This window comes from Xenopus laevis, chromosome 9_10S (assembly GCF_017654675.1).
Source record: "Xenopus laevis strain J_2021 chromosome 9_10S, Xenopus_laevis_v10.1, whole genome shotgun sequence".
In the NCBI taxonomy this organism is placed as follows: domain Eukaryota; kingdom Metazoa; phylum Chordata; class Amphibia; order Anura; family Pipidae; genus Xenopus; species Xenopus laevis.
This window is the reverse complement of record NC_054388.1, coordinates 3,673,358-3,745,446: the sequence shown is the minus strand read 5'-3', so window position 1 is coordinate 3,745,446 and position 72,089 is coordinate 3,673,358. Positions and strand designations below refer to the sequence as shown.

The following is a 72,089-nucleotide window of genomic DNA, read 5'->3' as shown; positions in this document are numbered from 1 at the left end:
AACAAGAGAGAGAAGTTGATAAACAAAAGTTAAAGAAATTTTAATCAGGAGGGAAAAAGAACAAAAACAACGAAATTTAGACTTGATTCTATAAAATAGTGAGACATAAAGGTATAAGAATGAACCAACAATGGAAATAAAGAAAGTCACCTCAAGCTCATACTTTATCTTCTCTCCTTCTGTATTATTTTTGATCCAGTTTGTTATCCCTGATCTGACACCCTCTGTTCTTTCCTTGATTTGTTTATTCTTAGCAACTTCTCCCCACTTCTACTTTTGTTATAGGGCTGCTGACTGGACAGGCTGGGACTGTAACTTCAGAAAATAAAATTCAGCATTTCTACCCGTCATTTGTAGGCTTCAATTCTGGCACAAACCTTTCAGTCATGACTACCTGCAGTGCTGCTATACCATACATTGTAAATAATGGGTTTGAGACCATTGTGACCTGATTGTTTTGTCATAAACTGTTATGAACGGAGTCCCAACCCCAGAACTAGCGCCATGATCCAATCGTGGCTCACTCTTCCGCCTATAACAACCACCTTTCTCTTTAGGAGGAGCCCTTCGCTTCTCAGGTGCCACCAGGTCTTAACGTTAGAGGACCAGGGAGAGGGTTCTGGGCAGACAAGGGAACCAAACATTGTAACTGGAACGTAGAACAAGGAGTGTGGTTGAGGAACAGGCCGGGCCGATATCAATCAAGGGAAGCAGAACAAATTTGAGAGACAAGAGAATAGTTGAGATCACAGGCCACGTCAAACACACTAATAGGATCCGGGAGAGAAGTCAATAACAGGCAAAGGTCAGGCAGCGAGCAAGAGGAGGTCAGGGGCAGGCAGGATCAAGAACAAGGATTAGACAGAATATTAGCGCAACCAGGAACTTTGAAAAATAGACCTACGTTGGACAATGAGTAGTAGGTTGAGGGCCCTATAAATATTTGTGAAATTCAAATATTTAAAGGGCCCTCAACCGACTACTCATTGCCCACCGTAGGTCTATTTTTCATGATCCTTGTTCTTGATCCTGCCTGCCCCTGACCTCTTCATGCTCGCTGCCTGACCTGACCTTTGCCCGTCAGGTTGAAGGAAGTTTCGGCTGCAGGCGTCCCCCACGCACCACTGGACCACCAGGTATCTTGCCATAAACCAAGTTAAATGTCAGCAATAAAGCATGGCTTTGTGGGAGCAATAAAGGGGCTTGGCTATTTGAATGCGCATTTCAAAAGTACATTTTCATTACCCTACTAAAGGCATCAATACAGATGACTTTTTTCAAAACAAATCTCTTTAAATTTTGCTACAACTGCTTTTTTGCAGTTCATTTCTTTACACTCTTTTGCCATCTAGTGGTATAATTCCAATTTATTTTTTCTACATTTACCTTGTTTGTCCAGATGTTTTTATTAATTGCATTTATTCATTCTTCCCTGACATGCAGTTGGTCTTTTTGCTATAAAAGTATATTCCTGTAAAGGAGCAGAGTCATGTATGGCCTCATTGCAGTCTGCCCCCCAGCCAAAGTCATATTTTCTATATAGGTGCCCCAAGGGCCATGTCCATCCATTTAAATTCTTTTTAAAAAAATCCTACTCCTTAATTGTCATATGCACAGACTTTCTTCTTTTTTAGGTGAGATCAGAGTACCTATTAGTACTTCTATATTTGGGACTAAATGTTTATTTTAAAAGGGGTTGGACTCCAGAGCACTTTGACTCGTGTAGCTCCGTCTATTCCACGATCAAGGATTGTTGGCTCTTAGTTTTGTTGACTATGGGCCTGAAATGTTTCTTTTTTAGTCTCTGGGAAGGGAGTGTGACTGTGGGATAGCAGGTATAGTAGGGAGAGATGGTGCCTATAGTAACAGTGGATAATAGTCTCTGGGAAGGGAGTGTGACTGTGGGATAGCAGGTATAGTAGGGAGAGATGGTGTCTATAGTAACAGTGGGATAATAGTCTCTGGGAAGGGAGTGTGACTGTGGGATAGCAGGTATAGTAGGGAGAGATGGTGCCTATAGTAACAGTGGATAATAGTCTCTGGGAAGGGAGTGTGACTGTGGGATAGCAGGTATAGTAGGGAGAGATGGTGTCTATAGTAACAGTGGATAATAGTCTCTGGGAAGGGAGTGTGACTGTGGGATAGCAGGTATAGTAGGGAGAGATGGTGCCTATAGTAACAGTGGATAATAGTCTCTGGGAAGGGAGTGTGACTGTGGGATAGCAGGTATAGTAGGGAGAGATGGTGTCTATAGTAACAGTGGATAATAGTCTCTGGGAAGGGAGTGTGACTGTGGGATAGCAGATATAGTAGGGAGAGATGGTGCCTATAGTAACAGTGGATAATAGTCTCTGGGAAGGGAGTGTGACTGTGGGATAGCAGGAATAGTAGGGAGAGATGGTGTCTATAGTAACAGTGGATAATAGTCTCTGGGAAGGGAGTGTGACTGTGGGATAGCAGATATAGTAGGGAGAGATGGTGCCTATAGTAACAGTGGATAATAGTCTCTGGGAAGGGAGTGTGACTGTGGGATAGCAGGAATAGTAGGGAGAGATGGTGTCTATAGTAACAGTGGATAATAGTCTCTGGGAAGGGAGTGTGACTGTGGGATAGCAGGTATAGTAGGGAGAGATGGTGCCTATAGTAACAGTGGATAATAGTCTCTGGGAAGGGAGTGTGACTGTGGGATAGCAGGTATAGTAGGGAGAGATGGTGCCTATAGTAACAGTGGATAATAGTCTCTGGGAAGGGAGTGTGACTGGGATAGCAGGTATAGTAGGGAGAGATGGTGTCTATAGTAACAGTGGGGATAATAGTCTCTGGGAAGGGAGTGTGACTGTGGGATAGCAGGTATAGTAGGGAGAGATGTGTCTATAGTAACAGTGGATAATAGTCTCTGGGAAGGGAGTGTGACTGTGGGATAGCAGGTATAGTAGGGAGAGATGGTGCCTTTACAGTGGGAAGTCTATGGGAAAACTAATGTGCTGACTAGCACCCACTTTCTAGAGCAGTTTTGAACATAATTGTGCTCTAGATCATTGGATGGAGCTTGTACAACATCTGTCTTCTTATTATCCCATTATACAAGATGCTGAGCTTCATAGACATCATGCCGATTGTGACACCATTATCGGTGGGCTCAGCATCGCTGTTTCTATTCCCTTTGCACCGTTTCTCCCTACTGGCTGCCCTGCTGCTCATGCTCCGTATACACTGAGAGTTTCATTCTGGAATTGCTGGGTAGTAACTGGGGTATATTTGCAGAATTACTAGAAGCTGTCGTTCCAACTGGAATCAGTGCTAAGGTTAATGCTCAGTTACTGCTTCCCAACACTGTTCTGTCTCTCCCTGAAATCAGAATCTGTCTCTGGGTCCCCCAGCCTAACTCCGCTCCCCTGCAATGCTCTAATATATTCACCAGATGGTGCTGAAATACCTACAATTCCCACACGGATCCTGCTTATTTAAGATATTTCTCATGTGCCGTTGGCTGGCAGCAGACAAGAACATTAAGGTTTTTGGACAAGATTTCATTTGAAATTAGTCATACAACAAATTATTTAGCGAAAACACACACTATAGGGTAATTTTAACTTTTGACCCAACTTTTTCATCAAATACACCCATGCCCTGTCCATGAGAAATATCAATTCCAAAATGGCAATTAGGGTTACCTAAGCCGCCGATCCCCCATCTTTCCAATACCCCAATGTCCTTCTTTCAATACCTCCAACTGATGCACCAGCCAAAAGAATGTGTGGACAGACCAGTGGAGCTCTTAGTGGGCACCAACCGTTGCATTTTTCTCCATCTGTTGTGAGTGGGCACTCATGTCAAGTTTTTTGGTGGGAACTAGGGTACCCATCCCAATGCTGTCCAACACTTAATCAGCTTCTGCATCTCCCAGTCCACCAACCTTTGGATTTCTAACTTATAGCAATCATCCAGTAGAGTTCATGGGGCTAATAGACTGGCGTATCTTTCAATTTCCCTCCTTACCCTATTGGGGGGGGTACAAAGTACCTACAAAGTAGGGAGAATTTTTAGTTGAGTTTCCAGTACTATTGGCACACAGGGTAGAGTCCTGCAGTGGGTAGGGTACCCGCGGGTTACCCGCAAAAACCTGTGGTACCCTGCGGGTTGAGGATAGAATTTCCAGGTGCGGATATAGACTCGGTTCTCCGGGTATGTGGGTCGCTCGTTGGGCCGCTTGTCTTCTTCATAGCGTTTTTAACTAATTTTTACTGATCACTCCTACTTCCGATGATGTCACTTCCGGTTTACAATGACTGCACTTCCTGTTTTACTTATTTTTTTTCCTTACCGCACCTACTTCCGATGATGTCACTTCCGGTTTACAATGACAGCGATTCCTGATTCTTGATGGTCAGCAGGTCCGGGTTGCGGATAAGGTCGGGTCCTTACCCTGCGGGTTGTAGATAGAAGTTCCAGGTGCGGGTATAGACTCGGGTTTGCGGGTCGCTCGTTGGGCTGCTTGTCTTCTCCATAGCGATTTTTACTAATTTTTACTGATCACTCCTACTTCCGATGATGTCACTTCCGGTTTACAATGACTGCACTTCCTGTTTTACTTCTTTTTTTCCTGACCACACCTACTTCCGACGATGTCACTTCCGGTTTACAATGACAGCGCTTCCTGATTCTTGATGGTCAGCGGGTTGCGGATGAGGTCGGGTAGCGGGTCCAAGCGGGTAAGAATGGGGTTGTGGGTCCGGGTTGCAGACTGCAGGTTGGTGGTACGGGTAGGGTACGGGTTCCAAAATATGGACCCACGCAGGACTCTAACACAGTGCATTGAGCTGCTTAACTACAGTTCAGTGGGCAGCACCCCTTTCTTCTCTTATTGGGTGTAGGAAGAATCATATAACTAAGCCAATGAACATAATAAACACGGATATTTAAATTCTCCGTCCTGCTGCTGGCACACAAAGAACTAAGCTCCTTACCTTCAAAAATGAGCAAAAATCTAGGTTTGAACCAGAAGTATCACCACAGCCCCAAGCCTTTATGGAAACCAGCTTGAAAACAGCTTTGCTGTTGCTTTTTTTTTTTTTACAAATGATGAAGCGACAGTTGTGGCACATGCTGAGTCAGTAGAGAAGTGAAACCTCAAAGATAAAAGGGGAGTTTTCCTAGAGTCATGGAATGGGTGAAAAACAGCCCTGTTAAAGGGAATTCTCTTGTGACTCACTGTAGGTACTGCCCCAGCCTTTGATTTGACTCTTTGATAAAAGTGAAACCCGTGATACTCATGACCAGTAAAGAGTTTGGTCATAAAGAATTTCTGGAACCAGTCACACATATTATCTTCAACGTTGCACCAACAAATTAAACAGAGCTTTATAGAGATAATGGTCATCTATTAACGCCAAACACTATTAGACTTTCCATCTCCAGTTAATCAGCTTTAGCGCTGTGGGAGGAGAGCCAAGAAAACGATAGATGGAGATATTTACTTATACCCCTGGAGCAAGTGGAATAGAACTAAGGGGCATTAAAGTGTGGCCATTGGTGATTTTTTTAAAAGGCGGTTGCATCAGGCTGCACTTTCTTTATCCATTGAAATCAAGGGCGAAGTGGCTAACACTAGCGACTTTTCGCCAGAAATCACATCCGCAGGGACATCGGCAATTCACTAACAGGCGCAGGCGTCAATTCGCTAAAGAAAGAGACCGTTCGCACTCTTTTCACTCTGGTGAATGGTCGTTACTCTGCAAATTAACTAAAGTGTGGATTTTACTGAATGTTACCTCTTTCACCAGAGTTGACTTCGCCACCTCAGAGTTGACTTCCCCACCGCAGCCAGATCTTCCTCGATCTTCTGTCACTTACATCATATCCTGTCTGCCGAAAATACATTAAGGTTCAAAAAACGCTGGCGACTTTTTCTTTTTTTTAAGCGGGATTGCCTGCAAAATTCCTAACAAACTTTTTTTGGGTAAGCGGTTTTCTCCAGACATTTCCTAAAATATGGACCATTCATTTTACAGTGGGCTCATGTGTAGGGCATTATATTAACTCTCTTGTCTTTATTAAGGTTCCCTGGACATTGGTATAAAAAGTGGTAACTTCAAGAATTTGCACCAACATTTATATTAAAGACGTCCATACAACTTTAAATTACCCGCCTTATGCAAATTGACCTAAGTGCAAGATCACTAGCGAATTTTCGCTAGGCACAAACGAACGCTAGCGCATCTTCCCTATGAAATGCTCGCACTGCTGAAGTAACGCTAGTGATAAGTCACCAGAGTTCGGCGTCCAGGGCACAACTTTGCATATTAGTGAATTAGTGTAGTGGTAGCAAATTTGCAGCCGGCGAAGTGGTGCAAGGTGTGCGAAACAATCGCTGGTGACAATTCACCCTTTAGTGAATCTGCCCCCATGTCTTTTTGTTTAGTGCCAAGGCAAAGCATGATGACTTCGTGCCGTGGTGGGTCGTCAAAGGGCAAGGCATCTTCATGCCATAGGCACCACCATTTTGGATCCAACATGCTGCTGCCTAGAACACTAACCAGCATTTCCATTCTCATCTCAGCAAATATCATGAAAGTCATCAAAGATGCCATCAGAAATCACAGGCCCATGCGACAAAATGTCCTGGGCCCTGCCCTCGCCAGAGCCCGTCCACCACACTGATGGCCACGGTCCCATGGCCAGGGGTTAAACAAAAATTGGTGTTCAGTGGAACTCCCTTTAAATTTAAGTAGGTTGCTTTCATCCTCCTCGGTGAGCGGCTTCTTCGTTCTTTTGCATCGTGACTTCTTCGTCCTTTTCTTTTGCGACTTCTTCATTCTTTTCCGTAGAGGGTTTCTTAGTTCTTTTCTATCGCAGCTTCTTCATTCTTTTCCGGAGCTTCTCCTGCAGCACGGCCAGGCCCTTTCAGAACCTAAAAATCGCTCCGGCCCGGGTCAACAGTCACCCCCTGTGCACCCCTGATGGCAGCCCTGAAAGTCATTGTTTAATGTAGTGGAACCTGTATCAGCAATGGGTATGGCTTAAACAGTCAATATCAATAATTTGAAGGGCTACCCTCTTACTTTTGGCCATAAAGTGTATTGGACAAGTGAAAATCAACAGGTGTGTAATGGCTGGTACAAGAATAAGGCCACTAAATTCCAAGCACTCAATCCCATTTGTTTTGTATAATTACATGCAGGCTTTGGGATGTTATCATATAGAAAAGAATATAAAACTTTAACTTGTCTTCTTTATTAAACCAGAGATATTGAGAAAAGTAGGTTTCACCCACCTTCCTTTCTGGCGTTGGGGCTGACGGGAAGCGAAAATCCACCCCCATGACCGTAATCTGCTGATTCAGAGCTTGGTGGTTATTTCTGGAGCCAAGTTTCATAATATAAACTGACACGACGGCAACGTACAGTGGTTTAAAACTTACCACAAAGGGAACATACACCCAAAGTATATCGAGTATATTTTCCTTTAAACAGATAATAAAGTGTGGAAGTTTCTTGTGATACTTGTGTTGATGCATATAGGTCGGATCTACAATATTATTATACATATTGCCAGGGGTATGTGTGATCATTGTCCAGCCTTGGCAGATAAGAGTGCTGAAGGAATGGTGACTTTGGTGGGACATTGGTTATGAGTTGGGTTGGACACAGAGAGGCAGGTTTGGGTTCTGATTTATAAAATTGAGTTCACCTCTTACTTTGATTTAAGTTACACTACCCATATCCAAACTAAGATAATATTCTACTCTTGTTAGTCACACAGGGCGCAACAGTTATGTAATAAATAAGAGCTATCAGTCACTTGTATGCATGGACTACCTTATGTGCACCGCTAGGATCCCCCAGTTATAGGTGTGGCTGCTGTTCCCCACAATGTGACCTCAGAAGTTCAGTTATCACATGTCACAGATTCCCTGCCAAACCAAACTGTTTCCACACTTTTGCATTTCAACATAGACACTCGTGACCTCGTGGATGATGATGATGATGTTGAAAGGACAAGGAAAGTTAAACTAAAGAAGTAGGCTAGAAATGTTGTAGATTATGTTTTGGGCTTCAGTACCAGCCCAAGGCAACCACAGCCCTTTAGCAGTAAAGATCTGTGCCTCCAAAGATGCCCCAGTAGCTCCCCATCTTCTTTTCTGCTGATTCACTGATTCACATGCTCTGTGCTGCTGTCACTTACTGAGCTTGGAGACCCACTCACAATATACAGTTCACATAAATATAAATATCACAGTGTAATTAACACAGATAATTACTACATGACAGCACAGAAACCAGTGCAACTAGCATCGGCATTTAATTTTCCGCCCTATAGCATCAGCTTTTATTACAGACAAACCTCATTTTCTGCTGGATAATTTGCAACAACCCCTAAGCTTAGCTTCTCAACAGCCAATCAGAGCCCACTGAGCATGTGAGTGTCACAGACACTTTCCAAGATGGTGACCCCCTGTGACAAGTTTGAAGTCCTGGATCATTGCTGCTATTGACAAGCTCAAACTTTAGCCTCGTGCAATAAGTTCACTATATAAAATATGGCATTTTTAGCCACATTCATTTTTAGGGTTTAGTTCTCCTTTAACCCTAACACCTTTATTGTGCAGATGTTCTTGCCAGGGTCGCCCTGTAACCATTTGCTTTGTGTAAAATATTATGAATTTGTAAAGTAATGTCCGGTACATATAATATGTCCAGTCTGGTCTTGTTACCAAAAGAGCACACAATACCCAAGTGATGAATCCCTGCCCTTGTCCCGCCAACCAAATTACCCAGCACTGCACATAAAGAGAGCAAAGTTGCATGGGTTAACCTTTCATATCTGATTCTCTTTGCTTTATGGGTTTTTTTGCTCATCCTAAATTCATTTTGTAGACAAGGTTTTCAGCCCATGGAAGCCAATATATGGCCAAGTGGTCTTTCATGCGAATACCTGCAACTAGCTGGGAGAGGTGTATTTTGGCCAGAAAACATTTTTTAAAAGTATATTGAAAAAAACGCCACCTTAGAATAAGTCTCATGCCATAGGCCTTATAGTTCCTCCATTAGATGATGAGACTTCATGCATGATCCTACATTGACCTCATCCGTAGCACTGATGTCTTCCACTGTCATAGATAACTTCAGCCAAGTTTCCTTCTGTGTCGTCTGAGTGTACAGTATATCTAGAATCCTTGGCACAAAACGAGACAGGACTGTTGTTATTAGCCAGGGTAACCCAAAATAAACATTGCCTCACATAGTGTCTCTTCCAAGCACGTTCACAGAAGAAGTGAATAAGAAGGACTTTCTTTGATATGCTCCTCAGAGCTGTGTGTCAGCACTCGATAAACAGAGGACAGTTAAGATCTAGTCACTAGTAATATAATGGAATTTGAAATATGATTTGATCTCCTTTGCAATGTTCAGCAAATATTTTAGCTATTAAGTGGCTTTCATGTGTAGGCTATAAAAGGATGAAGATGAGGATTGTGGATGCTCAACAAATGCATCGCCCACCAGCTAATTAGCCTTTCAGTTTAAATTAAAGGCCGAGCCGCTGTACGGTAAATTGATTCTTTAAGACAGGCTTGGGCGTAGCCAATTTGTTTTGTGTCTGGCATTCTTTGTAAGACACCTGGTTCCCTTTGTGGTTATTTGTGTGTCTTTGCGGTTGTCCAATGAAAGCCCTCAGCTGTGTGTTGGGTATTAAAAGGTAACTATCGCTATTTATGATATAACTGGGAATGCAGTGGGCTACTATAGAGTGCAGAGAATAGAACTCATGAGACCTAGTATGGAGCAAGGGCTACAGATATGGCATCCATTATCCAGAAACCTGTTCATAAAGATCCTTATTACGGAGAGCACTTTTTCTCTGTAATACAGTAGCTTGTACTTGATCCCAACTAAGATAAAATGAATCCTTATTGGAAGCAAAGCCAGCCTATTGATTTCCTAGTAGACTTAAGGTATGAAGTTCCAAATTATGGAAAGATCCATTATCCAGAAAGCCCCAGGCCCGAGCAATCTGGATAACAGGTCCCTTACCTGATTTATGCTATCTCAAACACCAAGCTGGCAAGGAAAGAAATTGATTTATATGACACTATCCCAAATTCATTGTTGCGAGCATTGTGACATCACCTCCTGGTGATTCTACCACCTAGGCAAACATCATCACAAATTAAACTATCCCTAAACCTAAAGCCATATGATTGGTCTGATTCTGTTGAATTGACTCTTGGTCTTTTTACTGAATATGCTTTTTCACTGCCTGCACCGACCATGCCCTAACTCTGATCATGCTTCTTGCCTGACCCTTTTGATATTTTGTTTTTCCATTGCAATCCCCATTACATAACTTTCTGAAGATCCTGAAGACCATGTGACCCTGAAATATTCCTAAAGACTTGGATCCAGTTCCCTAATTTAGGTCCATCTCACAGAAATCCAGCTCTTCAAGAAGTTACACCGCAGTAACCCAATGCTGTTGTTGAGAGATGGTTGAGCAATACCTAGTACAGGTTCTACACTCCTCACCTAGATTACCCACAAATTCATATTCAACTTGCATTACACATGTCAGGTAGACTATGGTGGTTTGCCCACCACTGTTTTCAGCAGGTAATCAAAGCACCCATTGTGCCACAGACCCAAAAATTTGTTGGGATCCGTCCGAGTCATAAATGGAATCCTGTATTCCAAGTATCTCTGCTTCCATCAAGGTTGTAGAATCTTTTCATTGACATTTCTGTAAAAAAACCTACTTCTACCTCCAACTTTCTTCTCACATTTTCATCTCTTTATCTTCCACAGTGGATAAAGGCCTAGTTTTGCTTTCCGTGCCCATTCCCTCTTGTTGGAGATAATCACAGCTATACTTTTCTGCTCAAAGCACTGAGCAATATTGCACATAGAGTCTAGATTCAATTTATAAATCCAGTGGTAACTTGTTTTTTTAACCAATATCCGTAGTGGCCGTCAAACTCATCCATTCGTTTCATTGATCATTTACCACAGTCCTTGTCTAATTCGGCTATGTTAATCAATCACAGCCGCCGGTTGAAAGCCACTCAATAGAATTCAGCAACTACAAACTCACATTTGTTGGTTTCTCAGGATACATTTGTGGAAATCTGATCTGTAACTAAGTGGAAATGAAACATCCTGTCTCTTCATATAAAATCCATAAGAAATTATGGCTTGGATTTTACTCATTTGTGGTCAATGGACCTTTCCTTTCTTAGCAAAGACAAAGAGATTCCATAAAGGGCTTCAGGCACTGCAGTTTGTGGTATTATATCATGGCTGCCGTTCCAGAGAAATCCGCACCAGGAAGCAAACATTCTGCACAGAAAACAAATAAGCTCTTGTGTCTTCAGGTCATGGAATTTGGAACAGTCATATTAATTACATTTGCTATCATCATGGTGTTCTCAATTAAAATGCAACGTAGAACTTTTTTTTAAATCTCTGTTTAGCTTAAAAATCAGCCAAAAATGACATTATAGCCCAAGATAACTTCCCTGAATGCCAGTGTAATTGTGCCTGCAGCAATCAGGTGCAAAACTTTGCACTGGTTAGGAAATCTCAGGTAGGACATGGTAGTCACTTTATGCCAATTGTTTGTTCAGCCAGAGAACCAGTGAGGGCCCTACACTTCGTCAAGGACCTGCACCTCATGCACCAAAACAGGGCCGTATGGCAAATTAGCCAACAAGCCAGATTAGATTAGATATTTGGCAATTGTGTTTCTAGTTTAGGATTATTTATCAATTCAACCCGTCTCAAAGACCCACCAGAATAAGTTTCTTGAGTTGCACAAGACCTTTTTTAGACATCTATGGTAAATCATCTAAAGAATCCTCAAGAATTCTTGAGTAAGTGGAAGAAACATGGTAGAAATATGTTGATTCAAATCCATGATGACGTGCCCATTTGATTGGAAGCTCTGAGCTCCAGAAGCATTTGTGCTTGAAAAGCTTGAAAGGCTGTTTGTACACCCTACTTAATAAAGTAATAATTTTTCATTTATTTAAAGGTCTTTTGATTTGTTAGTGCTTACTACAGTCTTTTGGTAAAATATATGGATGACCCATGTCTGTGGGAAACAACACTGGCAGAATAAGCCTGCTCTAGAGGTTCATATATCATGCAACTGGTTCCCTTGCCTGGAAAATGTAGGGCTCTTATAAACATGGAGCACTGAAGGTCTCTTGATCGCTTCTGTTCTTTTTAAGGCAGTTGATGAGCAAACTCATGGCTTACAGGTTATTGTAATATTAAATAAAGAGAATAGACAGAATCACACTGCCCAATTCATGTTTCAGCTAGAACAAGCTTCATTTGGGACCTTCTAATCAAGTCTCAAAACCACAGTGATTCACCTACACTAAAGTACATTGTGTTGATGCTCTTCTTTCCTTTGATGACACCAACTATATAATTACTGCTTCCCAAGGTGAGTTTGTGTCATCGGTGTTCTTGCCTTGAGATATACAGTAATTCACAACCATTGAGTATTTCATCACTTCTGGAAATACAGACAAATGGGTTCATCCAACCTACTGAATGGTCTATTTGTTAGTGTAGTAGTTATTTGGTTTCATAGTCGAGTATTAAAGGATATCAGGTGCCCAATTCAAGATAGAGAACTTATTAGACACATGTAGATATCTTCTGTAACACTCTAGGAATTACAGAGTTACCACATCTATAGTAGAGTTGAATTCCTTGATGGATACATTGCAGAGCATTAGCTCACCATTCCAGGTATTCTGGAATTCCAAGTTCTTCCATTTCATAGTGTGACTGATGAGGTCAACATAAATAAAAAAGGATGATAGAAGTCTAAAATCCATAATGTTAAATATTAAATTCTGATTTTGACTTTAGCCCAAGATCCATACATAAGGAAGGTTCAAGAGAGAGGCCATTCTTCACAAACATAATTAAAAGGGTACCCCACAACCATGTTCATTTGTGTTGGCTTTTACAATATTCTTTTAAAGACTTGTCTTCCTAGGTGTACAATACACACAATTATTATTGATGGTGGCTTACCTTCCCTTACATTTAAGCACCCATTTAAGCACCCAGTTTCTAGTTCATATATAATATGTATTTACATTGACAGTATCCAGTTCTTAAGACAATTACCATTATTATGTTTTTTTATGAGTTTGGAAAATGCTGTAGCCAAGACAAACAGTGTGACAGCACCGATTGCTCATGTGCAGAGTGGCAAGGATCTGTACAAACATGAATCTGTGCCCTTAATGAACCTGAAATGAGTTTATAAACAGGCCCTACTCTCTTCTTGAAGCCAGAGGCTAATCTTCTGTTTCTTAAAACCTGTTATCCCCACCCTTTCACTGTTTCACAGGAAGAATAAAGTCATCGCTGGCAGAGGACGGCATTTTTCGTTACACAATTTATGTCTTGAAATTAGATTTAACGTGTAACGTGGGAAAGCCATTCAGACTGATCGTACTGTATGGCGTTCCTCACGGTAATTTCCTTAGCTTGTTTATCAGAGACTTTACCCCATTACCTGATATTCGTGTCATTGTTGAAGTGAAAAAACAGAAAATACCATTGTCATAGTCCATAACAATTGCAGGGGTAATGTAAAATACCCTCACCTCAGGTTGGACAGTTTGTTGAAAGACAAAAGGTGAGGGACACTCAAGGATTCCACAAAGACTACAAGCCAGTCTCATAAAACTGCACTTAAGGGTTAGTCCACACGAGGAGATCCGGGGAGATTTATTCACCTGGCGACTAATCGCCTCTTCTGCGGGGCGACAATCTCCCCGGATCTCCTCGTGTGGACTAACCTTATGCAGAAATAGTGTTTTTTATTCTAGTTATTTGTGGCTTTTCATTGTCCATCATATTTATGTTATTTGACTTTGTATATGTTCCTCTTGTTGTCTTAAAATCAGCATGGACAAACTGAACTCATCATCTTCCCACCATCCATTTCAGTTCATCTGCCCAACATCCTTATCAGTGTCCAAAACAGCCTTAACAGCCCCAATTTCTCAAATCTGCTGCTTAGAAGTCACTATTGACTCTGCACTTTTATTTATTCCCCACAAATCGATACCTACAAAATAATTCTGCGTCCACCTTATGAATATTTCCCCTATTCGACCCTACCTCACGTTAGAGACAATGCCCTCGTCATATTCCATATACATTTCTGTAATACACTGCCCTGTGGCCTCCCTCTCCAATGCATGAAGGACCCTCCAATGCTTGCCAGACTCATTCATCTCTCCTCCCTCTCCATGAGTGTTGTCCCTCTCTGTCAGTCCCTTTCATTTCAAGATACTTTTACTCATTAATAGTGATGGGTGAAAAATTAGGGAAACACTTTTGGAAGCTGGCAACAATTAAAGTCAATGGGCGTCCATTAATCGTGGCCAGCGTCTAAATTATCACCAGCGTCAAAATTCGCAAATTTATTCGCCGGCTGGGAATTCGCCCATCACTACTCATTTACAATGCACTCAACAGTGTTGAACCAACATTTATCACCTCTCCAATTGCCTTTAGTCTGTACATGGCCTTCTTCTCCCCTCCCTATTTACTCCCACAGAACTTTTCACGAAAGAAACTCATCCTCTGGGATTCTCAACCATATCCCATTAGACATTTCCAGAACTTCCAATCTTTCAAATTATCACTTAAAACCTGTAGAAGCCTATAACCTCAGTAACTTGACCACATTCCCGACCCCCTAGTCTTCACACACACTAGTATACTAGTATTCCATTTTCCATTATGCACTTATCATTGCTATCCTAACAAATAAGACCTCTACATCCACACTAGATATGTCTTAAGCTCTCATGAGGAGAGACCTCCTACTATTGACTCATAACAATATGCAATTGTAATTGTTCATCTATTCTAGGTACAACAAGCAGAAACAAGTCAATTCTCTAAAATTCCTTGCTTTAACATCTCCAGTGGAAATATTCGCACATAACAGTTTTCCATTTCCATAGCAAGAAAGCGGATATCCTAGAAGCTTCATTACACATTATTACCGATGTTTATGGACAGAGAAATGGCCATAAGTCATCAATCATTAGCATTGCACCCAGAGGAATGCCACACAAACTCAGGGAGACCTTAGCAACACCACACCTTTGAATAGTTCAAGTATTTGACAACATTCACCAGGGACTTATTTTTCATAGAAAGGAGGAAAAAGAAATAAGCGGTCTTGACCCAACATTGCAGGAAGAAAGATTTACAATGTACGGATCAGCACTTCAGGGAATGACTAATGGATCCATTTTGATGGCCCATCTGTGTTAAGGCTAGTACAGTAGGAACGTTCTTATGTTTTTCTTGTTTTTACTGTGATTCCTCCTGATGTCTGCCCATGGTTCTCATTTACAAGTGAAGTGACGCATAGCTACCAACTAAAAATGTGCTTATATTGTCCATTTAATTGGCTAGTCAAAGAAAATTGGGGATTGGTTGGTATGAGTCTGGCAGTTGACAAATACTCAATAGGGTTCCAGCAATGAGCAAAGTATGTCCATGTCTCCAGTGTAGAAGTTAGCTAACGCACAACCCAATATGTCACATATTTGGAATGATTTCGATACTTCCACCATATTAGCTCATGCCGACGTCCCCCCCCCCGGCTGGGCAGCTTCTGTTTTTCTACATATTTCAAAACTACCTTGGAATTTTTTTTTTTTTCTGCTAAGAATTCTTATCTCCTTGCAGTTATGTCAACAGCGGCTTTAAGATAAGGTCTGAAATGCCTGTGATTGAAATTAAAATGCTGAACTATAAAGAATTTCAGCCATAAAGCATGGTAGAACTGTTGAAGGAAGTTTCTTTGTAAAATGTAAATAAGTCAATCCTCCCAAAACGGATCTACTCTACAAAAAGGACATTCTAAAAGGGCTTGTTCACATTCAACATCTGTTAACCAGTAACATGTATCAAGGACTAATTTTAACTTCCCCTATAACCTAGAAAAGGCACAGTCTCCGAAAATCCCAAAAAGTTGATTCTGAAGAGGAAAAATAATCCTTTGTTCATGCCAGCTACTGTTTCAATCTTTTGGACCCCAAAATATCACTTTATTTTCAAGCATTCATTTTTTTCTATTTTTATCCACCCACCTTTACCTGGAGACAGACCTTGGAAGGAATAAAGGATTACATTATATATTATTACTAATGCTTTAACAGTGCTCTGTCTTTGTTTTAGGAACATGTTCTGATTGAAATGTTCTCAAAACATGAACCTTGGGGATTTTCCATTATTTCAATGTCATTCACAGCATGTTCTTTCCTATTATGGTTCCTCTCAATTGTGTATAAAACATCTCTTGTTGATGAAGTTATATCAGTTTATTAACTGGCACATTTGTACAATTGCTAATAAGCTATCTGCCCCCAAAATACAGTGTTTTATTCGCATTTTTTTATCAAATGTAATTAAAAAACCTTCCTTTTCCTAATGTTATTAGTTTTCAAACATTATAAATCAAGAAAAATATGATCTAGGAATGATCTTAAATATCTGGAAAAGGCCTCAAAGGAACATGACACATCTTCCCCAGGATATGGGCTTGTGCTGAGGTTGAGGAACCCAGTAAGGTACAGTCATGCTTTTATGAGGATGTACAATGTTTCAGGTATCTCTTTGGAATACTCAAATGGCCCTTCCACTTTTCCTGAGGAAGATTTCAGAGATTGTTGTTGTGTAACAAAAATGTTCTAAGAAAAACAGCAATTCATAGCTACATATGACTATATGTTTAAGTCCAATAGTTCCTGTCCGTGCACCCTCAAATGGAGTGGAAGGGAGCAGCAGAAGATCCCTCACTATCTATCTATAAAGTCCTCTAATGTCCCCTTTCTCCAAATAAACCATACTCAACCATACTCTTTCTTCATAGTTTAATTGTTCCATTTACCAGTTCGGTTTGGTGTGCTCTTAATATCATACCTAAGTAAGGGGGTCCAAAACTGCACTGCATATTGAAGATGACATCAAACAAGGAATCCATAAAGAGGCGTAATTACACTTACAATCCTTGAAATTCAATATCAGCCTAAACCATTGATCCCCAAACAGTAGCTCATGAGCAACATGTTGTTCTCCAACCCATTGGATGTTGCTCCCAGTGGCCTCAAAGCAGGTGCTTATTTTTGAATTCCAGGCTTGGAGGCAAGTTTTGGTTGTATAAAAACCAGGTGTACTTCCAAACAGAGCCTCAATGTAGGTTGACAATCCATATAGGGGGTACCAAATGGCCAATCACATCATTTAGTTGGCTCTACAAGAACATTTTTCATGCTAGTGTTGCTCCTCAACTTCTTTTACTTCTGAATGTTGCTCAAGGTTTCAAAAGGTTGGGGATCTCTGACCTAAACCAACAAGAGGGGGCTGATAATAATCCCATTGGCATTCCTGAGGAGAAGAACTTCCCCTGGACTCCTGGGTTCTTTAATTACATTCTAGAAACTTTTTTCAAATTTACTTTTCATTTTGTATAGAGGCTTGATGCAGGTCTGCTGGTTGTGGTGACTGAATAAATTGACTCTTTCTACTATAGCATTCCACAACCTCACTCTCCTTGCTGTAGTGGTGTGACAGGACAGGACCCATACAACTAACCCCACCACTGCAACACTGATAGAACCAATACCAATGTTGGTGGACACATGTTAGTGTGTTCTGTAGAAAGTGTTTTCTTTTCCAGATGTAACATTTCAAGCTTTTCTTCTGGTCCTACACTTCTAATTTCCAAAAAATATCAATTTTCCATCTCCGAGGTGGCCTCAATTTAAAAATCCACTGTGATTAATGCAGTTGTTTTTGCAAATCCGTCAACATTTAAGTTCGGCAATTTTTCATGTGGTGTTGTTGTTTTTCTTCAGGAAGCTAAATATTAAACAGGTAAAAAAAAGAAGGAATTGGAGAGTAAGTGCCAAAGTTCAAATATAATAACATGGGAGGTAGAGGTGCCCTCCCTATTCCATGCAGTAAAGAATGCGTAAAATAGAAAAGAACCAATGGTTGCAGGCACTCTTGTAAACTCCCCAGTGAGTAGATATTAAAAACATTAGTGTAAACACATCTACAAGCAGACCAGAATTCTGAAGGAATTCAGAATTTGTTCTCTGTGATGGAATCATTCCCGTGTGTCAGAGAAATGGTTAAGTCCCCCCCCCCCTGTATCCTGTACTGTAAGCCAAACTTTAGAAGTTATCTAGTTCCTTCTTGAATAGAATTTTGAAATACTAACACAATATGTACATCTGCCAAAGATTTCCTACCTAAGGCTTCACAAGTTGCGCATTGTTCACGTAGGAATGTTACTCAATGGTCTGTGAGCATATCGGCAGCCGGGAAAATGATTCACTTTACTCCTTTCAAAGCATCAACTCATATCTTCTTGCCCGCACATACATGTAGTAACATGGAAAAAGTATTCCTTGCCCAGTAACAGTGAGCTTAGTGGTAAGGCTGGGGAGAATTGAGAAAAATATTACTTGAAGCCCTATGGACTGTGACCAAGTTTCTCCATAACAGTCCAGCTACAGTTCCTTGTCCATTCAGGTGACCAGATCATGTAGAGCACCTCCAACATTAGGTCCAAATCTGTCAATTAAATATCTACAAACATATACTGTAGGTTCTCTACCACAAGATCGTAAGACCGATCCTTCAGTACACAGTATGATGACACATTGACATGAAGACTTCAGTCTTACAACGGTTATTGTTCTTAGAACGTATCTGTCATCACATTGACCATGCATGAACATCCAGCAGTAGGATTTTCCATTTACGACTTTACATTTGTTATATTAAGACTGGCCGTTTACGTACAGATATTGTCATATGACTGAAGGGATACGACTAAAGCCTGTTCCTACCTTTGGAGTTGTCCATCTCTTCAGTTTGGTCTTTAGATGGAAACTCAGCTGTAGCTCCCCCTGTGGTTATTAGTAATAACCTAGCTACTTCCATTTTTGTTTCATCTCATTGTTTAGGGTAATGGCAGACATGGTGGCTGTATTTTCTCAGAATGCTCAAGTTTGCATTTCTGGGCCAAAATCAACCCCACGTGCACAGTGAGAGGCAAATACAAGTGAAGGGAATGACAGGAAGAAGGGGTGATAGTGGGGGCCACTAGTATTTCTCTGCTGTCAGTGGAGGATCCACTGTATCTGTAAGGCAGCTATCAGAGATAGAAGTGTGAATCGTGCCCGAAATCTTGGCTGTTATTCAGGTGTGACAATTGGGCTATGTCCATTGCATAAATAAATGTCTGTGCAACAAACTGAATAATGGTGTACCATGCCAAGTGCCATAACTCTCCATGTCTACAAGATCGGAAAAGTTGTTCTGCACCAACAAAATCAATTTAGGTGAAACATCTCATGAACACAGCAGACCCATCTGCAGCTCTCATTGTCTCACAACACAAGCATTCATTGGAACGTGGGAGTACATTCGCCTTACTTTTGCACAGAAGGTGTGGTTAACGTGGTTTAATGCATTCACACTTTATGGAAATACATGCATTAAGTGACTTATTATGTGATCTTGCTGTAAATGACATGCAGCAGGAAAGTACTGTGTGTGTAAATTCCCTTCTAATATGTTGTTATATGAGATACATCACAGAGCAGATATCCATTGCGAGCAGGGTTTTTCCAAAAAAGAGCATTTGGAAAGGGACTAACCAGCTTCCTGATGAACTGGAGAAGTTGGTTAATACTCATTTAGCTGAAGGCTTTATTTATCCTACTGTGTGTTGGTTGGTAATGCCTTGTTATTAGAGAGCTCTGGGTTAGGCAGAGAACATTTACTGGTCCTACAAAACGATGTTGGTCCTCTCATTTGTTTGTGTTTATAGGAAGGTCTGGAAGATCTAGATCAGTCCAACTTCTGCTTTTAGTTACTGTTTGATGCATCTGAAAGTAAAGGGGAAGATATATCTCACCCTTCTCCTGTACTTCCTTGGAATAAACACTTACTTATGGGTACTTCTGCCCCATACAGCTCCTAGGGCAGAATTTCCATAAAATGATGCAGTTAAAACACACCTATATAATGAGTCTCTCTTCAGATAGGTGAGTGATGTTCTGTTCCGACTAATGTCACATAAGGCATCTTCTCCATTGGCTGAGACTACACACCCATACCTAATTTCAACCATATTAACTATCTGGACATGTAGGTAACCTCAGGGGTCAGCTTGGACCAGTGACGTAACTAGATTTTACTGGGCCCCTTAGCAAATTATTTTCCAGGCTCCCAAAATGTCTAGAGGTTGACCTGTTTAGCAGTGTTTATTGAAATTGTATATGAATTAGGTTCATAGGGGTCCCCTATATCTCCTGGGCACCGCTGCAGCAGCAGTGTCTGCTTCCTCTGTAGTTATGACCCTGGCTTGGACACATCTGCTATCTTTTCATTTTACAGATGACCATTTATTGGTGGGTTCATGATGCACTGGCCAATGATCTTTACTCCCTATAGTATTTGTCTATTAGCAAATATGGCCTATCATACAGTTCCAGTGGGATACTTTTAAGTTTGGTCATTGTGTCAACATCCTAACTAGGATAACACAGGGCTCAAGCAACAGGTAGCATTAGCTCTTCCAAAGTATCTTCTGTTAGACCATGGCTGCTGCTTCTACATTGTGGGTACAAATGGAGAATATGGTAAGTTCCTCACACAAGGCCCAAAGGCCTGAAATACTTTAAGTATCCACCCTATGATGACTAACTCACTGGGGTGCTCTCAGTAGACCTTACTGGGTATCACATCCACTGCTCTTGTGCAGTTGTGTTGATCACCTACTGGGTAACTTCAAGCTTGTCTGGTATTGGATCTGCCCAAGAAGGCTAAGCCCCTTTAACCCTTTACACCAGCATTCCAACAACAAATTGGGTCCTTAGAGTGAACCGACAAGAACTGAATTCAAGTTCATTACCCCTTTAAGTACAAAATCCCCTGTCCCCAGGCATTGAATGGCTTTGTTTGCATACGTTTAAGTAAATATTCCTGCCTGCTACTAACACTGCTATCTCTAAACCTGTGGTTACCATACACATAGTCAAGGTGGAACCTAAGCCAACTCTTCACCCTTCACTAACAGCAGATCAGTTACAAATACTACTTACATGTACCATTCCAGAGCACCATTCATTTTCTACCTCCAAATAACTGAATATATTACCGCGTCCATCACCGTTGATTAATTCACCACTGAAGGGGTCTCATCCTTTCCCCCTATCATTTATTTCTTGTATGGTTACCCCTAGTGAACTGACGCCTTCACAATGCAACTTGTGTTGTATAATTACCTGCGATGAACTCCGAGGAGAGGTCCAGGGGCAGGAAGAGATTACTTTGCTACACAAAAGAAAGTTCCTGAGTTGGTTTGTAGGCCAATTGGTATTGTCGTATACAATGGAGGTAGTTTTTTAGGTGCAGAAATATTATGATTAGTATGGTCTCGCTCTCCTCTGGGCTGCTGTTATAAGAACCCACCAGAGCTTTCCAATTCAGGGACTTCTACTGAGGCCCAAGGGCCATCAGTTGATTCCTCAAGCTTTAATGCTTATCTTACAGAAAATAATGAATATATAATAATAATATAAATAGATATATCCTCCCTTTTGAAGTGTTTTAAGGTGCATTATTGACCTTTATCTTTTCAACAGTTTAAACCCAGCGGACAGCCCTTGGCATCTGATAATACCAGAGCTTCCCACACAGACCACACATGATCTTTTATTTACTTACTTTTCAAAAAAATTTTAACATCTTCATCAGAAAATATGTCACACTTCCTCCCACTTCTTCTTGGCTTTGCGGCACAGTAATGAGAGGAAAGTTGCATCCTCTGGGCACTGAAAAGTACCCAAAATAGTGTGGAATTCACCACCAAGTGGCCTGTCCTCAGGATTTATCTCCATGGATTTACCTCCATGGATCTACCACCTACCATGAGACCTCCAAAGATCTACCACCTACCATGGGACCTCCATGGATCTGCCACATACCATGGGACCTCCATGGATCTATCACCTACCATGGGACCTTCATGGATCTGCCACCTACCATGGGACCTCCATGGATTTGCCACCTACCATGGGACCTCCATGGATCTGCCACCTACCATGGGACCTCCATGGATCTACCACCGTTTCAGACTGTCAGGGCGTTGTAAGTTGTACAACATATTGTGTGCACCAAACATCCCTTTTCTTGCAGAGGGGTCAATAATATTAATATAAGTTCTCGAACTTTTTGCACCCATGAGGTTATCTGCAAAAATGACCGTTAAAACGATTTCCTAAAGGAAACCTACAGCTCAACAATGAATTAGATCAGAAATGTTACACAAGAGGACACATGTTCATCTGCAAGTGCAGTGAGCACAGTCTCCATGTTTTTTTCGCACAATGCAGAGCTTCCCACACACACACAGAGTTCCATTGTCTTTGAGGTCTCAAAGGGGTCGATGATCGTGCCACCAATCTGATTCACCCAAATTAGCACAACTGCTTGTCAGGTCGTAAATCAGGTGCATTTGTGCCAAATATGGCTGCCTGGTGTCATTTTCGGGCGTCGATCAGTTTGCAAGAGCAATTGAAGTGCATTTATTGGCACAGGACACTGAGGGAACCCTGGCGATACCTCCTGGATTAGAGGTGGCCATAGCTCCAGGGTTCCCCTGCGCCATTTGGAGCTGCAACACTCGATTTGGAGAAGAAGGCATGGGGGACTTAATGGCACCAACTAAATGAAAGTGCAAGGAGCACCATTAGCTCCCCATCTTCTTCATACTGATTTACAGTGCCTATTGACTTGGGGGACTGTGGGGAAAGTGCACTTTTGTACCCTACGTGTCACATGACAAATAACCCCTTGGATAATTTACCCTGTATTTTATGATCTGCCTAAAGGAAGGGCAGGAAAGTTCTGCACATAGAAATGGTTCTACCCATGTACCTTATTGTCTGAGCAAGGGGAAATCAAGGAGGACACCCCCCTCGCAGCAGAAACATATTCTCTTCTCCTTTCCAAACGTTCGTAGCAATAATCTGATATTATCTGAGAAATCTGCTTTGTTTTAGGCAGACGCCGCTGATAGACAGGATCTGGAAACAAGTACAGTTCGATGTTATGTGCAAATGTAGAGGAGAGAGAGAGAGAGAGAGAGAGAGAGAGAGAGAGAGAGAGAGAGAGAGAGAGAGAGAGAGATGTTCCGGTGCGGTTCTGCTGTGTCACTGGGGTCTCACAAAAAAAAAAATTCCCCTTCACCAAAACATTTTGCACAAAAGAAACTGCACGAACTGACTGGAAACTTCATTCTGAAATGACACTTCAAAGAAACCCAGTTATAAAAAGGAAAGCAGCTTAACCACCAAAACTATCCTGACCCATGTACATCTGACCTATATACCCCACTCTCTATAACCCACTCTCTATACACCACTCTCTATACACCTCTCTCTATACTCCACTCTCTATACACCACTCTCTATACACCTCTCTCTATACACCACTCTCTACAACCCACTCTCTATACCCCACTCTCTATACACCACTCTCTATACACCACTCTCTATACCCCACTCTCTATACCCCACTCTCTATACCCCACTCTCTATACACCTCTCTCTATACCCCACTCTCTATACCCCACTCTCTATACACCTCTCTCTATACACCACTCTCTATACTCCACTCTCTATACACCACTCTCTATACATATATTTACGATGCCTATACCCTCTCTACTGATCCCTGCACCCTCCCTTTCCACTCGAAATTCCTTTTTCTAAGGGATACGCGGCTAAGCATATGTCACATTATGTCACAACCAATGGCTGTTGGGGAATGCTGGGAGTTGTAGTTCCCGTCGCCACGCCTGCTCTTAGACATTTGCATGTTTCGCTTTTAAGGTCAGACCACACAGGGCGTTTTGGGGAGATTTGTTTGCCTGGCGACTAATCGCCTCGTTTTTGCGGCGACCAATCGCCTTCCCTGACTCTGCGCCAACTAAAATGAAAAAACGCGGCAGTTTGGAATTACTTTGAGCGACTTCAGAAAACGAATGACTGCGTGTGATTAGCGGCGGCGAGAGTCAGGGAAGGCGTTTGGGGAGATTGGTTGCCGCAAAAAACGAGGCAATTAGTCGACCAAATCTCCCCAAAACACCCTGTGTGGACTTACCCTTAAAGTTTTAGGGAAAAAAAATGTCTACATCATTTCCTTTTTTCTATGCAAAAAAAAAATAGTTTTCAAGTAGAAAGAGAAAGAATTTATTGGGCCGTTAATGGGAAGCCACAAACACTTTCCCTCTGAAACCGAAAGACGATTTTCCCTTTTCTCTTTTCTCTGCAGGAATAACATTTACTCGCAGCCAACTCCCACCTCCCGGCCAATAGCAACGCAGCTCTGAGCTTTCAACCAGGAAGGAATGGTTTGTTTTTCCTTCGCTCTCTCTTTATTTTTCCATTTCTTTTATTCTCAAAGCGTAAAAAAAAAAATTCTTTATGGGGCAAAGTTTCCAGAAAAGTGATTTAAAGTCACGTGAGTAAATGTTGTGTGAGGTAGAGCCAAGCCAGGGGGTCGGAGAGGGTTTGTGAGATTTCCTTCAGTCGGACCTGGAAGTGTTTTTAGGTTTCACATAGGACAATAGAGATTTATGGGTTCTGACATTTCTACTGAAACTTTGGAAAACACTCATTTTGCAAGTAACGGCATAGAAGGTGTGAGAAATGGTTGTTATATCAGGGGTCCCCAATCGCCGGGCCGCAGACAGTCTTGAACTTGGCCAACGAGCCTAGCGAGCAATTAATTTGGCCACCAGAATTAGACACCGACCCCGGTCCTTGCAAACAAATTTGGCTCTACACCTGTCCCAGGGCCAAAAAAGATTGGGGGCCGCTGTGTTATATGACCCACAGAACCCAGTCTGATAAAAGCTCGTGTAAGGAAATGGGTCCAACAGACCTACCTGCTCTATAGCTGCCCAAAAATCACCCAACATTTTGGAAATAGAAAGAGGGACAGAAAGCACTGCGATTGCAGCTCTAAAATGTTTGCCCATTTTTGTGGCCACACCCCCTAATTACCATGTTCATTTTACTAAAATTGGGCAGCTTATGAAAGTCTGAACACATTTCTGTGTTTTTTTTTCCAGTTGTTATAGTTAAGGTGAATTGCCCTTTAAGCTGTGAGTCTAACTTCTCCCAAGAGACCTGTTATCCTAAAGTGTTACAATTACTTATTTGCTTATCTCGAAATTGCTACAAAAGTATCTTTGTGCACCTGGTGGCTGTTCTGGGCTCTCTGCCAAAAGCCAATAAAGTTAGAAACCATGTTTCTATTTCTGGCTGTTCACAAATGTTACTACATTTCAGTAACAAGCCGGGACTGCGGGTTGAGCTGTCAAAATCGGGACTGTCCTGCTCAAAATGGGACAGTTGGGAGGTATGAGATTGGGAGGTTGATTGGGCAGGTTTAATAATCCTATCCATTGACACATTGATGTGGTCTTCACCTCCAACAGCCTGTATCCCCACCATTGTGATACCATTTTTGGCCTTCAGGACCAAACAACCAGGTGCACATATCAGGGAAAGATCAGATTGTTTGGTGAGGTCATCATACGAGTGGATCTTTCCCTGATATGTCCACCACTATCCATCTATCAATCCATCTATCTAACATCTGTCTAACAATGATCTGTCCATCCATCTATCCATCTATCCATCCATGTATCTGTTTATCTATCCATGTATCTATCCATCAATCTATCTATCTCTCTCTCTCTCTCTCTCTCTCTCTCTCTATCTATCTATCTATCTATCCATCCATCTATCTATCTATCTATCTATCTATCTATCTATCTATCTATCTATCTATCTATCTATCTATCTCTCTCTCTCTCTCTCTCTATCTATCTATCTATTATCTATCTATCTATCTATCCATCTATCTATCCATCTCTCTATCTATCTCTCTATCTATCTATCTATCCATCTATCTATCTATCCATCTATCTATCCATCTCTCTATCTATCTCTCTATCTATCTATCTCTCTATCTATCTATCCATCTCTCTATCTATCTATCTATCTATCTATCTATCTATCTATCTATCTATCTATCGATCTATCTATCTATCTATCTATCTATCTATCCATCTATCCATCTATCCATCTATCCATCTATCTAACATCTATCTATCTATCTATCTATCTATCTATCTATCTATCTATCTATCTATCTATCTATCATCTATCTATCTATCATCTATCTATCTATCTATCTATCTATCCATCATCTATCTATATATCTATCTGTCTATATATCTATCTGTATCTATCTATCTATCTATCTATCTAACTTTTATCAACGATCCATCTATCTATCCGTCTATCCATCCATATATTTATCTATCTATCCATCCATTTATTTATACATCCATCTATCTATCTACAAGTATTTACAAGGAAAGAGAATGCAGATGAATTACGTGTATGTTAATAAGTGGCGTCTCTCATACCTGCTGATTGCTCAGTACCGTTGCTGATATCTATAGGCCGGGTGACAGGCAGGATGGAGACAAGTCTTCTGATTCACTTCCTGGAAACGCAACACCAGTGGGCGATGAAGAGATTGTGTTGATGTCACAGTGTTACTTTCTGTCTGATTCAATTCTACAAAGGAATTTAAAGGGGAGTTTTTGCTGCCCTTTAAAAAATGACTTTATGCCATCTACATGCAATAAAAATCTGCTGCAATGACGGAAATTTCTAGGCAATCGGCCTTTTCTTGAAATGCTTACTTCCTCCAACATTGTCATGGAGTTTCAGTCCATTCCATTGATAAACTCAGGTAACGCTGCATTTCCTTTGCCGGGTGTGTAAAGCCAAGTACGACAATGAGATTACTATACAGTAGGTGTTGGTGACCTCATGGTCTGAATAGGGAGTGGGACACTTTGTTGTATCGTTGATGTTGACTCACTTCTGTGGGTGTTTGCTCTGGCTGATATACTTTATCACACATATAAATGAATATGTCTGAGGATATCCAAAAGCAAACGTTCATCACCCCATTTATCCTTCTCAAATGATATGTGTAGTACGTCTATCTATATAAATACATATATACCATATGGGGTTCCAGCAGAGAATACACCCCGTCTACCATCAGCATAAAGGTGCCCAGACATAGGCTGATAAAAGCTGCCAACAGAGAATGTTTATGGGGCACAAGTAGGAGGCCCCCTACTGATAACTGGATGAAAGTTGGAGCATGGATGCATCTGTTCATTGATGCAGACCTTGCTCCAACTACTTCTATTCCCATGGTTGTGAGACAATATCCCTAAGGCTCAGCAATCGGATCAGCCTGATATCTCTCTCTTCAAGGTGGTCATATCAGGCAAAGATCTGCTCATTTAGCAACCTCACCAAACAAGGAGATCATCAAGTGTATGGCCAGCTTCTCATAGGAGATGCTCATTTTTTTAAGGAGATCAAAACCTTCCAATTATTGGCATTAACACAGGGATCCCCCACCTTTTGAACCCGTGAGCAACATTCAGAAGTAAAAGGAATTGGGGAGCAACACTAGCATGAAAAATGTTCTTGGGGTGCCAAATAAGTGCTGTGATTGGCCATTTGGTAGTCCCTATGTGGATTGTCAACCTACATTGAGACTCTGTTTGGCACTGCACCTGGTTTTTATACAACCAAAACTTGCCTCCAAATCAGTAATTCAAAAATAAGCACTTGGTAGGAGGCCACTGAGAGCAAAATCCATGGGGCTGGAGAGCAGCATGTTACTCATGAGACACTGGTTGGGGATCACTGCATTAACAGTTTAGTATAAGTCGTCAAACTATCTAGTTACAGGTCTTTCATTCACTCTTGTAATGCAAGGGCAGGTCTACAATGGGTATAGCATTCCATAGAACCACCAGAACCTTTAATGCACAAGTGAGGACATCTTCATTAGTTGGACTGGGTCTCCACCAACCCCAGTTTCAGACCTTACTGCTCATCGTGCCAGTGACTTAGAGCTTGCCATCCGTTAACCAGTCTGGTTGGCAATTATACTATACTATATTATACTAAAATGATACTACATGCCAATGTTATGGAAAGGGGGAGATGATGCTGTTTCTGAAAGAGGAAGCCTGGTATTACTTTAGAAACTCCAATGAGGTTCAGAGCAGAACCTGCTCCTCTGTCATTGGCCTTGGCCAGTTCTCTATTCTCATCTCTGGAAAAGTATAAGGATTATAGATCTATATAAATAACTATATAAACCCTAATCACAAACACCAGCCGACTAGTTAGGCAACAAGTTCATGTTGAAAAGAGGAGTGAGCCGGAGTGGAACAGTTTCCCTACACGAGGTTAGAAGATTTTAATGGTTGAGGAATGCACTGGTGCCGAAAGGCGATAGGTCAAACAGGGTTGATAGAATGGAAGATTACAGCTAATCTGGAGGAATGCATGACGTTACTATTTTTAGTGCAAAACTGCAAGACCACTTTAAGCATTGACCGTGAACTCAAAAAATGTGAGAGCTCAGAATTTGTGCTTGTTGATACTGAAGAGGTGGGCAAGAAGCAAAGTGGCTGTGTTTAATAGTCACACTTTCTACGTTACCTGCATATGGTTCCAATGATAGGGCAGGTCGAGCAGCAGGTAAGCTTAAGTCTAGAAGGGCCTACATACAATCCCTCTATTATGCAAATTCACTAAATGAGCTTAAGCAGGTTTTCTCTAAGACCAAATGTCATATTGTGCAGACAATGAGAGGTGGAGGCCACTACCCCAAAATGTGTTAATGAAGGTGGCACCAGCCAAGACCTTCATTCATAAATTGAACAACGGACAGATCTGAGGAGCTCTCCCTTAATGTAGCCTACAGCCTATGAATGGCCAAGTTGCATTTCATATATATAAAGAACATTAAGGGGGTTACTATTGTTTATGGTAGCACAGTGCTTCTTGCTGCAACCCTACTAGGTTTATCCATCATGCTACTTGTGCCACTCAACTTTAGGTCCAGATGCATTATGGAAAGTGCTCCATGTGTATTTCCAGCCACACAAACTTCATAATGAAGTGTATTCCAAGGTTTACTCTACATTCTGCTTCCACCGCACTCAGCACTGGGTGCAGGATTAGAATCAATATAAAAATATATAGGACGCAAACCCACCCAAGTCAACATGGTGCACCAGCTAGCCCAAAGGCCCGTGATCCTCATGAGAACACAAGTTTGATTTTACCTCCAATATGATAAATGGCTTCCCAGAGAAGATCATTGTTCCTCACCGAGAACAACCAGTAGTTATGAGTCTGTGACTACCTAAACAATCTGCAGATCCTACAACGCTCCGGTGGTTCAGGAGGTATTGAGGGCTCTGTGATAAGCAGTTCAATATATGTTTATAAAAAATTTTTATTCCCAAAGGGTATGATGGGGCACTGTAGCTTCTTCTACCAGTGTTCCTGCTACAGGTTGTCCATTCATTGCCTTTTCTTCTGTGTCACATTTGGACAACATCCCCAGTCTCCTGTGACCTCAACCTACTATAACCTCCTAAAGACAGTGTTGCTATCACTTTACCATCAGGATGTTTGCCTCCAATGAACCATTTTCCTGCTTAATTTGGCAGTAGTGATATCTTTAACCAGATTGGGTGGTTTGCTGCCCTCTAGAGTGACCCTATGTTGGAAATCTTATATGGTGGTGGGGATATCCTGATGCTTTTCCCAGATGTTCCTGGATTTCCCTCCAGTGCTTGTTGACCATCTGCTGAGAAGCAATTCTTCCTGTTGTACAATGCACTACTTCCTATTGCTGACCCCATAACCTATAACCTCAGGGCGCCACTTTCCCAGCTCACATTACTTTTGCAGTAGGGAATGAAGAATGACCTGTTGCCATAAGAGAAACAGTTATATGATACTATCTATGCCAAGGGGCTAATGCAGTTATACTGGCCTCTATTTTAATTTTGAATGGACACATGGGAAAAAAAGGAGCATCTACACCCTTCTTTCAATCATTTTGTTTTGAACTGTTCCTTTAACTCAGCTATGACTCAAATGGCCTTTGGCACCAAAGGAACAAGTGGAGATTTGAAAGCACCCATGGAAAATGCTGGATAGTGAGATTTTGTAAACATTTAAGCTTGATCAAGTCTTTGCAGGACTGAAGATATTGTAAAGGTATGTCTTGGTTTGAACAGGTTGACTGGCAACATCATGGCCTCTGAATATGGTCCGTCTGTGTCACTTGCCTTCTCCAAGAACATTACTTAATATTAGAATTAGCAAATCATATAGAATAGTGATCTGTACAAAGTGGGTCTTGTATACAACATCAAGCAAAGTATAAAAAGTGACCAAAATTGCCATTTACCTACCCACAATGCATCAGTTATTCCCAGAATTGTACCATAAACTCTAAGGTGGTGTTGTGTTAACACTTTTATTTGCACCAGGTTTTGCCGTTTGCACCATAGGGCAGGCCCAGTACAGTTTGTACACTTTGTACAGTAACAACAATGAAGATATCTACCCCAAGAAAGGGACACTCCATACCCTATAAGGGTGACTACCCAGGGCCCTGCTCATAAGGCCCCTCTGAGTTGCAGTAGTGGGATGGAAGAGTTGTAGAAGAGCGGAGTAGTAGAAGTTGGTATAATAGGATAAGATGTCAACAGTAAGACAGTGGCCACCCATAAACATGGATAGTTCCACCAATACAAGGTTATAACCAAATCAGGTTTTACAGCAGTGTTGTGACCAAGCTCCCCTTTAAAGTGGCTCCTACAGTGCCTCCTTTTTAAAGGCGCTCCCACAATGCCTCCCTTTCCCAAGCTCTTTCACAGGCCAATGAAGAGTTTATTTAATTTCAAACTTTGTATTGCCTAAAGGGTATCATGTTTGATGTTTTTTTGGTTTTCCAACTTGGCATTATGTTCTTTTTATTTTCAGCCAACTCAACAGCTTTCCTAAATAACAGGGTTTCCTTCGAAATCTTCATTGGATCTGGTGCTTTTTGTAAGAAGTGTATAATAGTGTGTGTGTGTGTATATATATATATGCTGCCTCATTATACCATGTCTACATGATTGCCAACTGTAGGAGGCCACACACAACCAAATTCCCATGTAATATTCTCAGCGCATAGGATTTTCAGATTGCAGAGTGCAAGCTCCTACACTGTCTTGGATCAGCTGTTGACCTCTCATTTGTGGTACTAGCAGACTGGTACTCGCTCTACCTGGACAAACTAATGGGACTACAAGACAATATGTAGAAACTGTTGGATAGAAAGTAGGAGAACCATGAGTTTGGCAACACTGATGGTCCTACTGTAGTCTTGACCTTCCAGTGGCCATACACTCTTTGATCTATGGTCACCAAATGAGCAGATCTTTCCCTGATATGCCCACCTTGAGGGTTGATCCAATTGTTTGGCCCTGGGGACAAACTTTCAGACCTCTATGAAGAGGATACAGGCCATTGAGAAGGTCCACATCCCCTCCCTCCTTATCCACTACAACACCATAATCCATATCATATATATGGAACTTTGTTCTCCATGTTCTCCAAGAATCAGGTATCATTTAAACATACTCAGTCTTTTTTAAGCCGCCCCGTACAAGTATGGATGTGGTTAAATCAGATTACAAAGTACAAGGTTTTACTTAATTGCACAATCCGTGAGGGATTTGGTTCCTTCTAAGAAGCGCTGCTCGGCTTTGCTTCTGTTCTCCGTCCTGTAAGCCGAACGCTACAATATATCAAGTAACCGGTGATATCATCTTGGATCTGTTAAAATAACACAGTGTTCCAAGGATAAATCCATAATGTCAGGTTTTATTATTGAAAAAGGAGGGATTTGTACGGTAGAAAGAAAATAAAATGAGGTCACTGTTACCAGGCAGACTATGAGGTCACTTCTATGGGGGCAAGGAAATCAATGTATGTAGAAATGCCTCAAATCTGGCTTTGGTATGGACACTTGAAAATGACCCCTCTGTGGGGCCACAGCAGCAGTAATAACTGGAGATGGCCTGCCTGATGGATAGCTGGCTGCAGATTGGACAGATTTCTACTGGGCATGTTTTGAAACACATTGGATGAGGGTGCATGAGCCATTGATGTAGCTTCTTCCAATGTCTGGGTGGTAAACTGGGCAGAGATCTGCTTGTTTAGCAAATGTATGAAACGAGTGGGGTCTCAACGTGTGCACAGGTTCTTTCATTTAATTGGGCACTCTGTGAATATGTCTGCGTGACTTCTTTACTATATGAGTATTTACTTCTCTGCCTCTCTTACCTGGAGTCCATGCCACCAGCTGCCTGTGACCCAATTCCTCGTTCCCCCCCCCTGCACCCAAACTCTGCTCCGATCCTGCTCGACACTTTCTTCAATGAATAGCAACTGTCAGTGATAAATAAGGGGAGCCCTAAAATCTGGTATTTGCCCAGGGCTCCCCACCACTAAAAAAATACTATCAGGGCAGAAACATTCGGAAAACGAAGTACTCTGAGTGCCAAATCTCCTCTTCTTCAGGGCGACTAATCTCCCTGAATTGCCTCCCGCCAACTAGAATGTAAATCGTGGGCAGATTCGGGAAAATTAGTCCTCTTCTTCAGGGCAACTAATTTCCCCGAAATACCTTTCTGCCGGCTAGAATGAAAATCGCCGGTGGGATGGCGCTCAAAGCCCTTCATTTTCCAAAGCCACCCGAAGTTTCCTCATGAGGCAACTTCAGGTGACTTCGGCAAACAAAGAGCTCCGAGTGCCTCTTATCTCTGCACACTGCCGGCTAGAATGTAAATCGCCGACGGGAAGGCAGCGAAGGAGAAATTAGCCGCCCCGAAGAAGAGGAGATTTATCCCCGGGCGACTTATCTCCCCGAATCTGCCCGTGTGACTCTGCCCTTAGATCCGCTCATTCGACAAGGTCTCCAAACAAGCGGATTTTACACCTGATATGTCCACCAAAAGCAGCTGATGTTGGGCTACACATCGGGAATAGAAGCCGACAGGATGAAGACCACATTACGGGGTATATTTATCAAAGAGTGACGTTAATAGTGAAGTTCCGCCACTAGAGTGAAATTCCGCCACTCTCCATTCATTTCTATGGGATTTTTATAGGCGTATTTATCAAAGGGTGAACTTTCACTTCAATGAATGATGCCGTTCAATTACTTTCCTTCCATGAAACCTGGACTCATCTCCCATGGGTTTTCCAACAGCCGATTCCTTATCTCTATCAAACACACCCCCACATTTACTGTACCTTGAATTCCCCTCGAAGCTGATACTGAAATCAAGAACATTTCCCCAGGAGGCTGTTTGTTATCACATCCCAACAATGAACATCATGGAAGTCATTTCCGGAGAAAGACTTATCACTGCCGTTCCTATCGGAGAAACTCCGTGTTTAGCCTGTGGGGTGTTCAGAGGTAACAACAATGGGCCCCGGGTATTTCAATAAGGTCTTATCTCTCTTCTAAAGAACTGGCTCTTTCCACTGACTAATGATATTTGTACTCGCGATCAGAGAGTTTACTTTACTTTACTCGGAGCAATTTGTTTTCCGAAGTCGCCCGAAGTGAGGCAACTTCGGAAAACAAAGCGCTCTGAGTGCCAAATCTCCTCTTCTTCAGGCGACTAATCTCCCTGAACTGCCTCCCGCCAGCTAAATCGCCGGCGGGAGGCAGTTCAGGAAGATTAGTCGCCCGAAGAAGAGATTTGTCGCCGGGCGACTAATCTCCCCGAATCTGAGAGTGGGCCCGGACCCTTAGGGGCAGATTTATCAAGGGTTGAAGTGAAAATTTCAAATTTTGAATTGAACTATTTTTTGTGTACGTCAACTAGGGAATAGTCCAAATTTGATTCGAATTTGAAAAAAAAAAAAAATAGTATTGAAATGTATCATGTACTGTCTCTTTAAAAATTCGACTTCGACCATTTGCCATCTAAAACCTGCAGAATTGCTGTTTTAGCCTCCTAGAACCTATTTGGAGTGGACTTTGAAAAAACCTATTAAGTTTTTTTTTTCGAAAAAACTTCGATTCGAATTCGATCTAATTCGTATTACCTTGATTCGAACGGAAATGAAAACGGCCTATTCGCCGGTGAAAAAAAAAACTATGATTTTTTTTTTAATACATTTCGTTTGGTCTTTTTTTATTCGAAATTCGACCCTTGATAAATCTGCTCTTGGTCAAGATAAAGATTCTTGGTTGGGGCCAATTGTTTAGGGAAACAGATTCCTGCAGATAGGACAATGAAAGGAAGCCTCGGATTGGTCGATATGGGATACAGAGTGGCAGTTGGGTCATGGGCCTTGAAGGAGGTTGTGGCGAATAAATTTGCGAAACTGGAATGAAAATTCGCAGATGAAATATCCACCGCGCACATAAAAATTGTTGTGCGTCAAAAATATTCAGCGCCAATTGACTTTAAAGGGACACTGTCATGGGAAAAAAAATTTTTTCCAAAATGAATCAGTTAATAGTGCTGCTCCAGCAGAATTCTGCACTGAAACCCATTTCACAAAAGAGCAAACAGATTTTTTTATATTCAATTTTGAAATCTGACATGGGGCTAGACATTTTGTCAATTTCCCAGCTGCCCCAAGTCATGTGACTTGTGCTCTGATAAACTTCAGTCACTCTTTACTGCTGTACTGCAAGTTGGAGTGATATCACCCCTTCCCATTTTCCTCCCAGCAGCCAAACAACAGAACAATGGGAAGGTAACCAGATAGCAGCTCCCTAACACAAGATAACAGCTGCCTGGTAGATCTAAGAACAACACTCAATAGTAAAATCCAGGTCCCACTGAGACACATTCAGTTACACTGAGAAGGAAAAACAGCAGCCTGCCAGAAAGCATTTCTCTCCTAAAGTGCAGGCACAAGTCACATGACCAGGGGCAGCTGGGAAATTGACAAAATGTCTAGCCCCATGTCAGATTTCAAAATTGAATATAAAAAAATCTGTTTGCTCTTTTGATAAATGGATTTCAGTGCAGAATTCTGCTGGAGCAGCACTTTTAACGGATTCATTTTGAAATTCATTTTTTTTTTTTTGCCCCTTTAAGGGCAGAGACACACGGTCAGATTCGGGGCGACTAATCTCCCCAAACTGCCTTCCACTGTCTTCCCGCCTGCTGGAATGAAAATCGCCGCCGGGATGGCAATTGGATCGATTTGTTGTCCGAAGTCGCCCAAAGTCGCCTCACGATGAAACTTCGGGCGACTTCAGAAAACAAATCGCTCAGAGTGCAATCCCACCAACAATTTAGATTCTAGCCGGCGGGAGGCAGTTCGGGAAGATTAGTCGCCCGAAGAGGAGGAGATTTGTCGCCGGGCCACTAATCACCCCGAATCTGACTGTGTGCCTCTACCCTAATGCATTTGGACAAAATATTCACGCGTATAAAAATTGTCACCCGTCTCAAAATTATTTTGAAGCCCAATGACTTCAATTCAAATTTTTTGATGTATCGTGAATTTTTCTTTGCCCATCACTATTCCCCAATATACCTTGAAATGTTTTCTACTATTTAGAAAATAAAAAACAAAATATCTGATTGTTTGATGTAAAAAAAAAAAACGACAGAATACAAAATAAAAATCCTATAAAAATCACGCATTTACCCCACCCATTTGTAAATTCCACTGTACTTTTCAGAGACAACACAGGGAGAAATGATTTTCCTGAATGTTAGCAGATCAGTCCCAAAATATATTAAAGGGATTGTTCCCCTTTAAATGAACTGTCAGTATGATGTACAGAGGGATATTCTGAGACAATTTGCAATTGGTTTTCATTTTTTATTATTTGTGGTTTTTGACTTATTTAGCTTTTTATTCAGCAGCTCTCCAGTTTGCAACGTCAGCCATTTCGTTGCTAGGGTCCAAATTCCCCTAGCAACCATGGATTTATTTGAATAAGAGACTGGAATATGAATAGGAGAGGCCTGAAATAGAAAGATGAGTCGTGATCGGCGAATAAATATGGCATACGCAAATTTGCGGTGAATTTCCGCGTTTCGCTGCTGGCGCATAAATTTGCAAAACTGCTGCAAAAATTCAACGCCGTCAAAATTTTTTGGATGTGCATCAGAAAAGTTGCTTGTGTCAAAACCATTGTGTGTTGACATTATTCGGACGCCCATAGACTTTAACACAAAATCAGTATTCAAGTTTTGCATATTTTTTATCTGTTTCGCGAAATTCGCAACTTTTTCTGCAAAGCGAAATGGGACAAATTCGCCCATCACTAAGGATGAGTAATGAAAAATAGCAATAACAATACGGGGCAGATTTATCAAAGGTCAAGGTGAATTTTCGAATTAAAAAAATTTAAATTTCGAGCTGTTTTTGGTGTACTACTAAGGAATACTCCAAATTTGATTTGAATTTGAAAAAAATTCTAAAATTTGAATATCGAAATTACTGTCTCTTTAAAAATACGACTTCGACCATTCGCCATCTAAAACCTGCTGAATTGCTGTTTTAGCCTATGGGGAACCTCCTAGAACCTATTTGGAGTCAATTGGTGGACTTTGAAAAATCAAAGGTTTTTTTGGGGAAAAACTTTGAATCAAATTTGATCGAATGTGCTGTTCCTTTGATTCGTACGATTCGAATTCGGCCGAATATGGACCTATTCCATTGAAAACGGACCTATTCAACCAAAAAAAAAAATTTGACTTAATTTCGGTTGGTCTTTTTGAATTCGAATTTTTTTCAATTCGAAATTCGACCCTTGATAAATATGCCCCTAAATGTGTCGCCTTAGAGAACATTTGTTTTTTGTTAGATGGGGTCAGTGACCCCCCCCCTTTATTTGAAAACTGGAAAGAGCCAGAAGAAGAGAAATTATTGAAAACGATATAAAAAAGAAAATAATAAAGACCAATTGAAAAGTTGCTTAGAATTAGCTATTGTGGAACAGACTTAGGGGCAGATTTATCAAGGGTCGAATTTCGAAGTAAAAAATACTTTGAAATACGACCATCGAATTAAAATACTTTGAATTCAAATATCGAAGTGGAAGTATTTAAAATCGTTCGATCGAATGATTAAATCCTTTGAATCGAACGTTTTAAAGGATTTCAGCGATTTCGACTTCCAAAACTTAGAAAAATGCTCCAGAAGGTTCCCATAGGCTAACATTGCACTTCGCCAGGTTGAATTTGGCGAAGTATTGAAATCGAAGTTTTTTAAAGAGACAGTACTTCGATTATCGAATATTCGAATATTCTAACTATTTTACTTAGAATCGAATTCGAAGTAAATTCAAAGTTGTAGTGTCCTATTCGATGGTCGAAGTATCCAAAAAATTACTTTGAATTTCGAATTCACTTCGACCCTTGATAAATCTGCTCCTTAATTTCGGTTGGTCTTTTTGAATTCAGATTTTTTTTCTCAATTCAAAATTCAACCCTTGATAAATCTGCCCCTAAATGTGTCGCCTTAGAGAACATTTGTTTTGTTTTTTTCCATTGAAAACGGACCTATTCAACCAAAAAAAAAACTTTGACTTAATTTCGGTTGGTCTTTTTGAATTCGAATTTTTTTCAATTCGAAATTCGACCCTTGATAAATCTGCCCCTAAATGCGTCGCCTTAGAGAACATTTGTTTTTTTTTTTAGATGGGGTCAGTGACCCCCCCCCCTTTATTTGAAAACTGGAAAGAGCCAGAAGAAGAGAAACGAAATAAAAAAATAATAAAGACCAATTGCAAAGTGTCTTAGAATTAGTTATTGTAGAAGAGACAGTGGAAGTAAAAGTGAAGGGGATTTGTGGCGATAGGACAAAGTGATACTTTTAGTTTCCAGTTGTTACAAATAAGACTTTTTTTGTTTTGATTGAGGAAACGTTACAATGAAATAAAACGTCACAAATGCGGATCGTTTCCAATGACGTGAGGGAAGCGATCGGGGGAATTGCAGGTAGTGAGCGCGCGCAGTATGGCAGCTCCTTTGTCTGATTTCCCCTTTAAACATGAATCAGCGAGGGGCGGGGAGTTGCGGGAGTGGACGGGGCGTGGCTGGTGAGTGGGCGGGGCGAGCGCTGCGGAGCTTTATGAGGAGAGGCGGGAGCAGAAGTCGCTATTAGAGATCCGGAGGCGCCGCGAGTAGAAGCGAATTATAAGTCGGGAGTGAGACCAATTGGATGTGGGATTTCTCTGCTGTTTCTCTGGAGACACCGAGACCCTGAGGCTGAAGTTTTGGTCATGAGTCCGACCCTGATGTTTGTGCTGCTCCTGTGCGGGGTCGCCGCCGAGTCGGTGAGTGAGAGAAACAACTGACTCCTATTCACTTCTATTGTATTCACTTCTATTCACTTGTATTGTGTGTAGTGGGGGGGGGGGGTATTAGTGTCAGTCACGTGCTGAATAAAGTGCAGTGATTTCTATTCCAGCCCCAGTAATGACCCCCCCACACACATTAACTCACCATTTACTTTACTCACTGCCCCCCCACCTATAATGTTTCTTATTACATCATAACCCCCCCATTTCCAACACATTCCCTGGTACATTACACCCCCCCAACCTCTAGTACAACTGTCACATGTTCCTCCCCAAACTCTTCATCCCATTGGTCACTAAAACATTTTAAATTTGCCCCCATTCCCTATTACATCACAAACCCTCAAACCCATAGTACTGCCCCCCCACATTCTCTATGACATCATAAACCTTTCCCAACACTTTCTACTTCCCATTCTCCTGTCATTGTGTCTCCTCCTCCTCATCCTATTGGCCCCACATTCCCTATTACATCATAACCCCCTAGTACCGCCCCCACATTCCCTATTGCATCATAACCCCCTAGTACCGCCCCCACATTCCCTTTTACATCATAACCCCCTAGTACCGCCCCCACATTCCCTATTACATCATAAACCCATAGTACCGCCCCCACATTCCCTATTACCTCATAACCCCCTAGTACCACCCCCCACATTCCCTATTACATCATAAACCCATAGTACCGCCCCCCCCCACATTCCCTATTACAACCTATAGTACTGCCCTATTGTTATGTACCACCAGCCATTAGTTTCTTGTATCCTTTACTACAACCTAATTTTGTGCTTGTCCACATTCCTGGTACATTATTGACCCGTCTCCCATATTCTACTCAAGGACCCCCAGTATAGACGGGGCCACAGGATGGACATGAGAGAACTTGGTTTAGTTTTATTGGCTGATGGGGTTTCCACCGGGGTTTTTGTTGTCTATTAGTGTTACTTTAACCAGCCTGGTTGTTACTGGAATGTCTGAGCAGCTCCATCTCTGGTGGCTTCAGTCCCTCAATGTGTGAAGGAGAACTTTGACCTGCCCTCATTGTTGAGTTTGGGAATTCCAGCAGCTTTTCCTGCAGACGTAATTCACTTGGCTAATGAGCTGCGGATGAATTTCTTTCCAAACACTTTTTTTTTTTTGCCTCCCCTCGTTCCCACCCCTTTTATTCACCAATCCCTTTACCCCTCCCTGTCTGGAGAAAAAGGAGATGGTGACGTCTGAATGGGACAATTATCTTCTTATTGAGGGTTTGTCTGATTTTTTTTCTCCTTGATTATCTTTCCCAGTATTAGTCTGTGCGGGGCTATTTAAGGGAATACACACTTCGCTGTTAAATGGCAAATGGGGGTGTGAGTAGACATAAAAAATTTGGGTTATTTTACTCTAATGAGGTGCCCCAAAGGCGACTTTCAATAGCACCATATTGTAGAGGACTCCACTGAACTTAAGTCATGATTTCCATTTTTCTACAAAGCTGGGAGTTGCCAAATTGCTTCCACATGGACATCCGTGGCTCCCTGTCTCTAGTGCTGTTGTCCATGTCCTACAAGTTGAGTGTGGTCACCTCTGGGTAGCAAGTTCTCCTTTGCTTCAGCAGTTGGTCCTGCTTCTAGACGTTGGTTCTGGTACCCTTTGGGAATTCTATGTCTTCCGACATTGCGGAATCGAATTCCAGCTTTGGCAACCGCTTCTCCTTGTTGGGACTATATAGGGGTGACTGTTTCAGAAGCTCAGGACTAAGTGATGTCCTACAAGATGAGGTGACCTGGTCTAAGTGATGTCCTACAAGACCTGGTGGTCCTTTATTTGCAGATGTTCCGGCTGGAGAATTCCCCTTCTTTCTCTCTCTATGTCTCTCTATCCGTGTAAAATGAGCCTTGGGGGAAAAACAGGAAAAGGGGAGGAAGCCGGGAGCATAAACATCTCCAAAATGCAGCTTCTCCTTCACCGCATACTTGAGTATTACAAGCTGGAACTCTCACAAGATAGTTGCCCAGATGTGACGATGGATGAACAAGGCATTAACTTGCGCTGCTCTCTCTTCAGCAAGCTGGCTGAGGATGATGGGAGTTGTAGGCCTACCAGTACTCTTGAGTTTGCTGAACAACTTTTTTAGGAGAGTAGTGAGGCAGCTGAGGCTTCTGGGAGTGGTGGATCAGGAGATCACATTGTCCTTTTTTTTTTTTTTTTAAATGAATAACACTGATTCCATTGTTGAGGAATTCTAGAATTGATTTTATTAGCTCCATTATTTGCCAACACCCCCCTCTTCCAAAAATAGGAGGATTTGGGATTGAAGGGGTGTGAATAAGTCACGACACCTCCCTCCCAGATGCCTTCAGTCCTCTGACTTTGATGTCTCTCTGTACGTCATGGTCGATTAGTGTTGCAACACGGGTCTTTTGTGTATTGCGTAAAGTCACGTGCTGATCCCTTTTTTTTCCCATTTTCCCCCTCCTTGTTCTATGAAAACCCAAAAATGGGCTTCCTTCCCCTTTTATTCTCTCCGTCCCAGCAGCTTATTCTGCTTTTATTTTCCAGATACTTATTGTTACATTGAGCTCAGAGTGGTGGGGGGGGACAAAAACATTTTTGGCCCCAAACCTGCCAAAAGACATCGGAGTTTGACTTTTTTTTAGGCATCTCACACTATTGTTTTTAGTAATCTAGCTGTGGTTAGTGCTATAAGTCAATAGAACTATACAACATATAGTGTTTCTCTATAACAACTCCAGACTAATGTCCCACTGTTACTATAGACACCAACTCCCCCTACTATACCTGCTATCCCACAGTCACACTCCCTTCCCAGAGACTATTATCCACTGTTACTATAGACACCATCTCTCTCTACTATACCTGCTATCCCACAGTCACACTCCCTTCCCAGAGACTATTATCCACTGTTACTATAGGTACCATCTCTCCCTACTATACCTGCTATCCCACAGTCACACTCCCTTCCCAGAGATTATTATCCACTGTTACTATAGACACCATCTCTCCCTACTATACCTGCTATCCCACAGTCACACTCCCTTCCCAGAGACTATTATCCACTGTTACTATAGGCACCATCTCTCCCTACTATACCTGCTATCCCACAGTCACACTCCCTTCCCAGAGACTATTATCCACTGTTACTATAGGCACCATCTCTCCCTACTATACCTGCTATCCCACAGTCACACTCCCTTCCCAGAGACTATTATCCACTGTTACTATAGGCACCATCTCTCCCTACTATACCTGCTATCCCACAGTCACACTCCCTTCCCAGAGACTATTATCCACTGTTACTATAGGCACCATCTCTCCCTACTATACCTGCTGTCCTACAGTCACACTCCCTTCCCAGAGACTATTATCCACTGTTACTATAGGCACCATCTCTCCCTACTATACCTGCTATCCCACAGTCACACTCCCTTCCCAGAGACTATTATCTACTGTTACTATAGGCACCATCTCTCCCTACTATACCTGATATCCCACAGTCACACTCACTTCCCAGAGACTATTATCCACTGTTACTATAGGCACCATCTCTCCCTACTATACCTGCTATCCCACAGTCACACTCCCTTCCCAGAGACTATTATCCACTGTTACTATAGGCACCATCTCTCCCTACTATACCTGCTATCCCACAGTCACACTCCCTTCCCAGAGACTATTATCCACTGTTACTATAGGCACCATCTCTCCCTACTATACCTGCTATCCCACAGTCACACTCCCTTCCCAGAGACTATTATCCACTGTTACTATAGGCACCATCTCTCCCTACTATACCTGCTATCCCACAGTCACACTCCCTTCCCAGAGACTATTATCCACTGTTACTATAGGCACCATCTCTCCCTACTATACCTGCTGTCCTACAGTCACACTCCCTTCCCAGAGACTATTATCCACTGTTACTATAGGCACCATCTCTCCCTACTATACCTGCTATCCCACAGTCACACTCCCTTCCCAGAGACTATTATCTACTGTTACTATAGGCACCATCTCTCCCTACTATACCTGATATCCCACAGTCACACTCACTTCCCAGAGACTATTATCCACTGTTACTATAGGCACCATCTCTCCCTACTATACCTGCTATCCCACAGTCACACTCCCTTCCCAGAGACTATTATCCACTGTTACTATAGACACCATCTCTCCCTACTATACCTGCTATCCCACAGTCACACTCCCTTCCCAGAGACTATTATCCCACTGTTACTATAGACACCATCTCTCCCTACTATACCTGCTATCCCACAGTCACACTCCCTTCCCAGAGACTATTATCCCACTGTTACTATAGACACCATCTCTCCCTACTATACCTGCTATCCCACAGTCACACTCCCTTCCCAGAGACTATTATCCCACTGTTACTATAGGCACCATCTCTCCCTACTATACCTGATATCCCACAGTCACACTCCCTTCCCAGAGACTATTATCCACTGTTACTATAGACACCATCTCTCCCTACTATACCTGCTATCCCACAGTCACACTCCCTTCCCAGAGACTATTATCCACTGTTACTATAGGCACCATCTCTCCCTACTATACCTGATATCCCACAGTCTCACAGCAGTTCCCCCAAGACAACTTTGCTTTTATTGTGCAAAAATTACTTTTTCATCTCACAGGGGTGGAATCCATTCTTTCTCCTCTAGGAACTACTAACGTTGGCTACTCTTAAAGAAGTCCATCTAAAGTTGCATGCAACCAGTCGTTGTTTTCCAAGCTCTATTGGCATCTGAGGGGTAACATTTTTGGGGTGCAGTGATGTGTACAGACGAGGTGCGTTGCAGTTCTGACCAGACATATGCTCCACTGCTCCCTTTGAACCTCGTTGAAAACAACAGCAGGGCTCACAAAGTCAGTTTGCCAAAATAGAATGGAAAGAAAAATGACTGAGGCCCCTTCTGGGCGATTGTTTCTTTTCACTAGTCTGCTTTACATATAAATGATGCTGCTTTTTTGGTGGGGGGTAATGGAGGACAGGCCTGGTTAATTCCACTTACAGCACTGGTCACATTTTTCTTTATACAAAGCTTTGACCCTTTTTGAGTCTTGAAAGTGTCCTTTGTCACCTATATTAGATGTTTAGTGATCAGCTCTTCTGTCTTGGTTTTGGTGGTTGGAGTTTAGGAACAGTATCTGCCCTACATAGATATGGATTGGGATCATCTGGCCGGCAGACTGGTTGCAAAAACCATCTAAAACCATACAAAATATTAAATTGATTTAATATATGGAATATTACTGAACCCCACAGGTGGCTTCTCTTTTGTACACATAGACGGAAACCCTCTGATCAGTCATTCCAGCCTCCAGGTAGAAGCAGATTATGTTCACCTCTACATGACTTAAAGTGGCAGGCCTTGTAAAATCTGATCTTCTGCCTGCCGTTTCGGTGCGGTCATGTGATCTTTGTCATATATATATATATATATATATATATATATATATATATATATATATATATATATATATATATATATATATATTCTATGACTTGCCTTCAGTCATTTGTGTCTGTTGGGAAAGGTAAGAACCCCAGCAGTTACAAAAGAAGAGACATTCGATCTCTTATGGTTGAACTGACGTTGATGGCGTGTAGAACAAAAGGAGGAAAACAATTGAAGGGGTGGAGAGTGAATATGGTTATGTAAATAATATATATATATATATATAAAAGACAAATGCCCAGAGCATTAAAGGTGGACTATTCCAGAATTAAGCCACCGGTGTAAGGCAAAGTCTGGTGGCACAGTTGGGTAGGCCGATCCGGCCAATATCTCTGGTTCGTTTCTTGTAGGCAGTGCCCAAGTCAGAAGTGCCTTGATATATAACCTAACAAGCTTCTCACAGGCCCATACTGACTCACTCTTGATTCATGCCTTCATAGCCAATAGTGACTAACCTTTGCTTTGAATCTCTGCTTGTTGTCTCACCCACCTCCCACATGGAATGTTCACATGTGCACGACAGATCTCCGTAACCCCAGAACAGCTGCTGTATTCTTCATCCTGGGCCTGTGTAACATGTTTTTTTTTGGACGGCACACTCTCCTTCCTAAAGTTCCTTTGTTCTACCTCTGCACAATTCTCTGTCGCCTGCAATATTGTAGGAACAGGAGTCCATATTCCAGGTGGATTTCCGTTGCACTTTTGTTTACTCGTAATGCTCTTATTTCTTGTTTTCTATTATTTTTGCACAACATCCGGCCCTTGTTGTTGTTACGAGATCCTGTGGGGGCAGGGAACAGTGGGGGGCATATCCTTAGAGAGGGGGAAAAGGGGTGGTTTTCGGAAATTCCTTGTGAAAATCTTGCAAGAGAGATAGAGATGGAATTCTTGATCTGTTTAGGAATTTCCTAATCTTTATATGGAGAAAAAAGGCTAATCTGGTGCAGTGACTGAGCATTCTTCAGCCAGAGAGAAAGCAATTGAGAGGTTACACAATGTTGTTCTTCTGAGGACAGGGGAGGTTTGGTACATTCCATTAAGTAGACTGAGAAGATATTAAAAGGAACATTGTTGTCCCCATTGAAGCATCCTCCATGAACTTGAACAAAATTGCTCCTGCTAGCAATAAATGATCATTATCCTTTGGTCCGTGGAGATGTGGCCATCCCTATTATGCACAAAATATATACATTTTGTCCCGTTTGGCATGTTGTCGAGTCAGTGAGGAAGAAGGTTGAGAAGTGTCCTCAAGTGATCAGTACAGTCTGGATGTTGACGTGTGATGGTACATATTTGGATGTTATTGGTTGAGACTTGGTTTCACACCATTCCAGTTGTTCTCTGTAGGAGAAGATGCTTGTTGTGCTTTGACGCCATGTTCTAAATTGAGATGAACGCCATGACCCAAAGGCAGCAACCAGCTATGTATTCAATTTGCTCCAAACACCCAAACCTAGAGTATAGTGTAATTTCTGCATACACAAGTGGCTAGGCATACAATACACACCAATCTATGTAGGTCACTAATTATAAGTATTTATTGCAGAATATTGTGGGCCTTTTTTTAATCACATACTTGAAAACTAAAGCTCCCCATAGACGCGACGATTCTTCTTGCCGAACGACCGATTTTCAGGAAGCCCGACCAATCCTTCGAAATTATAGTGCCTTTAGTGGGATTCGAACGATCGTACATCTTACGATTATTAGGCTGACATCTGTCAGGAAATTGATCGGCCAGGTCAAAAAATCTTGGTCGGTCCCAGTGCAATGTATCTATGTTTGCAGGGCCAAGCAGGCAGCTCCCCTTTGTTTTCCTGGCAAATTGGTCTTTTCAGTTGATTGTAAATTCGTACGATCGTTCTGAGAAGATCGTGGTCTCACGATCAGGATCTGATCTTTTAAAAATCTCAACATCTATGGCCAGCTTAAGGGACAGGTTCCTTATTCATCATGGTAAAAAACAATCCTCTTGCTATATGTGTCCCCCCCTCCCCCAGTTCGAAGCTGATATTTGACTTGTGTGATATTTGTTTGGTGTATCTGTAGACCTGGCAGACCAACAAGGCATGTTTGGCCTTCGTTTACACCTTGAAACATTACACTCAAGGGCATTGGCTTTTCAGGCTAATTATTCTCATTTGTTTGTCCACATGACTTTAGAATAAAACACCCTGCCCAGTTCTTTTGATAAAGGCCATATTAACACCGGGAGCCCTGGTCTAAATGTTTAGTAGGAGACCAACTACTTACCCCTCCCATCTTCTTCTCCTGCAGGCTTCTCAACCACAATGCCCTACCAACATGTCCTATTGTTCTAGCTCCGCATGACTAAGAATGGAACCTATTGTGCTTCTGATCATTGTTGCCACAGGTGTTTTTTGTTCTGTTTTCAGTCGTTATCATGGTTTTCAACTTCACTGTTCAGGTTTAACAACACAGACTGTAGAGCTACTCAAGCACCTTTATGAGCTCACCAAGGTTACTGGATTCAGGATTAACTTCTTGGCTCTTTTAGAATAAATGTAAGTCTTTCTATATGTGAAAGAACCATTGCATTTTTTTTCATATACTTCTAGTGAGTGTACCTCAACAGAAGAGGGAAGTGGGTTCTTTGTTTTTCTTATTCTCTACAGCAGGGGTCCCCCATGAGCCTAAAGGTGGCCATAGATGGGTATACAAGGATTAACCCGATACCACCCAACCGTTAGTGGGCATTTCTGGTTAAGATCCGCTCATTTGGCGACCTCGCCAAATGAGCGGATCTAATGGTGTATGGCCACCTTAACTCTAATGTAAAAACTGTTGAGGAGACACACAAGCAAGAAAAGATCCAATGGAGGTGCCAAATAAGGCTTGTGATAGGCTAATCTATAGCCCCATGTGTCTGCTACCTGACAGGAGGCTCTGTTGGTGTCGACCTGTTTCTCCATGCCTCCGAAACTTGAATTGAAACCAGTAAGCTACTGGGAGAAAAATTTATGGGAGGGGCTGGTTAGAGATCACCAGTCTACAGGTCCAGCAATGGGCTGAATGAACAGATGCTATACTATATGATTGACCATTTACATGCTGACCACTCTTCATTGTTCCATTCATTTGGACGACCAGAACTGCATGGACTCTTTTTTGGAAGGATAACATGGTGGTCTCTAGAAACCAACCAGGCTTACATGCTTGACTGCCAGTTGCCTGCACGAATCTGGGAACCTATGACCAGCTTTTGATCAGTCGGTTGCACTTTAAGCTAGTTCAGCACTGTCAATGCTCATCAGAATGAATAGGTCTGGCAAAAAACACAATCAAATATTGCTCCGGAAATTGTGCCTCCAGCATCTCCTTGCAGGTTGTACATCTGCTGGCCACCATAGGGAAACATTGCTGGACATTTTAAGAAATGTTCAAGTGGCAACACATAGTTCATTTCTAATCACAGGCCTTCCTACTTACAGGTTTCAAGTTCAACTTTCCAATACAGCACTGCTTTAATCCATAATAAAATTACAAATATCTGAACACATTTTCATAACAAAGATTTCCCTCCATGGTCTCATCTCCGTGACATTCAGGCCAGGTCCACATTGTCTACTGTAACTGGCAATTGTTTTTTTCCTTGTTTATGTGACAACAGATACTGGTTGACTGTCTCACTGGCATTCTCATGTCATTTGCGCAAAATGTAATACGACTACAGGTTCTACCTGTTCTGCTGTGTACTTAAGGTATACTTTACTTGTCCCTTTTGCATTCGTGGAGGATGGTGCTGCTATTTCACCAGTTAAGCACGTGATTGTAACTTCTGAGTTCGTGGAAGAGCTTAAATGTCCAGTAACACACGCACACACTTTTTTTGCTCTGTATTCGTGGTTATTACATTTTAAAAATGCATTTTTAGAGGAAAAGAGTTTTAATAGGGTGATGGCATGTGATGATAGCTACCCCTCCCTACCTCAGTTAATATCTCTTTGGCATCATCGGAGTACTAGAAAATGGCTATGTATCTGTAGCTACTGTCGCAAGTCTCCAGGCAACTATAGCCTGAAGAGCTTGCAGCAACAAGTCAAGGGAAAGATTTTGGCCACTTTTGGTCCCATGTTTCACGCTTGCCAAATCGCTGGAGCTGGGCAATGCCCAGTTTTCAATGGGGTGAAATCCGCTTTGAATAAAAGGCAGTGTAGTGAACACCTACTGTGCTATAGACCACTGATCCTTCAACCAGTGGTGTCCTTCCAAATAGTACCAATAACAATAGTCCTTCGCAGCCATTATTTGGCATCCCCAGGGACTTTTTTTAATTGTTTGCGTTGCTCCCACAACTCTCTTTGCATTTGAATATTGCTAATTGGTAAAAACAGTTGGGGACCCCCACCATAGACAATTTAATGTGTTTGTGTATCTGCTCTCCTTTTGGACATCTTTGATCTACATAGTGTCTTATCCAATCAGCATGCAAGTGACTGACCAATGATATATTATTCCAAAAATAATATAATTTGATGCATTGTAACTTTCTCGATATTTGTTGTCGATGTGAGTTGGCTTCTCAGCCTCCCAATTAAACAATCGCGTTATAAGATATTTGCAGTCCATTCATGGCTTGGATCCAAATGCCCTACAAACAAACTTTAAATATTGAAGCATTCATTGTTCAAGGGTGAAAGATGTCAATGCAATCCAATATCATTAGGAATACACTACATCTCACTTGATTTCCATGAACCTGAATGAAGTGAGAACCATCGGTGTTTGAGAGAATTTTTGTTTTTAGGTGCAACTTTTCTTTCACTGTGTTAGTGAAAGCTCCATGCACGTCTTGTTAAAATCAGTTTTGACAGATAATCCGATTTGTTGGATTTATTGGTCTACTTGCGTATCTTGCTTATCAGATATGTTAAAAAGGCAATATATTTTATCCTATTCTGTTACTGATCTGCTGCTTGTTGTGTTCCTACTAAAATCTTATCACGCTTCCCTAGCTAGTGTGCCATATCCATCCAGGGCTCATATATTATCTTGTGTTTATCCAGTGAATATAATTATGTGATGATGACGTTATGACCACAAATCCTAGCAAGATTCCGTATAAGGATGGGAAGCTGCAGAGATGAGTGGGATGCATCTAGATGAGATTGAAAAGTGTTAATGGGCTCTTAACTCCCATTTCCTGCAATGGCGTGTAGGGACAAGCAATTTGGAACCCATCTTTAAACAGACAGGAAAAAGTCATTTCCTTAGCAGGTCTAGGTTCATCCTAATATGGATTGATCCGTCTTGTTTGAAAGAGGCTTCCTGTCTGAATAAAGAGGAAATTGTCCATCTGTATAAGCAAATCCATGTCATTGTAGATGACTTCTCATTTAACACCCTGTGCTCCATCAAGATGGTTATCTTAAAAGTCTAGTCAGCAATCAGCATATTCCTGGATAATGGGATCAGTTGGCAGTAGAAGTGCAAGCTTGGGTATTGACCAAACAGCCCATTTTGGTGGTTTTCTTGTGAAGTAGCTCCTTGTTCTCCAAGGAGATCGTCAAGTCATTTTTTAAGGCTGATGACTTCGCCTGGTAGATCTTTCTAAAGCTGGCCATAAACGCAATGATCCAATCGTATGAATCGTGGATTCGTACGATTTTCGGACCGTGTGTGGAGTCCCGACATTTTTCATCCAGCGGAGATCGGCCGTTTGGTCGATCGGACAGGTTAGAAAACCTGCCGATAATATCTCTGTGTGTATTGCCGATCATACGATTTTCAGTGGGAGACTGTCGCTAGCTTTGTCAGACATAAGTATCATACGATTACTGTCAGGGGCAGAACATCGGCTGATCTGTTCTTTAACTACTTTATTTGATCTGAATGGTAAGACTTTGATCTGAATGGTTAGTGGCGGGTCGGGAGATGGGAAAGTCCGATCGTACGTTGATTCGTACGATCGGATCTTTGCGTCTATGGCTAGCTTAATACTTTTAGTCAGTGATTTCTTTAGATCTTGCAACGGTGGTGGTTGTATAGATGGCATAACAACTAATCTTATCCACAAAGAAGTCTGAGAATAATGCACTTCATCTTTTTTGAGAAAAAGTGGCTGTTGGACTCTGGACTCTTTTGGGAGGGAGCAGCATTTCCCTTAACCCTGGGTCGTTTCTGAGAACAATCGGAGACAACTGACACATAGATTATTATTAACGTCGACATATTCCACAATGGTGGACAAGGTGTGACATCTCTTCTACAGGAATTAATAACTAGGAGCTCGATAATTGCTTAGAATTTGCTGTTTGCCAAATTCATGTCCCCTTTCCCCCATGATCATCCAAGATCTGCCATTTCCATGTATGGAGGGAGGCATTGGCATTTCAGCATCTAAGGATGAAACTAAAATTCCATTTATGGCTTTTGCTTTTTAGTGGTGCTAGGAATTTTGTGTGCCTACTCCTGCTGTTCTTCATGATGGTAAAGTGGAAGTGTAACTATCTTGGAATATTCCTTATAGAATAACATTTTCCATTTTTGATGTTTCTTTTAAGGTCATTTAACCTTTTATTCTACCTTGAAGTATAGGTGTGCGTGTGTATACTTTATCCAGTGGATGTGGCCTGGTGATTGTGGTCAAAATTCTTATTACATTTTTAGAGGAACGTTGTACTGTTTTGATCTGTTTGGGTGTGAGCACCGAGTCATCAAAGAAATTCCATGGAATCAGGGTGAGGCATATGCTTAGAAGCAAATCTTCTTATTCTTTTCACAAACACAATGGGTGCAATGAATCTGTGATTGCAAAGAGTTGTGGGCTTTTAGAACGAAGCCAATCCAGAAGTCTCTGAGGTCCCTTCAAAAAGAATGTACTCTTGGAGGGTCAACTGCGTGCTGGATTCATTTCATTGGCAACTTGAAACCTTTTCATCTAAATACTACAATATTTATTTATTTGCCTATTATAAAGGTCTGATTTTTCTTTTGAAATGCATCTAAGTCCAAAACGCACGTCTTCAGTATTGCTGAATCTCAGAATAGTTTGGGTTGTGGACTGTGGGAAGAAAGGGACTTCTAAACAAAAAGACTCCAGCAGAATGACTAGCATTATCATAATGTTCTCTGTTCTGAAGACTCTATACATTGTGCTTTTCCAGGCATCCCAGAGGCATTTTTAACAAAAAGATCACATGGCCAGCCAAGGGTAAAGAGACTTGGCCAGGTAGCTGGAACTACAAAGTGATTTTTTCTTTACAAAGGGCTTTTGGAAGACATTGTAATAACATTTGTATGTTGTTGAAGTGGCAACTTCGAGGTCCTCTCCCAAATCCAACCTTGAAGATGCCATTTGGCACTGACAAGCCTAGTTGTAAACAGCATTGCCGAATTTGAATCCACCGGCCTACCTAGAAACGTAAGCCGTTACCATTCTTAGGTGATCCAATCATGGGGGTGCCAAGAAATAATATTGGGGCAGTTGTCCGTCCCACCATAGAATATATGCTTGCATGTATAGGTCACCAGTTCTGCAGTTCTATGCCAAGCCAGTGATGGGCCAAATTGGGTTGATCCTACTGTTTGGTCTTGTGTATGTCATCTCCACCATGATTATGTTTGAGAATGATGAGAAGGAATTTTAAATCTCAATTTCACATCCCATAGACTTTTGTTGACCCTGCTAGGTTGAGTACAGTTTTATCTGTGCGATAAGTTAAATATTACCCTTTCTGATTACACACAGTAACAAATGTTTGCAGAGCACTTTAAAGCTGTACAAACTACATTTTTTTTCTTCTTCATTATAAACCATAGCAAATAACATATTTTATATTTATCATATTTGTTGTGTTTGTGGTTGCTAACAATACTATCAAACATGCACATTATTTTGTATAATAATCCGACTTTTGTTGTAAAAATCCAACCTTGAGTCTTCGCACAGTCATGCAGTTAAATGAGTTGACTTATTAACTAAACGATAACAGACATGGATAACCATTAAAATGTTCAGCATTTAAATGTCTTACTCCTAAAATTAAAACAATTATCATAATTATGTTTGCCTTAGATTGACTTGCTAGGCTTGTTTGTAGGCAGCAGTAGACTGAAGTATTTTAATAGGTCAGTTGCATAAGCTTTCGACTGTATGGTTTGTTTTTCTTTGTTTAAAGAGGAGAGCGAACACAGAATCCTATGTAACCCATTGGAAATCCATAGCACATGATCCGTCAAAGAGGAACGTAGCATGAATGATTGATTGCATTACGGATTTTACAGCCGTATTCATAAAAAAAACAAAAAACGATTTAGCCGACCATGGATAGCCATATGTAATGTTGTCAGATCATACTGTAATTGGGAGGGGGTTGTTGGCACTTACAGTGAAATCAAAGTTCCATGACCTATACAAAATTGTTAGGGAACTCTTTAGTGACTTCTAATATCCTTATATTTTCAATATGGGGGTGCAGTATTCCTTATATAGCATGAGGTCTTGGAATAGTGGCCTCACCTAGGTCAACTGTTTGTACTTACATGATGTAAACTGTATTATCTGCACATTTTTAGCACTGGGCCAAGAATAGCCTAGGTCATAAATGCATTTAATGTTTTTGCACCTGTAGGCAATGAACCCCCTAAACGGCTTTATAAAAAGGAAATTAGCTTGTCCACGACTTTTTGCCCCACCCTTCTGTCGTGTAATAAAAATAGCCTTCTCTTGTGTCAAGATCTTTTGTAGTCTTTAGCACGTTATTATACCCAAGGCTTCTCCAAAAGAAGATTATTATCATAAGCTGAGGTCTGTAAGGAAGGTGGAGTTCTGCCTCAGAGAACAGTAAAAGGGAAGGAAAATACCCATTGATATTGAAATAAAATCTCCTTGAGAAGTAAATCGCCCAGATGAGGAGAAGCTGATACTTTATTAACCATTCTTCTGGTGGTGAAGGGAAAGGGCAGAGAGAGAAGGAATGGCATAGGGCTCAGAACCCTAATACAACACATTTACTTGCACCATTTCTGGGTGCCAGGTAGTTGACCCATGTCTCTTGCTCTGGAGAAGAATGAGCAGCAACAATGTGAGCTCCCTTCGAAATCCACTCATGCTGGGTAACTGCACACATGAGATTTATAACTCGTATAACACATTTAGTAAGTGTTGGGTCTAATGTACCATAGCCATAAACATGGCCTCTCTCATAAATCATTTGCTGATAAATTATCCTGCAGTGTTTAACATTTGTAAGAACATTGTCTACATGGCCATCTGTCTTGACAGTGTTCTATACTTTAGAGTAGGGGTCCACAACCTTTTTTACCCGTGAGCCACATTCCACGGAGTTGGTAAGCAACACATGGATGCAAAAAGTTCCTGGGGTGCAAAATAAGGGCTGTGAGTGGCTATTTGGTGGCCCCTATGTCTGGGGACATGGCAGCCTACAGTAGTAGGCTCTGGCAGTACATGGAAGTACACCTCCTGGAATTGGGAAAAATAAGCGCCTGCTTTTGAGACCACTGGGAGCAACATCCAAGGGGTTGATCAGAAACATGTTGCTCGTGAGCTACTGGTTGGGGATCAGTGCAATAGAAAAAATCTCTACTTTTTCAGAAGGATTGTGTGTGTTTAACAGTTTATACAATTTTTTTGGGGGGCTTTCAAAACTTTTATCTTTTTAAAAGTCCTTTTTTTCTTTTGTTGTCTAGATAAGAGAGACTGAGACCATGGACCCCACGAGTATGCTTGAATATGAATCTTCAGGGTCTTTCCCTGATGAGGTCTTTGATGATGATGAGATTGATGAGGACGACGACTATGCTATCGATGAAGATGATGAAGATTACTCTGGTTCAGGTAATTTGGCCATCCCTGTAGCTAGTAAACTGCCCAACTAATCACACCACTACTGTCTTAAGGGGGATGGAAAATGGCCTGACGTCCCTGGGTTCCACAAACAGTGAAGCCCTCAGAGAAGATCTTGTAGGTAGATAGACCGTATAAAAGCGATACATGGTTACAGTAGGGCAGTATGGAAGATGGTAAAAGAGCCCTTTGCCTCACATACTTCTACCACCATAGTTATGTGGTTTCAACAATCTTCATCTCTACTATTGGTATTTGTTCGTGTCTATCTTGACCTTTAGCAAGTCAGGCTCACTATGCACAGAACATTGGTGGTTTCTGAAGAGTTCCAGTAGTTTCATATATATTCTTAAGCCAGTCTTCTTTGGACATTAAACTAAGCAACTAAATTCCCCAACATAAGTCCATAAACTTTTGCAGTGTATATTTCAGGTTTTCATTTTTGGTCGATGAAGTTAAAAAGGAGTAGCAGATCTAAACGTAATACACACACACACACACGGTTAAATGTACTGGTTTGTTTTTCACTCGTACGTACCTAGGAGTGGAAGGAGCCTCTCAAATTACCACCCAGCGTGTTGAGGCAGATTTACTGTATTGGTGCCTTGGAAAAACACACAAGGTGTGGCTCTCTGAGGCTTTGAAAAACAAGAATTCAGAATAAGGAGAAATGTGTATGCTAAACAACATGTTTCTTGTGCGTTTCTGGATGAATCCAGTCTCCCAATACACCGTGTTCTTCATAAGCCCTGTGTTTGTAGGTTCATTTCAGTAATCATCATTGTGTATGCTAGCCTTACTGGCGGCAAAGGGGGCAAACAATGCTCACTTTTGGCTTCTTTTCCTATAATTGTTCAGTAAGACATATAAGCATAGGGTGTCCTGGAGCATTTCTCACTTGGCCCCAGTGTTACCGTTAGCAGCTGCTTTGGAGCGGGCAGAATCCAGGAGACCAAATTTGATAATGGGGGAAAATAGGTGGACACCTAGGTGGACACGGTCTGGGAAGCTTTTTAATGATACGTCTTTCTTTAGCCAGTACCTACCAGATTTTGGTCCATGGGGGATAGGTATAAGGAGCTGCTGTATGTTTGGGTGGTGGTGCTCTGCCTTGCGAGGCTGGGGGTCTTCAGTTTGACCAGGACGTTGCTGCAAGTTGTTTGTGTTCTATCGATACTTCTGTGCGTTATTATACATGAAACCTAAAAATGTTTTTCATACTCAAAGTCTCCACGCCTTTAGGTAACAATCTAATATATATTCCCCTCTAGGTACTGACAAATTTGACATTGACGATAATGATGAAGATGAGGAGGAGGAGGAAACGGTAAGTTCTGTGTGTTTTGTTAAGAGTTCTCATCTGGTCCAGGTTATTCCCATGTCCTTTGTTTACAGGGAGTCTTTGCCCAGGTTATTCCCTCAATCGTTGTTTACTTTTCATTCACTGTATTTTCTTTTTATTAAACAGGCTACTTTGGGCAACCAAATTCCTGAACTTGATTTCGACCAAACTAAGACCGGCAGAAAAATCGAGACCAACGAGATCGACAATGAAATCTGGTCTCCTACCAAGCCCAAAATTTTGGAGCCATCCAATGAGATCTCCATGGCCAGCACAGGGTCGGAAGGATTCTTCCAGAGAACAGAAGTTATTGTTGGTAAGTTCTTAGCTCCAATTTAGACGTTTTGGGTTTTTTTGAAATGTAAAAGTTACTCAATTCACATTATTTTTTTTTTTTTTCAGCAATCGTTGCCGGCACGTTGGTTGGCCTGGTCGTTGCAATCTCCTTCATTGTATTCTTAGTAATACGGAGAAACCAAAACGGGGATCTGGTCAAGAAACCCATCTACAAGAAAACATCAACAATGGAAGTATAGAAAGATTCCGCTGCTCATCTAATAAAGGACTTTATTTTTATTTTTATTTTTTTTGTTCAAAGCATTCGATAGCTAAGAAATGTTCTCCCATGTGCAGTGAATGCATTTTTTTTGTCTCTGAATCCTGATTTTTACAAAATCTTTTTAACTTCGGTTTTATAGAATAATTAAAAGAAACCAGTTTTATTTTTATTTTTTTATTTTTCTTTTAAAACTTAATTGAAATCCCCCCCCTTCCCCAATGACATGTACAGAGTAAAGATTTCTGGTGCCGACGCTGTTGAAATATAAAGCGTACCTGCCGGGACTTCTGAAAATTGAAAGTTTAAAAATACTTCAAATGGCGCAGGTACCTGGAAATTTGTACACTACGGTTTAAGTGGTTTATTTTTTAAAAAAAATAAATAAAATCGCTTTTCCCTGAACACTAATGCATGGAATTCATCTGAAATTAAGGTATCGACCTCCTCGCAGAATACTAAACTTTACCCATTTCAGACATATTGCTTCTGTTTGTATAAAGGCTTAATATGGAACATTTTAAAGATTTTCTATTGTACATATGAATGAAACCGGTACTTTTTTTTTTTTCCCCATTAATATTATTGTATGATTTGGTACAACTGGGCATATATATGGGGGGGGGGGATAGGACTGTAGAAATATAAACTTTAAAAATCTTGTGCAAGGTTTGTAAAGTTAAATTTGACATGCAATTGATTATTAGGCGGTTATAAACAAGTAATTAGTTGGTCTGTAGAAATTGTTTTCTAAATAAAACTACTTTTTAAAAATAATATAACATTTATAATATTCACGCTATGCTTTTTTTTTTTTTCTCTTTTTCCAAGGGCATTTTTTTGTTAAATGAAAAACATACCCTGGTTATGATATTTAGGGCAGTTCATGCGTTTTTCTTTTGATGCATGCACATTTTACCCTAATTGTTATCAGTGGGGGTATATTTTCCATTTAATTTAAATAGGGCAGCAAATTGCTTTTGCCTTTTTTTTTTTTTTTCCTTTTCAAATTTTTCATCGCAAACCGAGTTCTCTGTCGATCTTGTCCGTTTGACCATACCGTGTTCTATGTAAAATATTTCACTGTAGCAGCTATTAAACTTATTTATATTTCCTGTCTCGAATGGTAAGGGTTTATTTTTACACTTCCGGTTTGATGTTAAGAGAAAAAAAAACTAGAAAAGCCAAAAATCTTTATTTTGTGTAATATAGAGATCTCCGTGTTTGTTGACACTCTTCCTGCCTTCAGTTCAGTATGTTGGGTTGAGCACTTGGTGAAGAGAAATAAAAGGACTGTTAAATCAAAGCTTCCTAACTGAACATATGTATCGGTGCTTCAAAATGTTTTGTATATTTATATATATTTTTTAAACAATGTTATTAAATCTTCTTGTGTACAAAGGTTGCACGTGTTTATTTCTGTAATGAAGGGGGTTTGAGGCTACAGTAGGGTTTCTATCTGAATTCAAATTGGTCAGCGACCCCAAGGTAACTGCATGGTTCTACCTGGGGGGGTGGGGGGAAAATGGAAGCCAAAATGGCAAAAGACCTTGGATATCCAAGGTTTTATAGTAGAGTGATGGCTTTAACCCAAATTTATATCTATATTGTTACAAGTAAAGGCCACCCCAAGATTTGACTGCTTGACTTGACTGCTTCCTTGTTGTCATAAAGGCAATTGACATGGGACAAAATAGGCAACAACTGTTGGGAATTCCAGGTGCCACTTTTGTCTGACCATGGTAGGCTGGTGCTTCTGCACCTTGTCTCAAAAAGGACTTTGGTTTGGGAGTAAAATGGGGGGCTGTTATCCACTGAGAAGTGATGGGGGCAGGCCAGCATCCGGTTTTTCTAGTGGGAAAGCTTACAAACACTGGGGTTACCCATAGCAGCCAATAGGCAGTTAGCTTTGATCAGTCTACTGCAGGTAGAATACTTAAAGTAAATATGTGATGGGGTGTGGTTGTGGGTGTATTTGGTCTAATGGCTGAACAAGGTACATTAGAGTCATCTCGGCTATTCACACCACACCCAAAACTATAAAACGTGTCAGGTCATCTACGTAATACACAAGTCATAGAGGGTCCAACAGGAACTAAAGTATATAATCTGAACTACTTGTCACAACATTCCAAAAGTCTATTTTCAATGAGCCTCTTCACAAGAACACAATTTTCACCCTAATAAACACTACTGCACACCTCTAGGCAATAACTGGACATGAGGAACGGCTGATGGAACCACATCCCTAAGGGCCCTCATTGTTTTTGTCTTCCCAAGAGCATTTTTTTTGTTTTATCTGTGCGGATATACAGTTTATCTGTGTTTGAGGAGCCCATCCATTGGCCTTCATCTTTGTGAAATTGTGATGACTTGTTTTGCTCTCTTCAATACACTGAAAGTATATTCTTTTTGGTGATGTCCAGGTGTCTTTTACATGATGGCCAACAAAATTTCCTCATTTGTAACCATTTACTTTTTTTTTTTTCATTGGACATATAATATCCGCATTGTGTTTCTTCCACAGTTTGGGCATAGTCTTTGTGTTTGCCTTTCAACTCCTTCCTTCTCATATCTGCCCTCGCAGGTTGGTCAATGTATGACCATTCCTTGGGTCCAAATCCCACCCAAAGCTTAGCTTAGTCATTCCTTTATGGCTTCCTGTGTCTTCTGACATCTTTTATACAACTACATGCCCAGCGTCAGAAGACTTGTACTGGAATTTGGCTATTAAGCTACATCTTGTGTCATGCAATTATAAGTCCTGGAATACACTACATTAAATAAACCATATACTGTACATATAGGGAGACCCTCTGATTAAGGTGTTGCTCAGATCCCAGCTTGTATTGGCTTGCCAAATTTGTTTCATGTGCCCCTCTTTATTCTTGGGGTGCAGTCAAACTATTTGTATGCCCCTTTGTCAAATGATAGTCTCTCAACACAAATGTACATTTAATTCTCAATGTCAATTAAATTTTAATTTGATTGACTGAATTTGACTCCCATGACTCATCGGTGGTCATTTATTAACATTGGGCAAATTTGCCAATGGGCAGTGACCCATGGCAACCAATCAGATTTCTGCATTCATTGTTATACTTTCAGTTGGCTTTCAATATGAAAGATCAAAAGTTAAAGATCAGGGGCAGAACTGAAAATCTCAGTCTTTCATCTCATCACCTAAATCATAGTGAATGTCATGGGTCATCACCTGGCCCAAGATTTACCCAATGGTCCATTGATCAGAATATTTTAAGGCTCTTTCCTATCCCGTATCTTTCTAGCAGCCAAGGCTTGTAGCTAAAGTCAACATCTATTCAGACTGCAGGTGTGTGTCCGCCTTTAAACTTTTCTATTCAAAAACCAACAATCTTGTCGTTTGAGACTTCCTCCAGCCATTTACTATTATTTATCACAGTCTTTATTTTCCCCCATGCTCGATAGCCATAAAAACCTTGTTATCATTTACCTGTTATACAATCTGGTATCAGCCCTGCTTGGAAGTTAGTCATTGTGTGTAATGTTTATAGCAGATCACCTTTCACGGATAGCATTCGCAGGTGATGAAATCCGTCTTGGCACTGACTGGTCCTGGCTAAACATTAAAGAACCTAATCAGATTAGTTGAGGTGTTGTTCAATCTGAAGAAATTCTGCAAAGAAATTGAACTGAAATCCTACTACAATATGGCAGCAGTATGAAAGTCACCCTTACAATTTTATGGTCTCTGTTGACTCCTGTAAGGTTGGTTTCTTGATGCATTCCACCACGAGTGAATTGAGCAGTCAACAGACGCCATTATTGTCCATTCTGAAACGTCCATGTGTAAAGGCCTTCAGATAGACAGATATCTGTCTATCTAACCAAATATTGTTCCCAAGCTCTGAGGTGGCAAAAATAGCTTTAAACTCTAGACAAAAGTATGCACCACCAAGTAGCCTGAAAAGTGTCAGCCTCATTGGAGAGAGCCAACATCATTGACCCAACTATGCTTCTAGAAAGGTACATTTTTATTCTTCTTTCTTAAGCAGAATAACTCCCTTTTCAATGTTGGCAGTACTGCTTACATAGAGCTGGGTCTATAAGTAATGGGATCCACTTAATCCTCCTATATTCATAAGTACTGTTTACATTGGTTCCTCAGCCTGTAGGACGTTGCAGTAACCAAAGCCGAGCATGACAGTCAGTACTGCTGTCTATGGACAATATTATTAAACATATCCTATTTATAGGAACATGTAAGTGTCACTTTACATATCCTGCTCTAGCCTCCTTGCATTATTAGCCTTTAGAGCGCTTTACAAAATCGAAAATATAGCCATTAACACGGATCCCTATCCCAGTGGTATTTATGAGATCATTTTCATACCAGCCACACACTAAGGTCAGTTTCATCGTGCTTAAGCAGTCTGGGTTTTTTTTGTGGATTGTGGGAGAAAACTGAGCAGAGGAAGCCCACGTAGATATGGGTAGCGACTTGATTGGACTCAAACCCAAGATCCTGGCACTGCCTAATGCTAGCTCTTGTTGAAGGCACATTAGTTAGTGCTGCTGCCTTGGAATGCTGGCGTCTGTTGTTCAGATCAGGGCACACGCCGTCTGAAGTTTTAATGTTCTCTCTGTGTTTGAGAGGATTTCCTCCAGATGTTCCCACTTTCCTGCTGCAGTCCAAAAACACTCCTTTCTTGCCGGGATAATTGCATTGTGATCGCCCTGACCCTAGTTTCTCTGGTATGGAAATAAATTTGAACTGGGGCATCTGTTGCACATTCCTGAGGTTGAAGACTTATGTCCATTTTCTCAGGTGGTAAGTGGGAATGAACAAAAACAAGAGACAAGAAGATATTTTTTGAGTGAATAGTTGTGAGAATACTGTTGGTTTCAAACTCGAGTGGCCCATGTACTGCAGCAAGACCAGGTTAGCATTTTTATCTTCTTCATTGAGTAGAACATTTGGCTGTTTAGGGTGGACGGAGAAAGAAACTTGCCGCCTTGTTGCTGAAATTTGTAGAATGGCTCACAATTATTGGCTGTACAGCTGAAAATCATGGTGCCATCAAGAGACATTTAAAGCCTAATTCTGGCCATAGGGAAATACATCATTTAGGGACTTTAATGGTACAGTAGCACTTCAATGAATACAACTATGCACTTACTGATGCCATTCAGTAAAGGTACCTGCATCCAAACAAGCTCCTTGCACTGACTTATAGTTGCACTTAGTGCCATTGTGCCTCTTCTGCAAGTGGAACCAATTATCCTTGCACTGGTCAGAATATGGAATGTAGGGACCCCGGGGCAAAACAGTAGGGGCAGCAGACCCAGCAGCTAGTGGGAGCCTTGGGGTAGGAGTCAAACGAATGTACAGTACTAAAATATTAGCAGTTAGGAAGGTTATATACAGTTGAACTTGATGGACGTGTGTCTTTTCAACCTCACTTACTGTGTTACTATGTAATATATTATGTGAAGCACATCATCTCCAACAAGGTTTACAGGGAAGGGTGGCCTAAAAAGATTTTAGTAACTTTAGTAACTTCTAGTTGCACCACTGGTGGGTCATCAACAATATGAGATGAGCAAAGTGGACAGGGCTGGTCATATTTGGAAATAGAAATTGGTCACTTTCTTGTGCTACTTCTCTGTTTAGACAGATGTTCCCACAATGATGGGGATCTGGTACAAGCGTTCAGTGAGCCATTCAATGGGCCCTTGCAGAGCCATCCATGGCAAGTTGTTTCCTTCAGTGGACTGATTTGGGTCAGGATACAAGTCATAAATTCATCAACTACCCCTGAAAAAGCAGACTGAGGTATTGATTGCTCATGACTTTCCAATGCCACCATTGAGTGTTTTTTTTTTTTTTATTTTGATTGTTTCAGGCATTAAACATGCTCTTCCCCTTTAACAGCAGAGTGACTTTGTTGGCTGCTGTTATCTGTTCTTGATTGAGAGATAAAGCAGGTAAACATTATACAGAACATGTATCATAAACTACAGAGAAAGTTGTCCAGCTGCTATGCTAATAACTAATAAAACAATAATCATAATCCGTTGTGAAAGTTTCAAGAATGCGTTTGCACTATTAGGGCCAGCCTAAGGGTTAGTTCACACGAGGAGATTTTGTTCGCTCAGAAGACAAAGCGCTTAGTCGCCCAGGCAACAAAATCTCCCCGAATCTCCTCGTGTGAACTAACCCTAAGGGTGAATACATGCTGCCATTGTTTTCTTGCATATTGAGATGCAGGTTTGAGTGCACATGAGCTTTTTTAGTTCAAGCCCCCCTTGAACAGGGCCAGGCCAAGTTAAAAAGGTGCCTGAGTCAACCTTTCCTGGAGATCCTTCAGGACCCTGAAGTAGGAACAGGTGGCCAGAAGAGGTACATGCTCAATGCCTCCCCCTATTGTGCCCTAGGCATGTGCCTCTTCTGCCTACCCCTATATCCAGCCCTGCCCTTGAAGAGCCAACATTTGGTTAGGACCCTCCTTAAAGGTCCAGCCTTTAGTTAGGACCCTTCTTAAAGGATAAGCCTTTGGTCAGGGCCCTCATTGAAAGGCCATCATCTTGTCAGAGCCCTCCTTAGCTCATGAAATAAGAGCAGGTATAGGGAAATAAGAGTGTATCAGTCATTTGTTCATATTTCCAAAAATATCTAGGACAGCATATCTTGGACACATTTACCCCAAATATCACACCAACTGACCTTCTAGCTGGGCATTCATGTGTATATAGGGCAACAAATGGGCATTCTTTACAGTTCTCACCCAAACTGGCTTTCTGGCTGAGTTCCCACCACCACCACCACAGCTCCATGCCTCCATATTTCGGGAACCACTGGCCTAAGCACATGAGTTAATTTATTACTGGAGCCTAGAAGGCAAAGAAAGGCTCACTGCAATATGGTGGGATTCAGCTAACCCTTTCTTGCACCTATTTGCATATATTGTTTGATTATTCTATAAGCAGAATCCAGAGTCCTGGTAAAGAAGGCTACACTGGAGAACTCATAATCCCCGTTGATTGAAATGTAGTCTACAAAAAGATGGAACCAATTCTGCAATATCCTTGACGTGGGATGAAAATCTTAAATTAACAGATAACCGAGCATTACCGCACACATAACAAGGAGATAAAATGGAGACACTTCTCAGACTTCAGACAGAACGAGCTACTGGAAATCTCTGGAAATGCTCAGTTTAGTGATATGCAGTTCTGACTACTTTCTTCCTTCCTCTTTAGACTCTTGGTTTTTGTCCTTGTTTTCTGTCCCTAGGGGCAATGGTATAGGGTTTGCACATCAAAGGCAGCATTAAATGACTAAAATCACTCCCCAAATGGTTCCCTATTAGAATCATTTCAGAATTGGATACATTTGTACCATATTTTTATCCCCACCCTCCAAAAAAGAGGACTATGGAGATCCTGGTCATGTTGAAAGACCATAACAATTTATTTGAGGACATATGTGGTTTAGGGCCACCAGCTTTATCTAAAGTCTACATAGACATGCCCTCATTGCAGTCAATGGAATATGAGACCATATGAAAATTGTCCAAATTGTTTCTTTCACATAAAATATCCCTGCTAGAAGGAACATTGACCCCAACCAAGATGCATCCAACAATGGTACAGCACTGCTCCATCCTGCTCAGTAGTCAAGTCAAGAACTGAACAAGAATGTTATTTATGCCACTGCATTCTTGTAAATGCAACCCCCCCCATCAGTATGAGTAAGTACCCAGTACTATTATGTGCAGCTAGAACTCTGCTCATTGCCTTGGGCAGTAAAAGTGAACTGATTTCCAGATGAAAAAAAGGTTGTTCAGTAAGATTCCTGCTGATTCAAGGCAACTACTTCTTTATGGGAAAGGTGAACAGATGGTTATCGATACCGAGTTAACAGCTCTCTGATGACATCAGCATGCGGATATTCTGCTAATTTTCTAATTACTTCAAGGTGTGCGATGCCCGAGGAAGCCAGCGAGCCTGTTGGTGGTGTTTGTTAGATCTCTCGGAGCTGTCAAACCGCATTCTCAAACAGTTGGCTTCAAGGAGAAACTGCTGTCTGCAGTGGTGGTGGGGCCTCAGGAATGGCAGACTTTGTGGGCCTATTGTTGAACTACAAATCCCAGCAGCTCTAAGTGCCCCAGATTGAGGTTTGTCTGAACTACACACATGGAACATTGATGGAGTTGGCCGTGTTTTTTTGTTTTTGTCCTTTGGTTTAGGACTCTGACCTCAGTGGCTCTCATTCTATTACAGCAGCATCCTAAGGCTAATCATTCTGGCATTGTGCCTTTCTCTATAAATGATTTGAGCTGCCGCCTTCCTTCATTGCTTTACAGATTTCAAGGTAGTCTGGAGAAACAGAGTCTCCGTCTTGTTTGTGAAGCAATCCATCAAGGCCTCTACCAAATCTACACTGACGGGTCTGACGTAACTCTGATAGGGCTGAATGGGACCTGTGTCCATAATGGTCTCTGTACTGTGTCATTAGTAGAACCCCCATGGGCCTCCATCCCTTCTCTGAACTATTTTTGGCTTGTCTGTTATATCCTGGTCCTTCCTCTGAAGCTCTAACTTCCATATGTCTATTCTCTTTGTCACCAGTTGGAGTCCTTATTCTTGTTAGCGTTCCTTTGGGCGTCTGTGTTTATTTTGTACCTGCTGTACCTGTCTTTATATAGCCCTCTGTTCCTCCATGCTTCCTTTGATACATATGACTTTTGGTTCTGTGTGTTCTTGTGTTTTACACCAGTGCCCATAGTAACAGTCGGGGCTTGTCCTGCAAATATTTTTACAGGCGGACCAGAAATCTCACATTCTTGAGAATAAATAGTATTTTTGTTGAGAAACATTTGTTTGGGCTTCACAGGGGCCTCTTGGGTATCTCCAGCACAGCAACACATGGAGTTTTACAGGAATATCATTTTCCGGCTCATGTAGTTTGTTCTTTAGGAAAGGACTTGGGTTTTATTAATTAAGGAAAGGAGAAGTTCATATGGCCATTGAATATTTTTCCCTACACATCAGTACTCCTATTGGAAATGTTTAATATTTATTTGTAACATACTTAATGAGGTTGAGGTAAGAGATATCCATCAAATTTAGTCCTATGATTCCTAAATTCCTGTACAGAACCTAGCTCATCCAGGAGATGTCATAGACCCTTCTGAAGACCTCTCTGACACCAGCATTGCCACCAGGATCAACATTTTACTATATAAAGCATCCAACCCAACTAGTTATTGAATCTACCAGTACAGGGGGGTAGAATTCCACAGGTACACCACTGAAAAAACACTCTAATCACACCTTTATATACCACACCTATAGTTGCATAGTATGACTCATCTACAATATAGTATGACTTATATCCTGCAGTTTCTGGTTTGGCACTATTATAACTTTAAGGTGAGGTCTTTATACTTGACATGAGTAAATGGTTTAATCAAAGAAGACACCTTATAGTGAGGCAGTAGTAGAAAGCCAGTCTACAAGGCATACCCCACCATATAGTGTTGATGTTTGGGTAACATTTCCCAAAAAATGCTCTTAGATACAGTTGTAGACCTCTAGCTTCTAGATTGCTCCTTGTCCTCCAGGCATGACTGTACCATCTCATAGGACCCTATCATCTGTCCATATATTATATTAAATATTCTGCACTAGCTATTAACCAGTGTCATCTTCAGAAGTGGAGACTGACGGGGACTGTATATATAGTTGGTGGTCAAACCTCTTATTTTTTAGCTGTTCACAGACTTGAGGAGGGTAAAGCGGGTACTACAGTTAAGGACTCCATGGACAACAGGGACCCGGGATGGAAAAGTGTGGGTTCCCCTAAGGGAACGTCCCTACTAAATTAGTGGTATCTATGATTACTGATGTGACCCTCTGTTACATTCAGGGGAGGAAGTTGTGGTCTAGAGGAACCCTAGAATGAATGATTGGCACAACCTGCGAGTAATTCCAGGGTTATCTTCATGACCAGCAAGTAAATTAGATGCTTCATTGATTATTGCACTGACATCATTCCCTCCACAATTTTCCAAAGTGAACACTAATTTGCATTGGGATTGGTGTCTCACTTACAAGTTGTTTTAGGCATGATATATTGTCTATCCTCAATGAAAAATATGGAGTTTTATTGCATTATTCTCTCCGTATTCTTTTGGTGATGATTCAATGCCCCTTTAAGTCTTGGTGCAGCAGTGCAAAGACCAAATGGAACATACAGAAAAAGCCTTGAAATTTAGGAGTTCTTGAGCATAAGTTGGGTTACCAGGACACAGAGCTCCTCATCACATGATTTCTATGTTCTCTAAGTAGTTTACTTCAAATGACTAGATTCCACCCCCCCCCACACCCTCCCAAGAGGAGAGAAATAGAAATGTGTTTATCTGCACAAAGTTTAGATTTCCCTGAAAATGACACAACTTCTGTTTGTGTACTGAGTCAAGGTCGCTGCTAACAACCAAAGTACAGAAACCTCCATTGCCGTCCCTTAGAAATGCTGATTCCCAGTAAAAGTGAAATGCTGTTCCCGATTGTCTATCAAAGAGAGAAGTTAATGAAGGCCCAGAGATATTTATATATAAAGTCTCTAGAAGTTGCCCATACACAGGCTGATAAAAGCTGCCAATGGCGCCTCCAGACTCAGCTTATTGGCTTGTGTATGGGGCTTTAGCAAGGGCTTGTCCAACCATCATCTGGGTAAAAAAGCATCCAGATATTTGGTCAGGGAGGTTTTGAAATCCAGCCAGGTGATGGTCGTCTGACAGGTTTGCTTAGGCTCACTGGATGATCCTAAATTGGTTGTTGGTCTGTGGGTCAATGATTGGATCAGCCCAATATGTCACAGTATGTTGGTGGCCAAGCCAAAGCCACTCGTTTGGTGGCCTCACCAAACAGGCAGATGTCAATAAGTGTTGCCAACTTTAAAAATCTCTTTAAAAAAGGATTTGTCTGACACTATATGTTCATTTGATAGGATGTAGGGCCTTGTCTAGGCTGATTCATTGCTGGATGGCAATAATTGTACATTGATCAAGGATTATCTTTTATAGAAATATGCCCAACATGCGTGGCCCTCATGGCCACCCCTAGGCTTCCTCATCCAGAAATGGAATGCTTGACTTCTATTGGGTTAATAATACCTGCTATAGATTTCTATAGAGAATACCCTCAGACTGTAATATGCAAATAGACGTAACAGAGTTGGACTGGCCCACTGGGGTGGGACTAAGGTTTAACTAAGGTCTTCTGGTGGACCTCCAATACACCAGTAAATTATAGTGGTCAATCCAACGTTGTCTGGGCCTCTACTATGCCCAAAGGAAGAGTATTGTTATTTGATCTTTAGGCATCAGACAGACGCATGCCTAAATATGTTATATATGTAGTGTATGATGATATACTATGTTGTTATGGACTTGGTTCCATTTGTCTTTTGCATTGTCTCTGGCTGTCTCCAATACCTGTCCATTACACCACTATATTTTAGACTTGGCTGCGCTGGGTTAATTTCTTCATTATCAGATTGTCAGACCAACAAGGCGAGAGGGGGGGTCGTTGTGGACAGAAAAATGTAATGCAAAGCAGAGTCTGCCAATGCAGGTGTATAGTGCTGAAAAGGTTTGGTGCCACAAAAATTCCATATGTGGCCCCTGACCCTCCAGCTGAAAAGACTTCATTTAGGTCACCAACCCTCAATACCTTTCAAACCGGTCCTGTTTCTCTTTCAGACATGAGCAGAATGTAAAAAATGCCGGCGGAGTGGAAACTGCAGAAAGTTAGTTGCACCTTTGTTCCATATTTATAGCATAAGGGTGTTATGGGAAGCCATCCATAGACTTATCTGTCATTCATAGGGCGTTGAAATTAAAGCCGCGACATCACCCTCATTGTTATTTCTTTCAACGTTTCCTTAAATAACTTCTTCCCTTCCTGCAATGGGAATATTACCCAAATAAAAGCAATGAACGGAATACGGAGTAAGTCCTATTTGTCTTTCTCCCTTCTCCTTGGTTCTATCAGGCTCTTCAGCCCAACAAGTCCAAGATATCATGGTACCAAGGTCTCCTTGGTCTGAAGATTGTGGATAATATTTATGACTAAAAGAGGATAAGAAAGAAGAACAAGGGACAGTTGCCGATATCGTTGCCTGACTGAAGTGCCTTTCCCTAATCTTCTTAATGGTGCTCCCAGTTTCAGCCCCATCATATCATTGATATTTAGTCCAACAGTCCCAAAGGATTCCTATATTAACCCAAAACAATTAATGAATCTGAAGGTCAGTAGGGTCACTAGCTCCAGCTGCAGTCGGGGCTATAAAGGTCCTCAGAATGATCTGGGCAAATACAGAAGGTCATTTATAAAACTTGCTCTTAAATATCATGCGGCTACTAGAGACGCTCAACCCCAACTTCAGATATAATAACAAACACCCAATGAACTTTATAAAAATAGGTCAATAGGTTATATATTTAATAATTAAAGGGCAAACAAACAGCAACATTTTATACTTACTATAGCAGGAAGCTTATCAAACATTTTCTCGTGGTTTCATGTCAAGTCTTCCTTTGTAATTAAATGGAAAGGAGCGTCATCTGCAATATAAGGTTTTTGCCAGAAGGTGGAACCATTGCTACAAAAATATGATTGAGGACGTTTTTTTCCTCCACTGTTTTTTCAGAAAGCCAAAAATAAAAAAATAAAGAAAAATAAATAAACAGAAGCAGTTCCAAAATGATCAAAATTGTCATTCATTTATCAGCACTGGGGCAGTCACCCAAGGCAACCAAGGATGTGGCTAATGAGCAGAGTGATGCCAGGGCCAGGGCTGGATGTAGGGTTAGGAAAGAGATGAACAAGTTATATCCAAAGATATGTGTCCCCAGGCTTTTCATTAGTAAAAATATATATTTATCTAAAGTTGATACATACTGACCCCACACTAGGTGGACCGTGTGGGGTCAGTATGTTTGAAAAAATTTTAATGCATAGATATTAAATAACTTTATTAACTTTGTTTATGTTGATTGTCTGTGAACTGGGGCAAGTCCCTTTGGTTTGATGGAGGATGCACAGAGATCAGTGGATTCCCAACCAAATATTGACATGTAGGAAAGAGGTGCACATGCCTCGGGCACAAAGGGGTAGGGGTGCACAATTGGAGGGGGGCTGACAGTTGAAGAGGAAAAGAACCATGTGGACCAAACAGTAGGTGGGGGAGCAGGAGGTGGATATTGGGGTTGGAAGAGAACCGCGTGACCGGACCGAGTGCTTGGGAGGTGATGTGGCCTGGTACAGCGGTGTAGGGCTTGGTACAGGCAGGGTCTGACTGGAGTATTGGGGACCGCCAGGACTGCACACCAAATGGCCCTCCTGGAAGTCACCAGCGGGCACCTCCTGATTTTTAACCTATGCCCCCACGCACATGCACAAACAGCGCATCGCTATTAAGGTGAGCAGGTCTGGGCCAGCAGGGGGCCTATGAGGGCCAGGGCCCACCGGGTTTTTTCCCAGTGTCCCGCCGGTCCAGTCGGAACCTGGGTACAGGTGTTGGACCTGTTATCCAGAATGCTCGGGACCTGGGGCTTTCCAGATAACTGTAATTTGGATCTTGATACCTTGGGTCTACTAGAAAATCATGTAAACATGAAATAAAGCCAATAGGCTGGTTTTGCCTCCAATAAGGATTAATTATATGTTAAGGTGGCCATACACGGGCCGATAAAAGCTGCCGACAGACCGAGTCGGCAGCTTATTGGCCCGTGTATGGGGGCCCCCGACGGGCTTCCCCGATCGGCCAGATCTCGATCGGATGGGATTAAAAATCCCATCGGATCGCGGTCGCATCTGTTCGTTGATGCGGTCCCGCGATCCGACCGCCGTTTGCGTTCGCTAGGATCCGATCGTTGGGCCCTAGGGCCCACGATCGGATCAGCCCGATATCCTCAAGGTGGGCATATCGGAGGGAGATCGCCAAACGAGCGGATCTCTCCATGTATGGCCACCTTTAGTTGGGATCAAGTACAAGCAACTGTTTTATTATTACACAGTTAATTTCAAAATTTGTATCATTTGAGTCTAAGGGAGACGACCATTCTGTAATGTGGAGATTTCTGCATAACAGGTTTCCAGATAACGGATTCCATACCTTTAGTATTGCCTTGGACCCCCTGGTTCTTTTGCTTAAACCCAAATATTTGGTTAGACCCACATTTGGGATCTACAGATGTATATTGTCCACTTATGACCTCACGAGCTTTGTCGCCTCTTATCTTTACTGCTTAAAACCAACGCAAGTTCCTAGATAAAAAGCTGCTGGGTGGTAAAAAACCTAGAAAGTCTTCTCCCGAAACTGGCCACACGGGGGCGCTGTTTGCCATTAGAACCGAAGACAGAAGAAAAGGGAAAGCTAACCCTAGCTCTTGGTTAGAATAGAATGGGACATCTCTGCATAGTTCTAGGCATGGCAGATCTTTCACGAGCCTGTAACAAATGCCAGAGGAATTCCGTCAGGATCCAAATTCCGAGTGGGACATTGTTATGTCAATTCGCAGCTCATGATTCTAATAGTTACACAACCTTTGCTCTTGTGAAAATCCATTTGAGGTTTTTTTCTTATAGAGAATTTGCCAGCGAGGGTCCTCGGCCTATAGGAAATCTCCCTCTGAATCCCCCCTATTTAGTCTGTGGCTCAGACAGAAGCCTCTTTGTGACCGACTAGCAGCTTCTTACCCATGTGTGATTCTACAACTCCTCGACCCAACTCTCAGGATTAGGAGAAGGGGGGGGGGCATGAATAGATAAAGGGGCTATTGTTAAAAGTCTCAAATAGTTGGTTTTTCCAAAAACAAACCCTTTTTTGTAAAAAGCATAGAAAAATATTAATCTGCGGCCTTCGCTGTTACTGGGCCCTTTGGAAACGCTGACAAACCCCAGGAAGAATGAGCACTAAAGGGCACATTGAACCAACGTTTGCTAAAAGTATATTTGAATCCAGAGGGAGCAATTTAAAGATGAATCCAACAGGTCAACCCATTTAAAGGGATCTTTAAATGACTTTTTTGTAATATATTGGCGGGCATTACTGTATGTTTTACCCACAATGCAGCAGTTTCCTAAGCATTTTAGCATAACCAGGGTTGAACTGGGCTGAGGGACACCAGGAAAAACCCCAATGGGCCCACCAACCCAAACCTGCTCCCTGCCTTAAACCATGGGTACTGCACCCTGATGTCCACCCCAGCCCCAATGACAGCCCCAAGAATAGAAAACAAAGTACAATGTGGGGGCAAAGGGGGTTCAGCTAGGGTGGGGGATGGATTTAGGGCCCCTGAATTGCCAGACTAATAACAATTGCATGCAGTGTTAATACCCAAAACTTGATCTTTGGAAAATATTGCGCCACTGCCAGCATTGTTGGGGGCATACCAGAGTGGGGAGCATCCATAACGGTGTTAGGGTGCAATGCAGTTGCCTCAAGTAAGGGTGCCCATTGGTGCAACACACAAAGGGAACAGTGGATAACAGTGAAGATTAAGGAAGACTTTGCATCCCTCAAAGAGACCAATGGCCATATATAACTGTACAGTTATAAACTCTCCCATGGAAAGCCATCTATTGGTAGCACCCCAAAAAACAAAAATGTCACCCATGAAGAGAACGACTGTTTGTCCAGGGAAGATTCCCATATTCCTTGTGCCCCATCTTTCACTGTATCTTCTATGGTCCAGATACAGAAATATTGAAGATCTGAATGACCCACCATTGGAAAGCCTTAAGCTGGGTAGGTACTATGACAAGTATAATGAAAATTAGGGGCATATAGATATGTTAACCAGGCTTTGTCTATGACTTATTTCTACTTGCAGCCATTTTCATAATTTTTAGCCAACCGCATCTAGCCTGTTGACCTGTTCCTAAGTTCTTGGTATCTATTCTTGCCTTCAGGAGCTACCCTGCTCAAGTTACCTGTCCGTGGCTAGCACCTGACTTGGATGTGATTACCTTGTTGGATCCATTGGCTGTAACCCGGGCTTTGCTTAGGCCCAAGAGTTATCACGGACACTAAAAATACTTCTGCACAATAGGTCAGTTAATACAATGGTCATTTCCAGGACCAACCTTGAAACATTTTATCCGCTTATATGAGGTCCATTTAACAGCAAGGAATTGCTCATTATTTTTTTCTCTTATTTTGGCCGTGTAATGACGATGTGTGTGCGACTCCTGATTAATAATGTTTGTGGATCATTTCAGCTCATGTTTTTATGTAGAACATCAGGATTTCATTGGCTTTCTACAATAGTCTGGAACTGGTTTGCTTTATTTTGTTAAGAGAGCGGAAGAATTCCTGTTCCATTTAATAGGTTACCTTAATAAATGTTTCCTTAAATTAGAGCGGGGTGATTTTAATTTAAATAATTCCTTATTGGAAACCCTTAACTGGATGCCTTTGTACTTT

General features: G+C 41.5%; 1 protein-coding gene across 1 annotated transcript; it reads left to right on the top strand.

Annotated features, from left to right (window-relative positions):
- The first annotated feature begins 38,321 nt into the window (after nt 1–38,321).
- sdc4.S (syndecan 4 S homeolog) lies at nt 38,322–55,589 on the top strand. Its single transcript, NM_001095707.1, is given in 5 exon segments — nt 38,322–38,375; nt 53,555–53,702; nt 54,983–55,038; nt 55,180–55,369; nt 55,456–55,589. Coding segments are annotated over 5 exon segments (582 nt in total).
- Nucleotides 55,590–72,089: the final 16,500 nt, after the last annotated feature.